Raw genomic sequence first — 60948 nt, forward strand, 5'->3', positions numbered from 1 at the left:
GGATTAAAGATGAAAGGGCGAAAAAATGAGCCTCCTGCTGTTGTAGAAAAAACAAGAAGAGAAGAAGAAAATGAAGAATCTGTGCAAGTTTATCTCTGTTTTCCCAAACGCACATTTGATCCACTTTAAAGCCATAACTTGAATGTAACATATTATAAGCGAGTATCATTCTACCTGATGTCCAGTACTTTTTGTCTTTTTCCTCTCGTCCCACAGTTTCTAATAATTAATCACTCTGTATTTTCTGTTATTGCTCTAATGCATCATTTTTTCATCTTCCTTGTCTCTTTTCAGCTCGTGAGGAGGACAAGGATAAGAGGAAGAGGAGGAGGAGGAGACGGAGGGAAAAGGAAAGCAAAGCAGAATGAGGGCCACGAGTGGGTGAGAATGAAAAGAAGCTGTCATTTCCCTACAGAGCTTAAGAAATGATCTTACTGAGCCTAATGCAAGATACAATTAGTGTGATTTGTACTACGCGGAATTAAAGGCAAATATCCATTATGGCTCTATTTTTGCATCCCAAAAGCAAAAATGCTACATTGAAGGAAAAGCATCATGAAAAACCTGCTGGACCAGTTCAACGGAGTTAATAAAACTGCAGCAAAAGCTTTTTAAAAATGGCTTCTGTCTTTAGTAATATGTGTTAAAAATGAAGTGACTAGGTTAGCACAACTACAAGTAGAGAAGACACTGGATTTATGATAGGTTCAGTAAGAACCCGGGAATCACATGACTTTAGTTATAAAGCAAGCCATTCCTTACAACGTACATGATTTCAATGGCTTTTGGCTACTCTTAATAGTCTTGCTATTTCAGATTTGTTTGCTATTTGTTTAGTCCTACAAGTTGCTATTCTGTTTGACTTATTTTCTTTTTTTATTTTAGTTTTTTTTTTATTGTTATGAAGTCTCATTTTACACCAATCAGTCCCAACATTAAAACCCTCTAATGACATGGGCATCAGCAAATATCTAAAGATGTTGGTTCTGGGTATTTTTAAGGTCAGATGAAAACCCTTGTCCTGTTCCTCAAGCTATTCCTTTCAGACGTACGTTTTCAATGGCTCTTGGCTGCTCTTAAAATTTCATTTTTATTTTTAGGAAATTGATCTTGCAAGTTAAGCAAAAAGCTTAACTTGCAAGAGAAAGAACTGCACACAGAGAGCAAATAAATACTTGTCATTATGAATGTTTTAATATGTGTGCGTGTGTGTGTGTGTGTGTGTGTGTGTGTGTGTGTGTGTGTGTGTGTGTGTGTGTGTGTGTGTGTGTGTTCTTGTACTTGCTACATGGTGAGGACCATTGTCTGCATTTAACTATCAAAGTGAGGACATTTTTACAAAGTGAGGACATTTTGGCCGGTCCTCACTTTGAAACAGCCATGTTTCAGGGTGAAGACTTGTTTTTAGAGAACAGGTATGAATGAGGTTTGGTTAGGGTTAGGGTAAGGATTAGGGTTAGGCAATCAGTTGTGATAGTTAAGGTTAGGGTAAGGCTCTAGGAAATGCATTACGCCTATGGATGTCCTCACTAAGATAGAAGTACAAACATGTGTGTGTGTGTGTGTGTGTGTGTGTGTGTGTGTGTGTGTGTGTGTGTGTGTGTGTGTGTGTGTGTGTGTGTGTGTGTGTGTGTGTGTGTGTGTGTGTGTGTGTGTGTGTGTGTGTGACTAAGAAATATTTCACTGTTCCTTCATTGGAGTTTATTTTTTTTCATAAATGCATTATATACTGTGGGCTGCACAGTGATGTAGTGGTTAGCACTTTCGCCTTGCAGCAAGAAGATCCCCAGTTCAAATCCCGGCCTGGCCCTGGGATCTTTCTGCATGGAGTTTGCATGTTCTCCCTGTGCAGGCGTGGGTTTTCTCCGGGCACTCCGACTTCCTCCCACAGTCCAAAATTATGCTGAGGTTAATTGATCACTCTAAATTGTCCGTAGGTGTGAATGTGAGTGTGATTGTGTGTCTGTATATGTAGCCCTGTGACAGACTGGTGACCTGTCCAGGGTGTCCCCTGCCTTCGCCCGAGTCAGCTGGGATAGGCTCCAGCACCCCCCGCGACCCCAGTGAGGATAAAGCGGTGTATAGAGAATGTATGGATTATATACCGTATATATATATTTTTTTATTTCTTCATTTGGTAGGGACAGTGCACACTAATGAACACCCATTTGTTCAGAAATGGGCGTAAATATACCAGATTATAGCGCAATGCTAATTTACATCCGCAAGTAAATTAGTTAAGTTATAGTATGTTATGAAGCATTTATTAATGTACATAAACAACATATGTGATATTATATATGTTTTTATCATATCTATCTGAAAATAGCACACGTTGTTGTAGCTCCATCTTTTCCATTGTTATCCAGGCAGAGTTTTTCATTAAAGGACCCTCCCAACAGACTGGATGGTTATCCTTAAATAAAACTTAGCTGTCGCAGTCACAACACACTCTAATATTCACAAACACGAGCTTCAAACAGTCGGGAAGTCATCATCACTTCCTGTTATATCAATTGACGTATCTTTAAGTGTCTCTCTGAGTACTTTGCATTTAACCCACTGACAATCAATATTTCACTGTTTACTCTCCATCAGGTCTCATAAACAGAGGCTTTGTAATCTTTGTGGTTGTTTGTCATGCATCTTATTATATTTATTGTGTTTTTACCTTTTGGAGGGTTGTTTGTTTTATAGCATATGCTATCTCCGAAGCAGAATTCTTTCAGATGGAAGATAAGGTGCTGAATGTAATTAATGTTCTCAATAGATGCTGGAGCCACGTGGCCGGCGCAGGTTTATATATTCATTACAGAGTCACGCTGCATGTGTTTTTGTCTCGCTACAATAGTAAAAGTAATATCAGACTGTAGTGAGATTTAAGAAGAAGGTTTAAGTTGAGCAAGTTGTTTGTGCCTGATGATGGATTTCTTTCTCTGCGCACAAGTAAACACACAAGGCAGAGTAATGTCATATAAATGGCATTAAAGAGGACATTAAGTGTCATATTATCACAGCATTTCTACACATTTTATGCTATCCATGAACAATTAGTGGCGGTCTGATGGTGCAGAAGAGCCAGTAACACCTGCAGTGGAAACATATGCAGGCCTCCAGAATTAAACTTAACGAGCTAAATTAAACCACAATTAAGATACCTGCTTGTAAATAACACTGAAAACAAGCAATAAAAAGGAAAACTCGTGAATACCCTGGAGCTAAATATTGCATTAAGGTCTGAGACACAAACAAGAACACCTCAAACTTGTTATCTAATTGAACTAAACCCTAATGAAATGCTATTTAGATTATGAATCAGTGTTTAATTTATACAAGATAGCTTAATGTAATACTAGTAGTGGAACTCAGGTGTTTTACTGAAGTAAAAAGGGCTACTACTATGTAAATATACTGCAATATATGAAGCAATATGTACTGAACGTATCGAAAACTAGCTAAGTGGGGTATGACTTTATAGTGTTTAGAGCGTTAATGCATGAGCATGTAGGCATCATTAATTTATTGTTTTAGCTCATAAAGCAGCTAATTTTAACCACAACAATAATAATAATAAGTTAGGAAGAACAATGAACAGCAGAAGACTGGTCAGTCCAACATCATAAAGGATTTTCAAAATAAACCGGTGCAATAACACCAGATAGAATAATGAAATGCCAAATACAAGCAAGGGACAGAAAAAAACAAAGAAAAACAGATAATGATAATAATGGTAGCAATAATAAATAAGTAAAGTAAATACAAAAATAATTAAATAAAGGGTCAAAAAGTATAAAATGAAAAATGTAATAAACAAAGTTAAAAAAAAAAATTAGATGATAAAACATAGGTAATAAAATAATAATATTAAAAAGAAAAATCGAAATAAAATAGCTGAGTATTAAGAAATTATTTAAATATGTATTTATGTGTATTTTATGACGAAAAAATGCTTCATGTTTTATGAGCTGCACAAATGTTCTTCTGCAAAGGAACCAGTAGCTGCAGCAGCAAATGTCAACACTAAGTAATATGCAAATACCTCAAAATTGTACTTTTACTCAGTTTATTGTCCTTAAGTACTGTGAATTAAGTACAACTGAGTAAAAGTGCACCAAATCAGTGACTCATTTAAAGAAAAAATTACCTCAATCAAACTTTCACCTTCGCGACATATTTTCGGTAAAAATGTTTGGATTTTTTTCAATTTCCTTTTCTCACTACATTTCTTTACACTGGTAATACAGTATCTGTTTCCAGATCTGACTCAGTATTGCTACACACAATATTGACACAGTGCTGTTGGGACTTTTTCTGCTTCACATGAAATTACACAAGCATGAATTTGCCAGGGGTGAAATAATAAAGTCATTATCGAACATAAGAATGAGCTAACACAGAAAATACAATTATGTTATTGAATGACGTTGATAGGAAATTAATTACAAGTCACCCAGGTTTGAACTTCTTCCACACATCGAGTTGAAAAAAAAAAACACTTTCCTGTCTTCTGAACACGCTGAGGTCCTGTTCTTGATTTATTCTGCTTTATTTCCTTGTATTATTTCATTTTAGTTACTTTTAGTCAAATAAATTGCTCAGAAAAGAGAGGTTTCATTGTTATGCCACTGTATTTTTTTTCTTTTTGCTGATAGTGTGGAGGCACTGAGATGGTTGGGTAAGGAAATCTGCACAAAAGAAGCAAATAAATAATAGCATACAGCATTTTTTTTTAAAGATTTTCTTATCAGAGTGGTGAAAATAGAGCTGAAGAAGGGCAGTCTTTAATTAAATCCTTGTAAAAAACCTTGCTCTAAACTGAACCAACCATTTATTCTTTTACTTTAAATTTAATGCTAATTTCCCATTAAAGTGACATCAGTTTATACTTTTATATTTTAATGGATCAAATGAGTATTTCTAATGTCAAAGATGTCACTCAGACTGCATTTGCATTTACTTCCCAGCTATGAATGGGTTTTGAAGCACCACATTTTTGTTTTTGTATATGTAAGCATCGTGTCTTGATACAGACACACGGATAAGCTGTTTTCCCAGTTTTAAAAACCTGAATACACTAGCTGGAGTGCTCATACATCTTTTCGTGGTTCCGACTATGTGGGCAGGTGCTGTTTGAGCAACAACACAACCAAGCAATATTCCCCACAACTTCCCAGTTTTTTTTAATACAACGTCCGTTCATCTATATCTCAAAAGGTGCTCATCCTGGTATTTCCTTTGGTGTCACACAGTTGGAAAAAGTGTGCCTTACTCATATGGAAACTGTGGAATCCTTTGTCCTTCATCATTGCGCTCATAGTGACAAGCTGACAATGCTCAAAGCACTGAACACGGTTCATATAAAATGTCGCTGTCATATCCTGTTGCTGACAAAGTGAGGGAACTTCAGAACGTTCTTGGCTTTACTTGGAAATTACTCTCCCATTTTGGGGTGTGATTGTATACCGTCAAACAGGGGTGTCAAACTCATTTTAGTCCAGGAGCCCCATTTGATCTCCAGTGGGCCGCATCAGAAAAATCAGAGGATAATGACCAATAACTGACAACTTCAACTTTATCCCTTTGTTTTAGTTCAAAAAGGTATGCTCTGAAAATGATCACATTTAATGAATTACCTTTTTAAAAAACATTACCCAGAGATTTCTTAAGAAAAATAAGTTCAATTTCAACAATATTATGCCTCAGTTGATCATTTACACGTGCATTGCAACTGACAGATCACAGAGTGTCTGCAAAGGCGCAAAACATTCAGTCACGGCTGTGTGGAACTGAACAATCTAGTATTTAAGTTTATGATCAAAACAAGTTGTCTAGATCTAGAAAATTTGAAGTTTTACAAATTTACAGTTAATGTCTTCTCTGTAATTTCTGCACTTTGCAACGCCGTCCCGCGGGCCGAAATGGACCATCTGGTGGGCCGGTTTTGGCCTGCGGGCCGGATGTTTGATACACCTGTCGTAAAGCCTTATATCACTGAAATGTGTGAGGCAATCAAAGAAAACACAAAAGAAATATTTGAAATGGCTGCTGTTGCTCCAGGACAATGAGTCCGTCCACACATCACAGTTGTAGAAGCAGCTAAATGCGGTTTTAAACTGCTGCTCCATCAACCACCTGACCTGGACTGTCTCATTTCTGTTTCCCAAACTGAAATCACCATTGTCAGATTGATGAAAAGGTCGTGCATGCTGTTGAGGAGTATCTGCAGGCCTAAGATGTGGCCTTCTTCTGCAAACACATAGCGAAGCTTAAACATTTGTGGACCAAGGGGACTATGCTGAAAAATAATGCAAGAATTTTCTTCTGTGACGTTTTCTGTTACCCTCATAAAGTGGATAAACCGACTTCTCAGTTCGATGTCAGTGTCAGTGTCAGTGTTAAGCATGCTGTAAGTCTGATTTCTAAAAGATGAGGCTAACAGTTACAGAAATGTCTGCTTAATTTGCCTGATTAAGTTGTAAACATCACATATACAGGGTTGTAAAAAAACGAATTTCTCACAAATCTGATCAAAATCAGGATAAGCCTCATATACAGTTACTGGTGTGCATGTGAACACACTCAGTAACAAACCCACTGAGAATAACAAGTCTACCTGACTCTGCACTTCCCCTCAGCCCTGCAAAGCATTTTAGTGCGTCACAGCTCTTTGTTTTGATTTTACAGCCCCAATTTTAATGCCTTTAATGGCTCGCTCTCAGCATTCTCATCAGCTGCTGTTTTCAGGGGAAAAAATGAACAAAAGATAAAACTCACTGTACTCTACCTGCACTAAAGCCACACGGAGTTTACAAGTAGCATAGCGTTTAAAAGGTAAAGAAACTGTTTCTTTTGGAGGCCAAAACACAACCGTAATGAAATCTTCTTTAAGTTTCAGCGGGTCTTGGTAAACAAGCACTTTTCCAAACAACAAGCAAATTTGGCATATAAACCCGAAAGTCAGAGGTCTGCAGGTCATCAGGCATACAGGGACAAATCGTGGATCTTTTAAAAATCCATGAAGGTTTTACCGTCTCCGTCTGTCTCTTTACCGCCCTCTCTGTGTTGCTGTCATTTTGGGGAACACATGAGAACATGCTGAACGTGTAATCAATCCTCACCAACCCGTCTAGAGCACCTTCATATACGTCACTGCATCCAGCACTGACTCCCAGGCTGTGGATTAATCTGTTCCAATTGCTTTAGTCTTGGTTTCAAATAAACTCTTTTTTAAATTCCTTTAAATCTTCCCTCTTTGTCTAGCTTGTCTGAGCCTGGCTGTGACAAAATATTTCACCGCTGTGGTTTCAGCTTGTTTGTACAAAAGAAAAAGTTTATAAGTGTAGGTTTTGAAGAGTTTCAGCCTGTTCTAGTGACTCATTTCTTAATTTTTTTCCCCACATACAACTACAGATGGTATATAAAGCCATTGCCAAAGTGACATAAATATGCATTATTTGAAATGACCAGCAGGGGGCGACTCCTGTGATTCTAAAGAGAAGTCTGATTGTACAGAAGACTATGAGAAAATGAACCAACTTCTTACTTGATTTGTTACTTCAGTAAACATTTTTCTTGTATGTTTGTTGTCTTCATTGCTACTTTCAAGTATCCTTCAACACATGATGGTTGTCCAAATGTTGAGTTACAATTGTAGCACTCTGCATATTGCACTCAGTGTCCCACAATGCACCATGAATAGTAGTGTACAGTTGATTGTCACTAACCAAACAATATGTACAATCATGCATTCCAATGAAGGAGAACGGCAGGTGGACGAGAGAGCCAATTGAAGATTGGTGGCATTTCCACAGATCTGATGGCTTTGAATAGTGTAAAAACATTGTGTACAGAATATATCTTTTCTATATGTGTCAAAATGACAACAGGCAAAAGACAAATCCATGAGTTATGGCATGAAAAAGTAAAAATTAGGAATAATCATTTGTATTGATGGGTTTAATGGAACTAGAGTGATGTACCACAACACAAATATATATAAAAAAAGTTATTTTAATCTATTAATTTTGGAAATTAAAGTTAGCATAATATGAATTTAGCACAAAAATGCAGGTCTGCCATAGCCGACATCGACCCGATACATTTTGATTGAGCAGCAGCAGCGGCATAATTAACATCTCCCTACGTAGTTCATTATATAGTAGTCTTTAGATAACAAGTCGGATATGAGTGTTTGGAGTGGAGGACACTCGCCACGATGTTAGTTTAGTAAATCATGGTCCTATTTAGAGAAGAACAGATGATATTGCAGCATATGCTTTGACTCAGTCAGATCAACCCTTCACTTGGATCCAAAAGCCAAGATGACAATGGCCAAATTTCAAAGTCAAGGCTTCAGAAGTGTAGTCCAGAAACCAGTGGGTGATGTCATGGTGGATAGATCCTTTTACCTTTAGTTTGAAGCCTCGGTGCTGTAAGGCATGTTTTAGCACTGAGTCACAGTTTTACCAAAGCCCCAGTGCAACTCATTTTGTCTCACTACTTCTAACACATCTCCTTGTCAATTGGTTTGTATTGAGTAAGTGAGGTATTGAAGCTTTTCATCTTGATTTACCTAAACAAAGGCGAAAGGTAGCGATCACAGGATGCTTTGTTTTGTCTCGATAATGCCAGAGAAGAATGTTGCAGTTTGCACATTGTCACGCTTCACATCACTTCACAGCTCATGTTGTTAAAAATGAAGCAGGACTTGTAAACATGCGATCACATGGCGGTTAAAACCTGTCAGCCTGACGCCATCAGCGGCAAAAACACAATTTTGCAATGGTAATAGTTACTTGTAATCTTTTGTGGCCTCCGTCAGTTAAGACTGGTTTCGATTCCCAACAGAAAAAGGCCCGTAAAATCTTTCTTTTCTCGCCCATCGCTGTATCTGTGACTTTTTTCACGTCTCCATATTTTCGGTTTGCATCTCTTGTGTTCTTCTTTAGCACGTGTGGGTGGGTGTCTCTTGTATTTGTGTGAATCTGGGCTGTTTGGGTGTGTGTCCAATGCCAGTCCCACGTTTCTGCATCGCCATTCATCTCAGTTTAACAGTGTTCAATGTGCGACTCCCTGCCGGTGTTAATGCGTGTTACTGTGTGTTACTGTGTGTTACTGTGTGTGTGTGGGGCCATCAGAGCCTGTAGATGTATAAATCATTGGTTGAGATTAGGGCTGTTTTATTATTCATGTTGCAGGCCTTTTATTGCTAGAGATATTTATCTCTCCGCTATCTCCCATGACCTGCAAGGGAAGGAGGGATGACAGAGGGAGGGAAAGACGAACAGAAAGAGGGGAAGGGAGGGAAAAGTTGGTGCGTTTGGAGGGGGTGGGAGGCTTTAGCTGAGCTGTACATAAATAAATTTGTTAAGTGGGCGGGTGTGGTTTGGTATTTGTGTGTGTGTGTGTGTTCTGTGAGTGTTACCTTCGATTCTCTCACCATGAGGCCCAGAAACCACACGCAGCACCTCTACATCTTTCCACACCTTCTTTTTTTCTTCCCTTCTCTTCACATACGCATCTTTTTCCTCGTCTTTTTCTCCTGCAGTACTGTTTATAACCCCGGCATCATTTGTGATTCTCTCTGTCTTTCTTGCCATTGTAAAACTTCCTGGATTCTTTATTTAAGAGTGTGTCTGTATTTTCCATGAGGTGAAACTGCACTATATAGCCTGCTTCTGTTGTGCTACAGTCATTGATTGCTTCTTTTTTTCCATAAAATATATTGATTTCTCTGATATAGTCATCTTCTCTTTGGTTTAAAGCGATATTTTGTTATGTTCCAACTAGTGTCCAATTTGCATAAAGTATCTCAAATTCAACGTGTCTCTATGGATGATTGTACAAAATCCTGGATTATATGCAGTGACAGATTATTGGTTATTCGTCCGATTTATGCAATATCAGAAAAATGTTGGGGAAAGATTGAAAGATCTGGTATGAAGCTGCCAGTATAACGGTTCTCTACTCCAAGTCTTAGTTCTTGCATATATGCAACATGCATTATATAATCACTGCTGTAGTCACCATATCACTGCCATAGTCACTTTGTTCAAACTAAGGTTTACAATAATGCATAGTGCACTTTACGGCCACTGCTGTTCTCAGTTTAGATGTGCTAATTCATTTAAATTGATATAGTTTATGTTCCATTGTGTCCATTTGGTTGAGGAGGATCAGCAAAGTAAGAATTTCATTGTAACTGTCTAGGTTTCTGTGTATATGGCAATAAATATCTTGAATCTTGAATCTTGACATGGTTCTTTGCTGGAAATCGGTGGATTACTCGCTCTTGGTTGGGGCATAGTTGTGGCACAAAGTGTTAAATTTTTTTGAATCTCTGGGCAGTTTTAAGCGTTATGGGAAGATGGAGCCTGAGATGGACAGATGGACTGGTGCAGCATCAACATTAATGTGGATGTTGTACCACACTGTTTTGGTGAAGAACCTGGAAAGTAAAGTTCCCAATTTACCAGTCGGTAACCAGTTTTGTTATACTTTCTTCACTGGTCATGAGCTCTGAGTAGCAACTGAAAGAATGAGATTGTAGATAAATGTAGAGATTAACTAAAGAATTCAGACATCCAGAAGAAACTCATCACTAAACTTTCAGGTCTAAAGGAGTCATTCTCAGGCAACTTTCTTTGGAGGTATTTTGAGGACACCAAACTGGGTGGACTCCCTGTAGTAGATCCAGAACCCTCTGGAGGGATTTCATATCTCATCTGGCATGTGGCAAGCTACACACCTGTCCACCACCCTAATCTCAACACATTTACTGCTACTCTCTACAAATTGGACCTCCATGTTTGTATGTCCATCGCCCAATATGGATAGAATTCCTTGGGATACTGGGCTCAACTGAACCATATTCTTATTCCAATACTTCTGCAGTGCCAATCCACTGGAGAATCTCCTGGGCAACTTCTTCTGGAAATTTTCTGGGCGTATCCAACTGGGAGGAGACCCTGGAGTAGACCCAGAACCTGCTGGAGGGATTACATATCTCATCTACCCTGGGAACCTCTTTGGATCTCCCAAGAGGAGCTGGAAAACTTGGTTGGTAAGACGGATATCTTGAATACCCTGCTTAGCCTGCTGCCACTATGACCCATCTATGGATAAGCAGAAAACAATGGATGAAGAGTTCTGGTTAATGAGTGTTAAGTGCAGCTGTGTGACAAGCTACATGCCCATCTAACACCCTGACCTCTACACATTTACACCTTCAGCTACAAATTGGACTTATAAGTTTTGAGGTTCATCGTCCAATACGGATAAAATTCCTTGGAATATTGGGATACTGAGCCATATTCTTGCTGCAGTGCTTCTGCAGAGCAAAATCCACTGTAGAATCTCCTGGACAACCTCCTCTAGAGGTTTTTTTTTTTTTTTTTCGCACACCCAGTTGGAAGGAGACCCAGAACCTGCTGGAGGGTTTACATATCTCATCTGGCCAGGGAACCTAAATCTTCTCGCTAAAAATTAGACTCATTATTGTCACTGGTCATAAGTTGTGGGGTCTGTTCTCCAGTATTGACATGATTCCTTGGAACACTGGGATACTGGGCTGGTTTCAGGCATATTCTCCCTCCAGTGCTTCTGCAGAGCCAATCCACTGGATGCGTGAGCTCAGCTTTTCTCTCATAGCTCCTTTCTCTGTTCTGCTATCTTTACTTACCATTTCTATTTTGTCAGGACCAGATTGCATCTCTACACCACGAATTTCACTTGTGAAATGTTTGCTAATGGCTGCAGTTCTTGCCAGTTTTTCTCCTCACAGACATACAGCTAAACTCTTTCAGTCGGTGCCGCTTAAATAATCCTACAGAACTTACTCCCTTCCTAAATAGCGGCTTAACACCCCATTAAAAACCAGTTTGGGTTTGGTATGAGTGGATGTTACTGATGATTATTTTACACAGCTGTGTAAAATAATCATCAGTTTTGTGAAGCATGAATGAAACAATCCAGTGCTCTGCCTGGAGTAATGCTGTGCTTCATTTCTTGTTTTTTTTTTTTGCCATTTTTCCACTAATATCAGTGAAGCAAAAGAAGGTGTGGGATAATTTCCCACTCGCTGACATAGTGTGCACTTTTCAGGAAATACACATGCAAAATGAGCACAAGACAGCATGCTGCATACTGTAATTAAAACAAGTGCAGCCCAGAGGTACTTGTGACCACACTGATTGTGAATGAGCAACACATGAGTGCACTAGAAATGCCAACAAAACTGGAAATGCGGCAAACTTGCACATGTGCCGCAAAGGAGAAACTTGACCTCAAATCTGCCACATGTCGCGGGCACGAGGCTGCTGTGTTTTTCCTTATAGCTTGATTCACACACAAACCTCCTGGCTCTCTTTAATCCTGCTCTCTCGGGTTATATTTGCTTTTCGATTCATTTTCAAGTGCAACCAGAATTTAAGTAATTATTGATAAAGACCTTGCAGGCGTTGGCTCGCTTGCCTGCGTGGTCCTTTTGGATATTCAAACTGCAAAATTCCGCTTGCGTGGCTACTGCGGAGGTTTTTCATTTCATGTGGCACTTGAACTAAGTGGTCCCCGAGATACCGTGGACCGACGGTCTGTTTCCCCTCTGTGGCTATCAGACACACAGAAAAAGTCATGTGGAACTAAAGAGGAGCATGTGTCGCAGGTCAGCCTCCCTTTCACCTCACAGGTGGCAGCCACAGCTGTTCATGCACACACCTGCAAACACACATCTATATCTGTAGTGTGGAGCCCCCTGGTGAAGCATGTTGCAGGTTTTTACCGGCAAAACGGATTGTTTCATTAAGAGGTTTCAAGATTTGACTCTTATTTGCAACTTATTCTGAATTTGAATGCATTCTCAGTGTTTTTTATGCTCTAATTTTTGCAGAATTAATACAAACTGTAGCTCCTTTCGTGCTTTTGTTGAAAATTACAGTACAATATATTCTCTTAACTGATAATACAACATTGCCATCATTTTCAAAGCACTACAGTAGAGAAACAGCAGTGTAAGTGTGGATATTGTTGTCACCTCTGCCTCTTTCTCCCAGTCTCTCCACATAATACAACACAATGAACTTTAATAAAGACAATATTCCTTCGCTGTGTGCGTGTGGACTTCAAATAATGAAAAATATTGATTTGGAGCATCTTTAAGTCGATATTACTCTCTGTCATCAGGGAGCACAGACAGATGAGGGGGCTTTTTGTTAAACCTGCATTATGAAGCTTACAGCACCATCTAGTGGATGTCGATGGAAATAAAGGCAACTGACGAGCTCTGCAGATCGATAAAACAGACTTTATTTGTAGCTGTGCATTTTTGGGATGTATTTGAGCATTAATCACCATGTATTTTCATTTGTGTTTGTCTGTTGTCTATCAGCTGAAATAAAAATCAAGTGTCCTCCACTATAAATGTCCACACAGTCGCTCTGGCAGTCCTGAGATGCTGAGATCTAAAAGCATCTCTCATAACCATCTTTTATTTATTGAAAGGAAATGTATTATTTATTATCCCGGTTCCCAAGGAGAAGGACTAAAAAGTAATTTAGGTAATGAGCCGAAAACGTCTTAAACCTTCACTTCCCATCAAGCAATGATCCTTTAGGGCTTAAGTGCTGCGTAAGGTCTGTATTAGCAGAGATATTTCAAGGGAAGTGACTTAATCAGCTCAATCATGTGCTGACAAACCCTTTTGGTTTATTATCCGGTTAAAAGAAAGATCACCAGATCACAAGCGTTAGCTACAAATTTTGCTTATTATTGTTATTAGTCAGCATTATTACATTATTTCGGTCATGCAGATGATAGATTCCAGTTGAAAATGTAGTGCAAAAAAACAAAAACAAATCTATCAGTGCAGTATTATTCTGAAATACGCCAGCAATCAATATCTTTGTGACAATGATTTTATTCTTTCTACCATCATTTCATCACATGAAGCACGAGCAGAATGTTAAAAAGTGGAATTCAAAATAGACTTTATTGTACTGAAATTCAGCATATTATTCATAAGTTGAAAGGAACTAATGTTTACGGACTGTTACCTCCCCGTTCTATTAAATATTCTCTTTTGGACTCTCCCTTAAAAGTCCCTCAAACTTCGCAATGCACACTACCTTTCGAAAGTTTAGGGTCACCCAGGCAATTTCATGTTGTCCATGAAAACTCACACTTTTTTTCATGTGCTAAAATAACTGCACAAGGGTTTTCTAATCATCAATTAGCCATTCAACACCATTTGCTAACACAATGTAGCAGGGGTGGACTGGGGCAAAAAAATCAGCTCTGGCATTTTTGGCCCAGACCGACCCAGAACATTATCGCTTGACTGAATCAAGCACTGATTTTTGAATGACAAAAAACTGACAAAGAGGTCGGATTTTCAGAACAAAAATTCAAAAACATCCCAAGAGACCTATACAAACTTGTTGACAAGTTGGAAAAAAAACAACTGCAATCCAGTAGAGAAGGGATATTCAACTAAAATTCAAACGGGTCCAGTCTGAGAAAATGTATTAAAGCAAATGTCCACAACATCATAATGTCAAACCTGAATTAGTGCGATAGCCATATGTCTGTATAGCTATATGTGTCTTTACATTCTTTATATGGGATGGAAATAAAGTAATGTTGGTTTAGCATGTCCATCAAAGGCCTGTAGGTGTGAAGCAGGAAGTCCTCCACAATGAGGACGCGAGTCTCCTCCTCCTTGTGGCTGGACTTTGGGACCATCTCGGGTGTTATTAACGCCTTGAGACTTCTCAAACTTCACCGGGTTCTCCAGCCACGCGTAGATCGTACTCATCATGGCGTCCATGTCCAGAGCAGTGATGACATCGTACTGCTTAAAGCCATCTTCATCAACTTCAATCTGATCTTGGGGCTTGAAGAAGTCATCCTGATGGACCACACAGCAGTTGGGCAGGTTCTTGATCAGGCGGTTGGTGAGGGTGGTTTTCCCTCCATTGGTTACGCCGCTGATGCCGATGATGTACTTCATGTTCTCGGATTGGTCAAAGCTAGGAAAAAGGGTCAAAAAAGTCAACAAAAACCAGGTCGGGAGCGATTGGACGTGGAAGAAAGCTGAAAAAGAGAAGGTTGCAGCAGGAAACGTCAACTACTCGAGTCCTCCTTGATGCTGGAGTTTAGTGAGTACGGTAAGAGCAGAAAGGGAACTGCCACTCGGACAAGGTTCTTCCACCGAGAGAGGACCTCTTTCTGCTGTCGCTGCTACACATACTGCCCTCAGGTCTCTTTGAGGACTTTGGATGAAATATTCGGTTAAACCAACATTTTTGGTGCATGTCCAGGGATTTTTGGTGGAATGTTCCTTTAAGGTGGATGTGTGAGGACCGAATACTTCCTGAAACCAACCTTTTAGGTCAACATTCAAAGATTTAAGGTGGAATATTCCTTTAAACCAACCTAAATTTCATGTTTTGATCATTATCAAGTGAGAAACCTCAATCCAGAATCCTCATAAAGACGTCTGAGATTTATTCTGCTGTTATTTGTTTAGTCCAGACTACGTAAACGACAGAAATTGTACTGTAATTTTATTTCAGGACTCGGTTATTAAACAATCCATGTGACTCTAAAAACTCAACAGCTTTTCAAACTCTAAGATTAAACTCTCCACAAGGATCCAGAATAAGTTGGACTTCTACATGAGAGCTTTAGTTATTCTTCATCTACTTCCTGAAAAGTTTGGTCAGTAAAAAAAGACAAAAACTAATATTTTCAGCTGAACTAAAGACAGACTTTGTGATTTTTCTGCTCACATGTTGTGTTGTTGAAAACTTGAAAATTCAGTTTCAAAACATTAATTTCAGTTTAAATTTGATTGAAATCCAACTTCAAATTTTAATTCAATTTGAATTCTTATTTTTATTTCAATTATTCACATTCAGCCATATAAAGTCAGACATAAATGAATGAAATTCAGTTTCTGGTGGCACAATTTTCTGCCCTAGACAAAGGAAAAGTGAGGAAAATTTATCATTTACACAGTTTGACGTTCTACTTAAAGTTCTGCTTGATGCTTCAGGACAATATTCTGCTTTTAAGTCATTATTTTATACATTCATACAATCAATGATATTGTAATAAGTCGTGCATCTATCCATCATTTCATAGCAATAGCCGATACAATATGAAAAGTTTTCACATTATAAGAGGATAAATAGTATGCTGTTATCGCAAGAGAAGTTTATTGTTAACATACATAATTAATGTATTATTTATGTATGTGTTAAATAATACATTTGTATGCCATAATGATGTAAAGATATCTAGTTACAACATTAATATATCTTATTAAATGAAAACCATCTTTTCATGTTGTACTAACTGATAGAAGTAATACTATTTTTTTCTTTTTCTAGTGTGGTAACATGCCTCTGTAATTAGGTTACTATCTCTCATCGTACTGTTTTTTTCACTATAAATAAAGAATGGATGGAAATGATTAACTTAAATATCGACTACGACCATTTTAGAAAACTAAGCAAGTTTTTTTTATACAGGACCTTATTATACATGAAGGTTATTCAAAGTGCTGTACAGGCAAACATCAAAAACTTAAAAGAAATAACTAAATTGCTCTGACCCCAGCCCAACTCTAATACCTTTTATAGAGTCTCTTAGAGGCATTTACTGAAAAAATGTTGAGAACTTGTGGCAGCAGTTAATGGCATGACAGTAGTTTCAGAACTGGTAGATCACAGCTCAGCAGCCGGTTGAGGGTTTTTACAAACTGTATTTTTTTTTTTTTTTTTTTCTTCTTTTTTGTCTGCATTTATTCTCATTGTTTAACTCCATGAAAGGGGTGTCAACACTTTATGAGATTAATGCATATTTTAGTCTTGCAGCCAAATATCTTATTATTTGGTGCATGCGTGTGACCATCACCAGCCCTCCCTGAAAGCTAAGCTGACACTTTTTATTACATTACCCTGTTTAAGAGCCAGGGAGGGCAGTGCTACACCTCAGTGGTGATGTGAGGGGAAACAAAGGGGTGGACAGGACGAGAGGGGATGGACAGGGACAGGGTCTAGCAAGCAATGCTATTACATCTGAAGAATATCAGGTGTTGTGCTATTCCCAACTAATAATTACCCATCAATAAGACAAAAAAGCAAACACATACACAAGAGAACAGAAAACCAAACAAACAATAAATAAATAAATAAATGAAAGAATAATTAGCCAGACAGTACTAAACACCATAGTTGTGGGTGTCATGTTAGTATAGAGTGGAATAGGCCAGATGATACTAGAGGAAGATACTAGAGAAAAGGAGAGAGGGTTTAGTTTGAGATTAGACTCTGGAGAGAGTCTCAGCACATTCCGGCGGGTCCCATCACTGCTCAACAGCGGAACTCGACAGGAGCTGGTGGGACCTGAGCAAACATGCACATGCAAGTGTGAAAGACCCCGAAGCCCAGAACAGCCATCACAGCAGTGCAGTGCCAAGCCGACAGGGCACCCCCCCACAGGCCGAGGAGCCACGGGGCAGCGCCCCCAGAGAGCAACCGGGGCCACCATGTACCACACGGACCCCGAAGACAAGAGGGCGAAGCTACCAACACCCCCAGCACGCCGGAACCGGCCCAGGCAGCCCGGGGCAAGCGGACCCACCCGCCACCCAAACCCCAACCCCGCCCGCCCCAGCCCCCACCAAACCCCCACACCCCACCACCCCACCCACCCACACCCCACCCACCCCCCACCCCCAAGGGGGGCCGACGGCCCCAAGCAGCCGGGAAGCCAGACACAGGGGCAGAGCGCCCCGCCGAAGGGACGGCAACCAGCCCAACACCGGGGCAGGCCGCCACCGGAGGCCGGCCGGAGGGAACCGGAGCCGGGACCCAATGCGAGTCCAGAGGGCAAAAATGGACAGAGCAGTGGGGCCCGGCAACGCCAATGGGGGGGGCACCCCGCATACCCACCCGCACCAGCCCCCGGGCGAGCACAGCACACCCAAGGCCCCCACATCCCGCGACACGAACCAACCCCCCCACCAGGATAGAGGCACCACACACAACCAGCCCGCGCCAAAGCCACAGCACCCACCAGGACAGCCAGTCCAGATCCCGCAGCCCAACAAGGGTCACCGCACCAGCCGGGACCAGCAGGACACGCAGGAGAACCCCCACAGGCCCCGGACCCCCGGCCCCGGGACCCCCAGCCACAGCGACACGGATGATGGTGCACCCCGCCGCCCCATAGCCGTAAAGCCATATGGGGGCCAGATCCCACCAGAGAGGCCATAACGGTGAAACCCACCCGTTATTCTCCTATTAATATGTCTCCCGATCCCTAACGGGAAACATTATCCCAGCACCGTGGTAGTGTAACCCTGGGTGTCATGTGGTGCATTAAAAGTGGGAAGGCTGGGGGGGCGTTAGCCAACCCAGACCTAGCCCCAAGGTGAGTGTGTGTGGTGCATTAAAAAAAAAGATTGGAGAGCAGGGGAGGCAGGCAAGAGGGTGATGAGGGGGAGACAGGGCCGTATAGCCCTGCCACCCGCCCCACCACAGTGCCCATCGTTCCCACCCCCACCTGCCCTCGGGGCCCTAAATGTTGTGTCCCTATATGTGCCTAAAGGTTGCTATTTACAGTGAGGTGTGAAAAATGTGAGGTGCACAATCAGAGGCATTCTGGTGTGGATCTGGCCCAAGAGGACAAAGCAGTGGGGGAGGCAGGTAGCAAGACCACCGGTACTGACGCAGAGGGCCCCCAGAGCCAAGAGGCAAGGGACCGGGGAGGGCCCACACGAACCAACTGGCCCAGCCGGCACAAGAACCCCCCGGGAGCTGCAGATCAGAGCAGCGCCCCGGCAGGCACCGTAGCCCCAACACAGGTCAGCCACATGCGGCGCCCCACCCCGAAGGGGGGACCAGGCCGCGCCACAAGGAAGCGAGGGCCACAAGCCGCCACACCCACCCAGGAGCCGGCACGACAAGGACGCAGGGCGCCCACCCCGCAGCGCCCCCGAGACCCCACCCACCCCACCACACCCCAGGACAGCACCAGGCCCGGACGGAGGCCCCCAGCCAGCAGAAACTGGACTCCAGTGGGGGCACACAGGCCAGGATGAAGGCCTGTGCCCAGGTGGGCCAGAGCCACCCCCCCAGAGAGAACACCCAGCCCCCGCGCCAGACCACCCGCCCGCAGAGGGCCACCGGCCCCCCACGGGAGAGGGAGAGGGGCGAGGAGGGGCGGGCAGGCAGGAGAGGAGGGAGGAGGAGGGTAGCGGAGCAGGAAGGGACAGGGGAGCAACGGAGGGGCCGACTCACCCGAAGCCCCCCGGACCAGCCAGGCGCCCAGGAGAGATCAGCCGCCGACACCCCAAGGTCCAGGGAGAGCGTGCAGACCCAGCAGACCTAGAGCTCAATGGGGGAGACAAACTGTATTTTTGGACATTCAACCTGATAAAGCTTGTCTTTAAAAGTGCAATATGTTCGTCTCTCTTGTACTTTGGAGTTGTTGTGTGGGTGTTGTGATCTTCTCAGAAAGCCGTAAGTGATACAGTTATCACTTAGAACTGACATCACTTTTCACCGGCCAAAATTGGAGGATGGAAAACGGTGAGCTACACTTTTTTTCCTGAGTGTGGGCGCTGTGGCAGTCAGTAGGTACGATTCTTACCAGAAACTTTGAATTTTTCTTAACTGAATCACATTTTTTGTGAGATTATGCACCTGATTGAATAAACCATGTGGGATGGCACACACCAACCTGGCAACTGCATAGTTTCACTCTCCCTCCTACATCTTCCTTTCAAGTGAGTCTAACTTCTGAAAGAAGAAATGAAACAAGTTTCCACTCAGAAATGAGTGAATGTTGGCCAAGGCTAACTAAATATTACTGTGTAACTAGAACTAGAGAGTCAGTTTCTTGACTTTGTGGCCTCCTTCATCTTCTCTACCATGAACACTGACCATTGTCCCACCTTCTGTCACAGAGATTTGTATTTGATTAAAATTATACTCTTTTCTGTACAAATGCTGCTTGATGTTGTGGGTTTTTTGGTAAATGAATATAAGTGTAAATGAATATATTGCTGTTCACCCTGGTAGCTCACCAGATTGAGTGCATGCACTGTGGTTGCGGCCCAGGTTTTATTTCAACCTGTCAGTGCCTGAAAATGGTCTTAAATCATAATAATGACTTTCTGTATAATAAAAGCAACTGTTAGGCAGTTATCCAGCTTGACTGCTTTGCCGTGTTTGCAGAATTACAACTGGTGGTGATATTAGGTGCTATATAAAGGTGCTAAAAAACAAATTTTCTCTTAAGTTGCATTTCTCTTGCAAACTGCATCAAGTTGTCTTCAAGAATTACTGATACTCTGCTACATTCCTTTTACCCTCCTCTACCTTTACATACCTTCCAGAGCCTTCTGCCAAGAGGCATCCCCACTTTATTATGCTGCCACCACCATGTTTCACATCATGATGCTTCCACCACCATGTGTCACATCTGCCACTGCCATGTTTCACATCATGATGCTTCCACCACCATGTGTCACATCTGCCACTGCCATGAGTCACATCATGATGCTGCCACCACCATTCTTCACATCATGATGCTGCCACCACTGTGTGTCACATCATGATGCCGCCACCACGCTTTACATCATGATGCCGCCTCCACCATGCTTCACATCATGATGCCACCACCACGCTTTACATCATGATGCCGCCACCACCATGCTTTACATCATGATGCCGCCACCACCATGCTTTACATCATGATGCCGCCTCCACCATGCTTCACATCATAATGCTGCCACCACCATGCTTTACATCATAATGCTGCCACCACCATTCTTGACATTATGATGCTGCCACCACCGTGAGATCATGAAGTGACCAAAAAGCCTAATTTTGGTCACATCATCCAGTGCTGAATGAGGTGGGTCACTTTAAAGAGAGACAGAGAGTGAACATTTATGCTGTCATTTATTTTACATTGTAGATTTTTCATTAATTGACATCATTATGTAAAAGCCTCTTTTTTTGTAAATTATTGTCCCAAAAAAGGGTTCTAATTACACTGGCCACGATTTAGTGTTGAAAAGCAGTATAAGGGGAAAACATCAAAGGGGGCTGAATAGTTTTATAGACATTGTACTTAAGCACAGCACTAGAAGTAAAAGCATTCCTTTCACTACAAAGCATATACACACTAAAGCATATCTGTGTATTGTAAAAGGTATAAGTGTGCTAAGTAAATGTTCCTTCGCTGCAGCCTTGCAGATGACATCGGTGCCCTTGAGGTTTGTGTGTGGTTTATCTGGTTTGTGTTTTTATCCATCTCAAGGCTGTGCGTAGCTGGGGGATAACAGCTGCTTCTTTGTGCTTTCTTTTTCTACTTCTTCTGTTAGTCCCCTTCCTTCTATGTCATTCTTGCGACCAGTATGTAGCTTCTACACTGTATTATTTGTCTTCCTTATTGGATTTTGTGCCTCTGTTACACTATATGTACTAAAAGAGGTCTGTTTTTATCTTCATTACTCCACAGAAGTTGTACATTGAGGCCACATCTGAGGATAAAGGGGGAACATTTGTTACCAAAAGCTTGTTAAGGCCAGTTGGGTAGAAGAGTGACTCTCTGAAAGGACTCTTTGGATAAAATTTACTTCACATTAAACAGTAAACTTTGCTAAACTTTAATAAAGACAGTGTTCCTTTGGTTGTACAGTATGTCCTTGCAGATCTTCACAAAGCTCACTTGTATGCGTTCAAATTATGTAATCACTGAAACACAAATTTTCAGCTCTTGTTCAGCCATTTTACAGTCAACTGCTTCACAAAGAGAAACGGGTACTCATAGTCATCCCATTTCTGCATCAGAATATTGACCAGAATAAACAGATAATTAAGTTACGCGGCTGCTAAACTGTGGTCTGCATGTGGCTGACCTTTTACTGCCAGCAGTGGACTGACCATCGGCCATTAATCCATGCTGTGTCTGCCAGAAGTAGATATGGACCAGAGCTAGGCAGAACTTTATTTCTATGAGGAGAATAAGCACAGTGTGCACTAAACACTGGTCCACTTTAATCATGCGAATATCTACTATAGCTGTATTTAACATTTGTTTTTCTTTAACCTGTTGCCCATGTTTAAATGCATATGTGTTTTTGTCTACGTAGTTTGGTTGCAAAGAACAAAACAGAGTCACATTCCTTAAACGTGTACATGTCCTTGTCCAATACAGCTGATTCTGTTTCTGCATTGATCGGGTAATTTGTTAGACTAATACTACTGGTTCTTCACCTTAACATTTAGGTTAGTATGTTTAATATTCTAGGATATTAACTTTAATATTTGCAATAGTCAGGTAGATTTGGGTGCACCTTTAAAATTATAAGTACTTGTACAGAAAATAGTATTTTTGGTGGAATAAACATTTAAAACCAAAACTTTTTCATTTGAAAGTAGTATTTAGGTAGAGAAAAAAAGCCTTTGAAACTATATAAGCTTGTACAAACAGTAGTATTCTGGGTGGAATTACCTTTTAAAATTCTAAATACTTGGACAGAAGGTAGTATTTTGGGTGAGAGAAATCAATAACCATACCTTATTCAGTAGGAAGTATTATTTGTATTCAATAAACCTTTAAACTATAAATGATGTACAAACAGTAGGATTTTTTGATGGAATACATTTTTAAAACAACAACTTATTCATAATAAAATATTATTTTAGGTGGAATATACTTCTAACACTATAAATACTTTACTACAAAAAGTGCTATTTTGTATGGAATGAACTTTTAACAATGTGTGCATTACAAAGTATTATTTGGGTGAAATAAGCCTTCAAAATTATACATTTTTTTTTACAAAAAGGAATATTTTGAGTGGAACAAACCTTTAAAACAAAAAAACTTGCACAGGCAGTAAGATTTTGTGTGGAACAAACATTTAAAACTATAACTTGTCCATCAGAAAGTAGGATTTAGGGGGATAAATCTTTAAAACTACAAATACTTGCACAGGAAGTATTGCTTGGGGTGGAATAACATTTTAAAATACTTACATAACCTGTCTGTTAGAAAGTACAGTTTAGAGGTAATACAGCTTTACAACTACAAGTACTTCTAGAGAAAGTACTATTTTGGTTGGAATAAACCTTGAAACTATAGATACTACAAACAGGTATTTTGTGTGGAATAAACTTTTAAAACCTTAACTTGTCTGTAAGAAAATACTCTTGAAGGGGAACAGAAGTTAAATATTTCTATAGAAAGCCCTTTAAACTATAAAAAAATTGCACAGAAAGTAGTATTTTGGGTGTAATAAACTTTTAAACCCATAGTTTGTTTGATAGAAAGGACTATTTGGGTGGAATGAACCTTTAAAACTTTGATTTGTTGGGGTCTCTGTTCAAAATTTGCAAGGTCTTTGCTTTACTATGTGAAGTGCTGACATGACTTGTGGTGAAATGGCACTTTATAAAAAAATAGAATTAAAACTAGAAATACTTGCACAGAAAGTACTATTTAGGGAGGGTCAAACGTTTAAAACTATAAATTATTTTACAAAAATTACTATTTTGGGTGGAATAAGCCTTTACAATTACAACTTGTCTGTTGGAAAGTACAATGTGGGGGTAATACATCTTTAAAACTAAAAATACTTCTAACGAAAGCAATATTTTGGCTAGAACAAACCTTCAAAACTGTAAAAACTTACACAAAAAGTCGTATTTTTGGGTGGAATAAACTTTATAAAACATACCTTGTCCAATAGAAAGTGAGAATTAAGGGCAATAAACCTTAAAATTGTACTTAGAAAGAAAGTAGTATTTTGGTTGGAGCAAACCTTTAAAACATATTCATATACATATACTTTTAAAATAAATTAATAAAGTAGCAATGACGTCTGACAACCACAAGAGGGCAAAGCTGCTCGAAAAAATGCATATCACTGCTCCTGTAATGCTTCTGGATCGCTGTGCCTGTTCGGGCCTGCACAGCTGCCCCGCTGCACACTCCCTCACAATATTTAACCAAACACACATCAGTCGCTCCGCACAGAAGCACCACGTAAACACGAGTTAGTGAAACTTTACAACTGGCGGCTTCATCTCACACCATCTGCATCTACGTCGTAAGGATGTAGGTCGTCCTGCGTCTTGTTTTCGGCGCTTGTTTTCATAGATAACCATCTGTGGACTCGCCGCGAGGAGCACACTTCACTGTCGTGTTTTGATGACGCCATCACTGGGACTTTCCGGATACGTCACTCGGGGCTTCCGAGTTATTAAGCTAGCTCCGCTACTGTGTTCATGTCGTTAGACGCCGTAAACGTCGCCGCGTCGCTCCGGAATACGAACCAAAAGACACCATGAACACGCCAAAAGCTCCCAGCGGCGACGAAACGGTTGGAAATTAAGACGTGGTCGTCAGGAGTGACGGTCGGACCGAGAGGCGGAATGTCAACAACGCGGCCCCTCCTCGGAATGAGACGAGTCACCGAGCTAACGTGCCCGGAGCAACCGACCAGCAGGCTCCCTGCGTCAGCCGGCAGGCAGCAGCAAGAGGCCGCCACCGTAGACGAGTTCACGGTGCTGGAGGATAAAGAAGAGGAGCTAAAATGTGCCAAGCCTCGAGTGGAGCAGGTTTTTAAAGTGACGTTCACCATTATCGGTCTGTTGGACCATACAGGACAGCAGCACGGCAGCAAAACATTACGGCAGATATGGCTGCAGCTCAGAGGCAACAGAGACGACGTGTCGAAGGCAAAGGTGAGCTTCTTTATTACAGTTTGACTTGCATTTCTGGCGGTAAACCAAGTGTTTCCTCTTACTCGACTCGATTTTAGCCAGTTTAAGCCCAAATAACGTCTCAACTGTGACTGTTGGGCTTGTTGAACAGGTGCATCAGAGTCCTGTGATTAGCACCAGTTTTTACTGCTCTATCACAACACATCTGACATCGTAAAGCTAGAAAATGAAACGGCACTGACCTTAGATAAAATCAGAAATATGCCTGTTATGTTTGTGTTTTCCTGGTGTGTTAACTTGTAGTAGGAGACACTGTGGAACCACATCAGCAACAGAAACAGTCCTTCTTCAGACATAATATCACCCACGTCCAGTGCTGGACAGGCATATTTTGTGAAAGTCACAGTAGTCATAACGTTGTCAAAATATCACCACAGTATTTCTATTGTGGTATCTTATCATAAATGTCATGACATTTGACTTACGTGGTTTACAGCTGGCCTGAGATTTGTCAGTACAACAAAGTTATCAAAGAAGTCACCGCTGTCTGAGATGCACGTCAAACAGGTCATTTCAGTTTAAAAATTACTTCTAGCTAGATACAGTGGATGTTGTCTGTTTTAGATACCAGTGTTAACTTTATGCTTATATTGTTATTTTTTTCAAAGCATGTGACTCATTTTAGTTTCTGACACCGTCTGTTTTATGTCCGTACATTCGTGTAGGTTAAACACACTTAAGTATGGCTAAACACTTAAATATACAGTAAAATAATATGCGTTTCAGGGAGGAAACCCGAAGCTAAATCAGAATATGGTATAATCACAGTAATATCAGTGCACAGGCAAGTTTGTGGAAGGCTGAAATACACTGAAGTCGACAACAAAATATAGAAAATGTATGCTGAAGTTGATATAATGCTTAAAATGTTAATACCGATAGTTGTGCGCTGTCATTTAAACTTCATGAACGCATAAAAAGACAAAAGTTGTGATAGAAAATAAAAATGTTATATTGTCTGCAGTATGACAAGCAAAAACTTAACTGGATCTGTGTATCGATAAATTGTAACACGCCACTTTGTGTTTGAGTCTCTGTTATTTCTAGGACTAATTTTCGCATTTAGACATGGATTTTGTGGTTGATAATATTCAAAAATGTTATAAAAACAACCAAAAATATTTTAAAATTGATTACATTTTTTTCTTTCTCTCGTTTTGAATTATCGTATAATTTACCGACATAGTTCTGTGTTTGTGTCAGGGACATTTTTCCCTATAACCTGTAATTTTATGGGACTTTTGAACCAGGGGATCTCCATGTAGGAATTTATGGTGTTACATTTTTGTTGTTTGAATGTGCTTGGCTTGTTCAAATTAAAATAGTACTGTGAAATATGTTTATTCCTGTATGTTTGTGACAGGGACTTGATTTAAAGAAATCTGGATATTAAGATAATTACATTTATTTGTCTCTAAACACCTCTAAGATTCCAATGGAGTCCTGGGTCTACTTTGAAAACTATCAGCTAAAGGTGTCCGTACTCCTCCAAACTTGTGAATAATGATATTGGACACAGAATTCAACTTGAAACACAGCCGTCAATTTAAAAGTCACATGAATCCGATATGCATTTAGAGATAAAATATTACGCTTACTCATGCAAAACAGCCGTCAACATCTGACTCGCAATCTCAGTCAAATTTATTTTTTTCTGTGTGATTTCCCGTGCAACATCATCGTTCACACTTCTGCATCTCGTGTCATGAGTCTCTCTGTTATTCATAGTGTAACCAGCTGTTCCAAGCTCTGCCAGTCAATCGATAATGCGATGTGGAAGTGGTAATTTCACCGTCGGTCTGTTCTTCTCGTGATAAGGATTACCAAGGAGTCCACACTGACTTCCTGCATAACCACACCAAGTGATTTTGGCATTTCCTCTAGTTTGGGAAACCACTGCCAGTATTCCTATGAGAACTTTTCTTGTCATCCTTTTATAATCGAATCATGTGATTCTGACGGGAGTTTATTTGCGAGAGCTTCTCACATCCTAAATGATTGATGTTTTGTATATTTTATTTGTACAGTGTTTAAATTTGAACCCTGAATACAGATCTTTGTGTTGAGCAAATGGGGCTGTTTGTTTGTAAGCACTGCTGTTTAGTATAATCAGTACTGAATGGTGAAATTGTTGTGTCATGGATGAACTCAAGCATGATATTACATTAAAGACTGAGCGAATTTTGAATTTCATCAAATAGAAATAGATCAGTTATAATTTTAATGATTGATTATTATAGGGCTGTTTTTTTAGAAGAGGAAAAAACCTGCGGGTGAAGTGAAATAAAATATTAAATCGAAAACCGAACAACTTTTAAATTTTATCAGACAGAAGTGTATCAAGAAAAGCTACAATGATTAATTATTATAGGGTTGGTTTTCTGTAGATTAAAAAAACATGCAGATGAACTGAAATATAATATTGAAATAAAGACCGAGCAACTTTTAAATTTTGTCAGACAAAAGTGGATCGAGTAAAGCTGATTTTATTATTTCAGGGGGATTTTTCTGAAATTAACAATACAAAACAACATGTACGCAGTTTGGGAATTTGATATCTGGTGCTTACAGTGTGAGTAAAAACCAGAAAATGACTGCTTACTCTGATAATCCTCAGACTTCTCTGTCATAGGTTTTATCCAGAGGTCATATTAGTGGTTGTTTCATTTTCTTATCCATAGATAACATTAAGATTGTAATTTCAATATGTTTAGTTTGTATCTTCCAGGACCTGCCTAATATTATGGCAAATTAGGAATTTCTGCATTTGGTTATGTTGACACAGGCTGAACTTTTAGGTGTACTATTAGTGTTGCATTCGAGGGGTGTGGGAATGTCTGCTTTATGTTGATGATACTACTCAAGAATGTGTAGTATTTAGTTAAAAAATCAAACGCATAAATACTTACTAATAATACCTTGCTCGATCTCAGGAACTCCAACTTTTTACTTTAAAACCAACAAAAGCTAAGTAAATCTACTGCAACTTCAGTAGAATTTGCTTCCAATTTTTTAAAACTAAGCCAGGAAGCAGATGTCTAATTTTCCATTGTATTTCCAGTAAGGGTCTTGCAAGGTTACCTCACCCCTAATGGTTATGACAAAGCACCAGCGCTACAGGAAACTCGTTTTATCGGTGATTTCGTTGTAGTAGCCCAAATATTTGCGATCAGGTTCTCTTTCAAGTCCGATGTCCTCCATTTCTCTCCCACCTTGTCATTGTTGAGTCATCTCACATCGTGTGCGTGGATTCTTTTATTTCTCGTGGCACAGTAATGCTATTGAAATGTGACATAGTATCTGTAAGGAAGCTACCGCACCCACCTGCAGCTGATTCATCCAAATCTTTGCCACAGCCAGGAGATTCCCTGAATCAATGACAAGCGTTTAGTTTCAGCACGTGTCAGCTTTTACTGCTCTAAAGTGAGTTGTGAGACTGTAATATGTGTGTGTGCACTTCTGAATTATTGCTTAATGTGATTTGTTTGGAATTTTACTGAAATCACAGATGTATTTGTAGAAGCATTTGTCATGGAGTCTGTTTGACTTCTTCTGTAGTGACTCGTATAGTAGCTATTTTTTTTTTTACATTTTTTAGTGCCTACTCACTTGGTCCAAACTTTGTAGAGTTTGTCAAGCTATAAACATACTCCCCTCATATATGATAATTACAGTTGTTTAATTATTGTTACTGTTGTTCCCTGAAATGTTGTGAAAATTCTATTTCTTCCCCGTTGTGCAGGAATATGTTCGTGGACTGTGTGACCCAGAACTGCAGAAAGAAGAGCGTTACCCGGTGGACATGCACTGTATCTTCGCCGGTGCCCGGGGGCTCTTTTTGGACAGACTCATCCGGGACACGAGCGCTGAAGTTCTGGTGCCAGAACCAGGCCGTCTGCGGCTGTTGGGTCGGGCCGAACCTGTCGTGATGGCCCAGAGCAGAGTTCAGCAGTTTGTAGCACTATTCCAAGTACGGGTCTACACTTCTCTGCTGTTTTACAATTTCATTTAGCAGACGCTTTTATCCAAAGCCACGCAAGCAAGGATGTAGTCAGGAGAAAACAATCTGGATAAGTGTGATAATAGGGCCGTGGTTTCTGCAGACAGTGCAGATAGGATTTTTAGGGTTCTAAATATGTCATCAGACAGATACTGTGAACTCTATTAATAAACAAGAAATTAATTGATTCATTTTTTCTGTTTTAAAATGTAAGAATTTGCTGCTTTTCTTAATCTCACAATAAATAAATGTCCATATTAGCACAGCTCGATTGACAAACAACAAATTAAGTAGTTTTTTTTTTTAGATAGAAAATGTCAAAATTGTGATAACTCCTTGATCTGAAATGTGAGAATTTGCTGCTTGTGTTAAATTAAATATCGTCTGGTTTTGAACGGTTAGTCAGAAAAAAATCAAACATTCGATGGAGACGCATTGGACTCAAGGGTTTTGTGATATTTTGCTAAAATATAGCGATAGGGAAAATGAAAACAACAATTTGATGACCTCATCCAAGTAATTTTTCATGCATATATGTTCAATTGTCCTGGTTTCAGCTCCTTAAATGTGGAGATTTTCTGCTTTTATTCACAATATGTGACCGTAAATGGAACATCTTTCAGTTTTGGTCAGTTGTTCTGATAAAATGAAACTTTTGAAATCATCATCATGGGTTCAGGGAAATAGTCACTAGGAGTTTTTATGGCATTTTCTAGACCATCAAGTAAGAAATCAGGAAGTTGAGAATTGATAATGGAGATTGTTATTTGAAGTCCTATTTAATAGAAAAGAGAGAAATATTCTCTAAGTGACAGCATAGGGTACGAAACACTCCAATCTGTATGTTTGTTTTCTGTCCAGGAGAAGCGAAGTCTGCCAAGTGACAGAGAACCAATAGTGAAACGAACGTTCAAGTCCTTCGTGGAGGAAAGGGATGATAAGTACACTATGGAGCTTCTGCTGCTGCCCAGTGCCCTGAAGGAGGAGTTACTGGGGCTGGTTCACAGCCCCACAAGCACTAACACATCTTCTCTGGTTCGTGTGCACCTTTTTTAACCTGATTTATAGCAGTTAAACATAACCACAGCGTCCAGCAGAAACTCGAATCGCCCTGGGGGCCTTTGGATAATGGCAGCAAATTTAGAAAAGAGTAAACTGTCTCTGCTGTGGGATTGTAACCGTACTGCTTTATGAGCTGTAAGTGGCCTGTGTGAGATTTTAAATGGTTGTCTTGATGCTTCGTGGACCGTTGCTACACTTACAAATGTGACAAACTGGCCTTTATATGTTTCCTGCCACAGCTCAGCTGTAAAACTGCACATTCTGGGGTTGGATAAGTTGGTGTAACTTGCAGCTAAGGCGTGAAATTGCTCAACATTATTGCAGTGAATTTACTTCCTGCTTTTCCTTTTAAGATCTGTTTGTAAAAAGATGTATTAAATCTTGCTTTGAAAGGTTTCTGTAAGTATTTAGAAGCTGAGTTTTAGCAAACAAGTGACACAGTTTTGGCAGGTGTCCTGATTTGATTCTTCTTACCAAAACAGTCTCTGGTTTTGGTAAGAAGAACCACGTAGGGCGCACAGGGAAGTACAGTGTGAGCCATGGAGCGCTCATGTTTGAAGGGAACTTTTACAGTACTTTCCTAACTGAGGTTGATGGCAGTGTGTTTCCTTTCTCAGGCTCTGCTCAACCAGGCGCTACATCCCAGCGTGACAGAGGTCGACCAGGACCGATCACAGAGTAGCACCCCTGTGACGGAGCTCTCCAACCGCATCCTGGACACCAGCTTCGAGGAGAGAGGGACGGCGGCGGCATCATCTGTCGCTGGGAAAGCAGGAGGTGGAATCGGTTTAGGCCCCGAGGCCGTCCTGCTTAATGGCACCCGGCCTTCACACAAGCGGCGCTCATCCGAGAGCGAGACTCGGGACACAAAGAGACAATATTCCCTGGAACGAAGGGAGGAGTCACCGGAGAGAGCAAGGGAGAGGGAGCGACAGCGGGACAGAGAGGGTCGAGGAGGCAGCAGTAGCTGTCGATCCAAAACCCCATCGGCTTCGTCGTCCCTCTCCTCCTCCTCCTCCTCCTCCTCCTCCTCCTCCTCCTCGTCCTCGGCTAAAGCGAACACGGTGGTCGGTCAGATCATCCTGGACTCCAGTGAGGGCGTCTCAGACGACGGAGAGGCAGTCAGCCCAGAAACCAACCTCCGCTGCCTGGTCAATTTTTTCAGGTAAAGGTCATAACAGTTAGAACTGTTGGCAAATTAATCTGTCATTATATTAGAGCTATCAGGAATTAGTTGTGACAATGTGACAATTCCAGGTCCTGAAATGTGAGACTTTGCTGTTTTCCTTGGTCTTATCTGGTTACATGGTTCTAGACCATTAGTAGGACAAAATAAAACGTCTGATGGAGTCACCTTGGACTCGATGTTAATAATAATAATGTTGCATTTTATTTGAAGATGCCTTTCTTTCTCATTTCCATATGCGTACATTACAAATTTATAAACGCTAAAAATAATAGAGACGGGGCAACTGGCATCAGATGGAATATGCAGTTTTGAGCAGATATGTTCTGAGTTGTGATTTGAAATGGAGGAATAAGTCCATGCTTCTCAGTTGAAGTAGCAATGAATTCCAGAAATGGGAAACGGAGCGGCTGAATGCTCTGCTCCTCATGGACGGGCAGAGGGGACAGACAGGTGTACAGATGAAGAGGATCTGAGGAAGCGGGAGGGAGTGGGGACATGGAGGAGGTCGGACAGATATGGAGGGGCGAGGTTATGAATGGCCTTTAATGTTAGGAGGATTTTATATTGGATGCAGAACCGAACCAAGAGCCAGTGGAGCTGTTGAAGGACAGGAGTGATGTGGTGGATAGAGGGGGTCCGAGTGATGATACAGACAGCTGAATTCTGGACCAGTTGAAGTTTATGAAGGGATTTGTCGGGGAGGCCGATAAGGAGTGAGTTACAGTAATCCAGACGGCAAGTGAGGAGGCTGTGAACAAGGATGGCGACGGTGTAGATGGTGAGGAAGGGGCAGAGACGATTGATGTTTTGTAGGTGGAAGTAGGCAGGCTGGGTGATGTTACTGATGTGAGATTGAAAAGATTGAGTACTGTTGGGGATGATACCCAGACTCTTAACCTGGGGGGAGGGTGAAACGAAGGAGTTGTCAATGTTAGTAGACAAGTTGTTGGTTTTGGATAAAGTGGATTTGGTGCCAATGAAGAGAACCACTCTATGCACCCCTAATGTCAATTTAAGTCTAGTTTTGTTCTGTTTTAAAACAATGCTCACATGTCCATAGGAAACTTAGAAATTGTTGTGATATTCCTCATTTTCATATTGGCCATAAAGAAGGAGGACATTCTGAACCGAAATAGCATACAAGTGTTTACGTGGTACTCATGCAAGTTTAAGTTGGTTAAATGAAGTAGCTGTCTTCATATTTGAAGGTCTATGTAGTCTAAAACTTTGTGTGTCTGAAGTTTCCTTGCTGAGTGGCTGCTGTGAAATACTAACAAGAAGAACAAATCTTTGTTTCTATCTCAGAATTGACTCACTACACTTGTCTAACTTATACTCATGGAGCTTTAGATCAAACTTTTTCACAAAGCAAGCACCATGGATTTTGTCCATCGTCTCTGAAATTGAAATTGCTTTCGGAAAAACTCACTGGGCGTGAGTGTTGCTTGAAGACAAAATGTAAACTTATCCATTAACCCTCTGAACCGCAAACAGTTTGTGGGTGTTTTTTTTTTTGTTCCTGTCGCATTTTTACTCACTGTAGGCTCGTTTTCATTGCAGCATGAAACACTGCACCTCTATGAAAACTGCGTAACCATGAATAGAAGTCGGGAGAACTTACAAATGTTTTTTTTAGCACAGCCGAGTTATAATGCCACGAATCAAACTAAACAGATATGAGTTTCTTTGATTATTTATGTGTAGAACTTGAATCAATATGTTGAGCATTTTTCCATGTGTCCACAGACATTACCAATATTGGAAAAATATTGGCTCTATTTACTGTAATTTACTAGTTAAGATGTTTGAATTTGTTGACACATTCGTCTAGTAATTTCCTATTTGCTCTGTGTAAACACAGACTGTAGTTCAGCCAAAAAGTCCCTGAGTTTTTGTCACATGACTGTTGGTCACAGCTGAGTCACTAATTGCTGTGCGGTTGCAGTGAGAAGAATTTTTTGTTTCTGACAGTGTAGTCCATGCTGACAGTTTATTTTAAGCAGTTTTAATTAAGAGATTTAAGAAACTGGGATTTCCATAAAATATCATGATTTCAGGCTTAAATTTGGTTAATTTTTTTTGAAGTTCAAAGACCATTTGAAGGTTGATAAACCAACAATTCTTTCTATTTTTATAGTTTATTAGCCTGAGAAATAGACAGTTTTCTTGCTTTTTTGTCATTTATTTATTTAATTACTTATACATTAATTAGGTTATTTAGTTATGATAGAATACCTTTCAGATTTTGGGGACTTAGAAAGTTAACACTTGTCTTGCTTAACACTTTCAACGCACATTTTCTCCAGAACCATGGGTTACCAGCAGGAAGTGGTGGAACGCGTCGTCAAGGCAACGGGACAGACGGAAGACACCTTCCTCGTCCTGGAGAAAATTGTGGAGGAAACCAAGCGTTGTGAAGAGGGGTCAAAAGGAGGGGAGAAAGAGAGACGATTGAACTCTGTGCGTAATTCAGACGCTCCCTCCTCGTCGTCATCCTCCTCGACAGTCTCTCGCTTCAGAGAGAAGGAGCTGAGCAGGGCGTTGGTGGATCCCGGCAGGTCCAAAGAGAACATTAAACCCAACCAGCATGGGAGCAGTAGCAACGGGTTGGGCCACCGGAGGCAGTGCAGCGGCAGTGAAACGAGCACTCAGCAGGTATTCTAAAACTTCAACCGTATTTCTAAACAATCCGAGAGCCAAGCGGTGTAGATGCAATGTGTTGCCTGTCTTTGTATGATACATTTTAGATAACATCTAACTATTTATTTATCATCTTTTCTCATATCACAGTCACCTCATGTCACAAGATGAAGAAGATATAAATCTTCTTTATCTTATCTACCGTGACACATTTGTTCTCCTGATTTTGTCTTCCATCTCAGACTCTGATCTCTTCACATCAGATCATTTCCAATAAGTAGCTCATCCTATGACTCATCTTACTGGATCAGTTTAGGCTCAGAACATGACGTGGCATGGCTTCATAAATGAAGCTCAAATGTTCGTCTAAAGTCATGTGGTTTATTTACCTTAAATTATTAGTAGATTTGTATTTTTTTGTAAGAAAAATATCAAATCTCATTTCAGGCCATCACTATCAAGAGGAGTTCTAGTGCTCAAGGAGGAGCAGGAAACTATGAGGTTATAACTATTGATGATGACGATGATGTCATCCCCACGGACACCAAAACAGCGGATAGCAGAACGTCTCGGGTGATGACGGTCGCACACCTCGACACACAGTCGGGATCCAGAACTGACTACCTGGCCAGAGGAGGCGGAGTGTCTCAGAGGGATTACTTGTCTCGAGGCGGGACTCAGACTTTGGGAGGGTCGGTGAAAGTTGAGAGCGTGACGGCGCTTCGCAGTACGCCTCAATGGCTCACCGCCACCACAACTTCCTTGGCTTCGACCCCCAGTGTAGGTATTACCTTCAAGAACCACCTCCACTCAGCAGTCTGTTTTGCTTATTGTTAACTTGGATGGAAGAGTGATCTATGTGCAGAACTTCTTAGTAGGGATCGACCGATATGGGTTTTACGGGGCCGATGGTGATTATTGGTGCTCAAGAAGGGTCGATATTTGGGACTGATATGCATTAAATGTAATGTTGTAACTCATGTGACAGTAGAGAACCCGTCACCCATAACTAGAGTTCTTCATTAATAAGTGTGACTATAACTGAATATGTAAAATAGAAGTAAGAGTGATTAATTTAGGACGCTCTGTTGTTTATGTGGGGTCCACTGAGATTGATCAGTTTGTCTCCTGCAGTTACATTTGCTGTTCATTTCTACTTTCTTAATATTTTTCTGTTCTATTGCGTACTACGGTTCATATCTTAAAACATTATTAATTATTGTTTACCAGACTCTGTTTCAGGTTAATCTGTGGTTGTCTTCCAACTTAGCCACTAGCCGTTAGCATGGCTTTAGCCAATTTGTGATAATCAGATTTGCTGGTTTGGGTTTCTTGTTCAGTTTTTGCTGCTTGAGAGACATTTCTGAGACCACAGAGTGACAACAGACAGACAGAGGAGGCTGCACCAGACTTGAAGTTGCACATGTAATTTATCAATAATCATTCTATAAAAATATTGATACCGATAATTGAAAAAATGCAAATAATTGGTCTATTCCTTCTGCTTAGCTTCAATCTGAGTTTAACACATGTATGTACTGAGTACACAACTGGTCAGTTCCAGTCAAAGACTCACAGAAGTGTGATGTGGTACCCTGCAAACTTCCACTGCACGAGCACTAAAATGGGGGAAAAAAAATCTGAAATCTTGTGTCAAGTGGTTTAAATTTGTAGATGTACAGTATTTCTATGTTCATAGATCCTTGTCTTTCAGTGAGAAAAGAGTAAATGCTAGATTTTTTTAAAAAGATAAAGGATTTTTAATGAGCTGGTTTTCTTTTTGTATTGATGCAGTGTTGAAAAGGTTAGTCTCCCACGACTGGATTGGGACATTTTTTTTTAAGTGTCTGGGAAAGTTGTGGACTTTGATCAAAAAAATGAAGCAACAGTCAATTTTGTCCTGTGACTGCTACTGATGAATCATTTCTGCTTGTCGAGTAGATAGTTAAAGAATATCAGTTTTACTTCTGGATGAAACTTAGTAATAATGAAACATAATGAGATAATGTTGGCATATGATTATCTTTATTACAAGCTAGCGGACAGCATAAAAGTAGAATAATCTTTGAGCAGGACTTGTTTTTTTTCTCTTTTTGTCAAGGGTTTAAATTTGGTTGACAAAGACCTGATACATGTGCTCTTTTTACACATGTAGGGCATTGAAAAATGTCCTTTTAAAGCCATGACTTGTTCAAGATAAGGAGATGTTTTTAGATATAGTATCACATTTTCCGTCCTCTACAGAGCTGGGAATGAGCCGTTATCTCAGACACACAATGACAGCTTGGACAGGTTTCGTTCTGATTCACAACATCAAACACTTGATTGTCTTTCTGTTTATTTTCCTCCTCAGTCAGCTCAGCCTATCGCCCGACCCTCGGCCTCTCCCTACCAGACCATCGGACACATGGGTTTTCACGGGGGTTTGGCCCGGACGCCTCCCACCAACGACCCTCCCGCCCCTCCGGTGACCGGTTTGGCTCGTTTCCACCAGTCACTGAGGACTCCCTTCACCCTGAATCTGCCCAATGAGCCGGGACGTCAAGACCTGAGACACGTCATCATAGACGGCAGCAACGTGGCGATGGCGTGAGTCTGAACACACAGATGAACTAATATAAGCCAGTATGGTGGTCTTTGCCCAGAATCAAAGTAAAAGCACAAAGTAATTAATGTTTAAGTAGAAAAATCTGGAATATGTACATGTTATTCTTTGGAAATATAAAGGAATCATATGAAAAAGTGTAGTTAACGTTGTGAAAGTTGCTCGTCAGTAGAAAACTTTACTGTGGCAGACAAATAATCATCTTTGTTGAATGTTTCTTTGTGCGGAAATCAATAATAGGTTTGGGTTTAATGGAAACAAGCCTTCAGATTCACATTAGATTGAGTAAGATTATATGAGATATACTCTCCTGTCCCAAGGAAAAATGTGTCTGAGGCAATAAGGTACAGCTGCACCATCACGATGTATACCGTAACAAGTGATTGAAAACAATACAATATAATAAACACAACCCTATGACACACAGTGCACAGTAGAACACAATACAATAATACATAATTCATAATATAATAATGTCAATGACCTGTACAGGCTCAGTGACAAGGAATCTAACAAAGGCTTCATCTACATGTGAACAAGCATGTAAATTATGACTGTTATTTGAGAGCTTTGTCATCTCTCACCGTTTGATTTGTTAAAAAAGAAGATAGTAGAGGACACTACTTCAAAAATTAGTTTTACCCTCAGAAGTAATCGACAAATTGAATCTGGTATTAGTCATTTAGTGTCAGCACATTTAGATTTAAAGTAATATCAAATGCTACCCTTTATCTTCTGTGAGTATTTAACCCTTTAAGCTTCAGTCAATTCCAGCCGTTTTCAGTACAAAAAATCGCTAATATTCTATTTTTAAATAAAAAAAATTACGAAAAATACGGGGAATATTGGACGCGCATCGGGAGGTGCATTTCCTTGAAAACGACCGATTCGGGGATTTTATACCGACTTTAGGACATGTTTTGGACAAAATAGTTTCCTGGCTTGTGTCATCTGATGTAAAAGGTTGGATTATGGCCGTTTTTTGTGGAATCTTTTTTTTTGTGTGTAATAATAAACCCGGAAATGTGAGTCGCGCTGTGTGCGTTGAAGCCGTGTATAGAGAACGGATGGATGAATATTTGTTTTTGTCGGACAAATGTGTTTTTCTCACCCGCTGTGGTAATCGCATCTGAAAGTGGTTTATACCGGCGGATTCATGAGAATCTAAGCTTTCCATCGGTGTATAGTGTTTGTATAATCGCGTTTGCACCCGTCGGACATTCCTGAAATTCCTATGCAAATTAGTTGGTGTACCGCCGGCGGTACACTGAAGCTTAAAGGGTTAAATACACTGCCCCGTCTGGTTTCATTTTGAAAATAGAAAATCAAACAGCTTGACCCTTCGCTTGGAAGTCAGGCTGAAAAGCTGACACTCTGCTTTTGGTTTGAGTTTGGACTTGCCGTCTGCTGCAAGTGAACGGCTTTGATCGTTACGGTCATGAGAATCCTTGTTGCTCATCCGAACGCAGTCGCACAATTCCCTGAATGCTTGAATCATCTGTTTCACTTGCAATTCTGGCTTCTTCTTCCTCACTCGCAAATCTACTCCGCGCTCTCAGAGGTTGGCTTGCAGACTTGAGCAGCTCTCAAATTTGTTTTGTGCTCTCTTGAAGCTTTTGTCGTCAGTATATTTCATGCTGTGACAGAACTGCGGCTTTTGCGAGGGGCTTATTTTCTCCAGTGCACATATTAGCTCAGCTCAGGGAATCTCGTTGTGGCTTCTGGTGCTTTTAGGGTTCTTCGTTGTTGGCACGGTTGTATAGTGTGAGGCAACAAGAGGAGGGTACAATACATGTGTAGAGTGGTTTACTGGCACTTTTTAAGAAGGCGTAGGTATTACGGGTGGATGCATAATGACTGGAATACCTTTAGTTTTTAAGAGATACTTGTGTGAATCACCATCAGTTCCTCTGTACACTATGAAAACAAAACAGCTAAAAGGTTAGCGTGTGTGACTGGAGAATGTCAGTCATAAGTGCAGCTCATTATTATGTCTTCCGACTTTCAGAGGTTGTAACTCGTTTGATGACAAACACAATTCGCGTTTTTGAATCGTGTCACTTCCCACACCTGTATTACGCTCACCACGTTTTTTTTTTCTTTTTATACACGAAACCATCAGCCTTCCCATCAGCAGCGCCTTTATCAGCTATAAGGTCACACACTCACACTCACTCACAAACCATACATTTGTTACAGTGCGTAGGTCGCAGCTACAACCCTTATTGTGTAGGAGCGCCAAAACTTTGCCCACGCGTTCACATATTGTTGTTACTCATCACCTTTGTGTATGACTGCGTGTGCCTGGCAAGAGCGAAAGTAGTTGTAACGACACGATATCGATGCGTGGGGGGGTGCACTCACTATGGAGGTGTTTCCGAGAATAAACGGCTTTTCGTAAAAATCTTTACTTGTTTCTGATTTGTCCAGAAATTGTGCAAGAACCGTGTCCATTTGTGTCACACAAGGAAGGAAGGAGTCCAGTCTATTGTCTTTAATTCCTTCGACACTCTCTGCTGGTCTGCTGTCGTCACAGTCTTTATCCCAGGTGACCTTGTTCTGACTTCTCACTTTTGCAACCACTTCCTTTCACGTTCTCATTTCATGCTCCCTTCCTCCTTCCTTACCAGAAGTTTGCTTCAGAAAAAAAGGCAAGATTTCGTGGGGTTATTGAGGTAATCTTGAGCTTAAAGCCACAGTTTTCAATGAGGAAGATGGTTTTCTTTGAACTTTGCTAGATCATCACTTTACCTCATGCTGCACAGCTAACCTGTTTGTTTCCTGACAGTTATTTCTGAGTGATTCAGAGTCTCAGATGAGGGAACACATTATATCTGTGAACCTGTTGAGCTGTATGTTAGGAAAACAACTTAACAAAGTCACAAAATTACAGTAGCGCAAGCTGTACGCATCACATTACCACAAGAACCTTCATGTATAAAGATGAGGATACAGGAAATACAGAATAATGTTTTTATGTTTGGTCCTGGTCTGATGATACTTCATCTAGTTGATTAGTCTATTGGTGTTTATCATAGAGAATATTCAGTCATCAGAGTTATTTCACTTTGATTTGGCCAAAAACTGAGACGATTTACACATAAGCTTCATTATGGGACAGTGTTGGATGCAAATGCACTTCTTAAATAATAATAATAATAATAATAATAGCTCCTTTCAGAATTGGAATTACAAAATCTTTTACAAAACATTAAAATACATAAAACATTAGATTAAAAAGTGCAACCTTCAAACGAGCGATAACAGAGCATCAGATCAGGAATTAAATGTTGTACAAATGCTTGTTAGTACAGGTGGGTTCTTAAAAACATCCTGTTGAGTGTGTTCCATCAAGTTGGTGCTAGACAGTGGAAAAAAAACTGTGGCCTCTCTTAGTCTTCATCCCGGGCTGTGGGATGTTTAACGGTAGCTGGTTTTCAGATTTTAGTGGTTAAGGTGCAGAATATGGAGTCAAAAGTTCACATATGTGCCTGAATGAGTTTAAAGTATATCAGCTCCAATATGCAGCTTTCATGTTAGAAGTAAACGGCTGCATTAATCAGCAAAAATATGTTAATTCACATGTTTAACAGTTTTCTACCAGCATTCCTCTCTTGCATAATTTGCAGTAGCTGTTTACAGCAATAGATTTCTGTATTTTTCATAGCTCTCCCGCGCGTCATTTGTCCATTTTGCTTAGAAGAAGAGCCACATGATGTGTTAAACTCTAATTTTATGTGACTGTATATAGAGTCTAATGAAGAAACCTGGTTAACAAGGAAAACTGATATTTTTGTTTTATTCTATTGTTATTTCTGACTAGGGTTTTTTCATAAATTGCCTCAGAGCTCAGCGTGTGTCAACCACAATTGTCATTGACTCCCATTCCATCAAAGCTCCAAAGTTTTGTGTGAAAATCAGAATCATAGAGCCTCTTTAACCTGCCACCAAGTCTGTATAAAACACAGTACGTCCATGAAAATTTATCAGTTTGTTCAAAGCAAGATTGTTCTTCACACGGTGGAAGAATTTTTTCCAGTAGGACCTTTAGTTGTTTTGGTTTTTTTTTTAGCTGAGATCGTTTGTTCAAGGATCTAATCCTCAGCATGCCTGCTCTGCTCACTTCCACCAACCAGTGACTCGCAGCTGATTGGCTGATTGATACACTTTCAAAGTAAAAGATCAAAGATGTTAAAAGTACTGATCAGGGTTTGTGAAACAGACCGCCTTTTCAAAATAAAACATACTTGTATAATTCTACCTTTTTGTATAATTATTGCCAGATATACTAACTGGTAAAACTTACACTGGCATGATTAGAATTTCTTCAGAAATGTTCTAGTTATTGTTGTTGTTATGCTGCATTTATACTTTATTTTTGTATTCTACCAGCACTATCCTTTTTTTTTTTTTTCTTGCACCTCAACTTGGTTCTCCTAAAAACACAATTTATACCTTATTTCCATTATTTTTTTCTTAAATGTGAGATGTTTGAACTACTGGATGACTTGAATTTCCCCAAAGACCTGAAAAAGTAGCCGACCTGTCTATCAAGGTTATCATAGATGTTTTTGTCAAGCCAGCTTACATAGAGTGCCAGGCTGTGTCAAACTTCCTTTATTGTACACCTCTCTGGTTGCTACAAGATGAACAACAAAGATTTCATTATTATTTTTATTTAATATGTTATTATGATAATAATAATTCCAGCTTTATTTATACAGCAACTTTTAAGAACACAGTTTACACAGTGCTTTACAGACAGGGCAAACATGGTAAAAGATTCTCAAAATAAATTATTTAAATAAATCACCAGATATAATAAGAAAATGCCACTTCCAAGTGAGGGAAAGAACAAGTGGGAAAAAAAGAGTAAAACTATTAACACGAGGCTTAAAAGGGCATTAATAATAGTAGTAATAGTAAATGAGTAAAAATAAATCGGTAGATATGGAATAAATAGGAATAAAGTTACAAAAATGGAATTAGAAAAATAAATGATAAAAAATGATTATCATAAAAATTAAAAATAGAAAATGACTCTCACTTTCCTCTACAGTGTAAGAAAAGCCTATAAATCCAATTAAATTTTTTTTTTTTTTAAATTGTCAGTGCTTTCTTGGATAAATTGTGATATTCCCATCCTGATCCTGTAGAACACATGTGTCAAAGTCAAGGCCCGCGGGCCAGATCCGGCCCACGAACGAATTATCTCTGGCCCCTGAGATGAAATTGATTATTATTAGAACCGGCCCGCAGGCTGCAGCCGCCCGCTGGTGTTTTGCACGCACCAATACTACATTCCCCACAATGCAACGGTAGCCCGCGAACTCACTGCAGCGCAGCAAGCGGGCTTTGGCTTCATTCTTCATCAACAGTCAGAGCAGTAAAAAATTTCAGCTGCCTCCTCCCCAAAAATGCCTAAACGAAAGGTGGACAACAGAGCTCTGAGATGAAACGCTTCTGTGCGACATCACGAGCCATCTGAATTTGATCAACCAGCAACTGCAGGGACGGGGGCGTGTCATCTCTGATATGTACTGTACAGTGAAGGCGTTTAAAACCAAGTTGAGTCTGTGGGAGACGCAGACGCAGATAGAGAACTTGAGCCACTTTCCCAGCTGCCAGACCATGAAAGAGAATCTCTCTACCGCTGTGTTCCCAAGTGCATAGTTTGTCGATAAATGCAACATACTTGCCGCCGACTTGACGCCGATTTGCTGACTTTGAAGCCCAAAAAAGCAGGTTTGCACTGCTTGGCAATCCTTTTGCAGTTATCGTCGAAAGCGCACCACCAAAACTACAAGTGGAATTGATTGAGCTCCAGTGCAATGACACACTGAAGGAAAAATATCAGAGAGTGGGTGCTGCTGAGTTTGCATGTTTCATCCCCGACACAATGCCCCAGCTGCTCAGACGCTCTCTATGTTTGGCAGCACATACCTGTGTGAACAACTGTTCTCTTTGATGAAGCTAAACAAAACATCACACAGTGATAAGCACCTTCACTCAATCCTGAGGATTTCCTCAGCTCAGAGCCTGACCCCAAACATTTATGAACTTGTACAAAAGATGAGACACCACCAAGTATCAGGCTCAGCTTCAGACAAGTGAGCATCACAGAGCATGAACGTATTTTTAGTTTTTAATTCAGTTAAATTTTTACATTTGTTTCTACAAGACGTGATTTTTCTTTGAAGGAAGTATTGTTTTGTCTGTGTGCCATAGATTTTTGTATTTTATTGTATTTTATTTATTTATATTTATTTTTCAGTTAATGGGCTCAGAAAATTGCAGATAGGAGCCATGAGAAAGAAAACAACTGATTTGATTTATTTATTTTTATTTCCGCATTTTACTCTTTGAAAGCAGTAATTGATATGATCATAGAGCAGCACGATAAATTGCATTTTCAGTTTATAATGCATGCAATTTCATTTATGCCTTTAGGTCTTGGTTCAATAGGCTATGTTCAGTCAGTTCAATAAGTTTTAATAAACACTGAACTAGGCCGGCCCTCGGCTTGTAACAAATTAGTTTTTTTGGCCCCCTGTGTATTTGACTTTGACATCCTTGCTGTAGGAGATTGTTAGCTTGTGTAAAGTTATTCTAGCGAGCTTCGAGATGTTTTCCCTCATCAGGTTACATTTCCACGGTGATTTCTACTACTTGCATGAGCTCTTCCTGCTTGCGGTGTCATTCATCACTTTCTCTTTCAGCAGTTGGTGGAACTTCCCTTGAATTTGCATTGCAGTTCTGACCGCAAGCTGAATATTATCTTCTTTGTGTGTGTGTGTGTGCGTGTGTCTCTGGCTTCTGTTCGTGTGTCTGCGTATGCCATACCGTGTCACAGAAAAGTTTGTGTTCAGTTACGTTCAGGGACAGATCTGTACTAGTGCGGTATTGTCACCATCTAAAGATTAACTCAGACACTCGAGTCTCGTCCAACTTCCTAATGGAAAATTTCAGTCTGCTTTCACAATTCTCTTCTTGTTCTGAGGAATAAAAACTCTCTGTGTGTTGAGGTCATGATTATGAAAGACTCAAACACGCATTGTTGTCGTGATGTGGGTTAATGCTGAGCCCAACACTGCTCCTTTTTGTTGCTTTTACTACCCCATTGTCCACATTCAGCTGCACCTCAACACGCTAACTTTAGCTCATTGTGTCATCGTCTATGCCAGCGGTCACATTCAACCTTTTTTTGTTTGTTTGTTTGCTTTGGTCAAACCTACGTCACTTTGCCCAAGAGCTGCAGAATATTTTTTTGGTCATACCACCGTGTGGAGTATCAAACCACCCAGGATGTTTGCTGTGCGTCTCTGCTTTGCCACAGCTCATGTGAGGCCAGATTTGTGAATAAGATAGTAACCTAGTGCACAGGGAAGTCACTATTACTGATGTTCACATGATTAGGAAAGAGAGAGTGAACAGAAGCTGCATTCATAAGGCAACATTTCATTATTTCTTGAAGAACTCTAGTTTTCAAAAGTCCTCTATCTCTAGGATAGATTTTTTTCTGTGTGTGCTAACAGATGTTTTTAGTGGGTCAGAAAGTTCAAAATGAAAATGTGAAAAGGGGCATTGGCACATGGCGATTATAGAAACCTCATGTACCACAGCTGTAGTTTCAGATGTAACACTTGGAGTCAAGAATTTCCCCTAAAAATGATCACATTCACTAGAATATTTCACCAAAATAAAAGTAAGCTCAATGTTTCCCACTATTGGAACCGCTTGTGCCGGTTGTATTTCTCCTGAAGTGATGATTAATAGCAGGTTTTTGCTGCTTGCCAAAGGGGTGGAGTTCCCTATCGTTAGATCATCAAATAAAAGTACCCAAACACTGATAAAAATATCACCCCACCTAGATGTTCAAAAGTAAATCACTGGCTGATGGTGTTTAGGATGTTGTGGACTGCAGCAGCGGTGGCCAGCTTCCTGCTCAGTGATGCTGGCTGCTCGCAGGGAGTTTCTCATCTCTGCTGCTGCTTGTTGTTTGTGTTGTTCTGCGGTTTTTTGCCCTAGCTACCCATTTGTTATATTACAGCTGTCTGACGTGCGCATGCAGATGGTGCACGTCACCGCCAACAATCTGGGTCGGCTGATGCTGCCGTGCGTGCGTGCGTGCGTGCGTGCGTGCGTGCGTGCGTGCGTGCGTGCGTGCGTGCGTGCGTGCGTGCGTGCGTGCGTGTGTGTAAGCCGTTTTGTGTTGAGGGCTTCTAAGCCACTTGACAGAATTTTAATTAATTCAGTTGCCAGTGCGACCATTAAACAGCGAATTTGAAGTTCAGTTTTGTGGCTGATATTTGAAATATTGTAGACTTCTGTCAGCTGCTCTCATCATTTTACCTTGATTAGTTTTGTGAGCAGGGAGGAATCGACTGCTTTCTTAATCCCAAATTGTTTTGTGATTCCATAATGCCCAGAATGTTGTTGATGCATAAATGTTTAAAGTGGAGCCTTTTTAAACAGTGCACCATAAGTATTTGACAGTGTAATGAAAAAAATTGTGTCTATGGAATGTATACTACACTCTACATTGTATCTTGAATGGAAAGTAAATAGATTGAAGGACTGACTTTTGGCTTGAAGACTACATAAATGAGTATGAAAAAGGTGTCATTTTTGGTTCACGGTGTCAGATGAAAAGCAGAAGTCATCACTTACACCAGACTGCGTGTCTGTAGAAAGTGATGACCAATGTAAAAAAATGTTCTTTTCTTCTTTCTGTTGAAGCATACATTTTTACCTTCAGCAATTTATGTTCTATAAATTACCTTTAAAAATTCCCAAATGCAATAAAAAATAGTGTCTGTCATTTTTTACACATTGAGTTAATATTGCAGTTTAATGTGTTTTTTAGACACAAATTATCGCGTTATTTTGGTGCTGAATTGTTGCTTTTTAGTCACATCTTCATAGCTACATGAATGCCTGTAGTTTCTCAGTACACGGTGCGTGACTGCTTGTGGAAATTGTACTTTTAATATGCAGCCAAAGCCTCAAAGAAGAACTTTTCTTGAGCACTAGAAATCCTGTGTGCACTTCCGTCGCGCTTTAATTCGTTATTGTTTACTCCGTCCATTTTTATCCTTTCATGGTTTGCGGTCTGCATGTTCTTCCATCTCACTGTGTCCTTTTTCTCTCCAGTCACGGCCTGCATCGGTTCTTCTCCTGTCGTGGCATAGCGCTGGCAGTGGAGACGTTTTGGAGAAGAGGCCACAGAGAAATCACAGTGTTCGTCCCTCAGTGGCGTCAGAAGAGAGACCGACTCACAACAGGTGCTTGAAATATATACATGAACACACATAAATGAAAGAAAATGTGGTTAAATGCTCACTTTTGGCATGAAGACAGTGTGAGTATGTAGGAAAAGGGTGTAGAGGGTTTTTCTCATGGTGTCAAATCAAAAAGTCAACACTTACAGTAACATTGTGTCCTGTTGCGTACACACTGTGGTGACTAAAAATAAAAAGCATCACCAGGTTGTTGTTCAGCCTACCTTTCCTTAATATCTTAGTTAGTCTGGTGTTAATTGAAAATATTGTATTTAACCTTCTGATCCTACCCTGAAAGGCATGTTGCATTTTAATAAATGCCAAAATTACAGCATGTGTCAGTAAAAACAGAAAGAATAGTCAGATTTCTAGCTCTGTGACATTATTACTACAAAGGAAAAACTTGGCCATTTAATCATTTAAAAACTTGCCCCTATGTTTTGACAGAACATAAGATAAGATGTACTTTATTCATCCTGGAGGAATTTATTTTGCCAGAGTACACCAAGGTTAGTGGAATATACACGATTACACAGAGGTTAGCAGTAAAATAGAATGAACAAATACTATAAAGTACAAAATGCAAAATCAGTGTGGAGGAAATGGTTAAGTGTACAAAAACATTGTGAAATCTCTTAAAGTTAGAAAGCTGAACTCTTTGGTTTTACAGTTGACTATTATGACAGCTATATTTGATTATTTTGGTATTTTACTGTGAAGACCAAAAACACTTTATTTTAAATAATAATTCTTCCTGAAGTCATTGTAACTCAAAAACCACACAAACTCACAGACCCACATCCAATGTTGTGTATATAAGAAAACAACAGATCACAAAGGCGGAGGATTTGGTCACTAAGAGTAGTATTACGTCATCTACTTCTTTCTCGTCTTCCAGGTCGCAGCGTTCCCTTGAGAGATTTACAGCAAACCTGTTTTGTCTCCTCGTGTATTCTCTTCCTTTTCCGTGGTATTATCATGAAACACTGACGTGCCCGTTGTTATTTGGTTACAGAACAACATTTCCTAAACCAGCTAGAAGACCTGAGGCTGTTGTCCTTCACTCCCTCCAGAGAAGTCTGTGGCCAGAGGATATCCTCACATGATGATAGGTACAAAAAACTCACATATTTCACCCATTTTGAATACTCTTTAAGATTCAGGTGTTGTGCCAAAAACTGATTGCAGTCGACAGTCTTCATGATTCGACCTGTCCTGTGTCTCTTTTCCAAATTCAAACTGCTTCTAGCAGCTCCTACATTGTAACTAAAACGTTATTAATGCATCAGATTTACTTGATTTCATCCATGAAGGTCATGTTTTAAAGATTTAATCTCGTAGCATAATTGCAAAAGAAATGTGTGTCTTTATTTTGTATGCAAAACTATGCATTAATCATGCGAATTGCAGTCTGAGCAAGCATATTAATCATGCCAAACACATACAGGTTAAACATCAGAAACAATACTGTAATGTTTTCTAATCTAGGACTGCAAATAATTATTTGATTGATTAATTAATTACTTATGTTTTTTTCATTGCTGATTAACTTGTTGATTAGTAGTTTAGTTCTTTGGGTTATAAAATGTCAGAAAATGGTGAAAAATGCCAATTAAAGCTCAGAATAACGGCCTCAAATTCCTTCTTTAGTCCGCAGCCCAAAGATATTCTCTTTGCTGTCAAAAAAGAGTAAAGAAACCAGAAAATATTCACGTTTAATATGCTGGTATCAGAAAATTGAGACCTTTTCCCCCTAAAAATTACTCAAACCAGTTAATCGATTGTCAGAATAGTTCATTAATAGCTGACAGCTGATCATTTAATCCTTGCAGCTCTGGTGTGGTCTTAAAGGTCATGTCTGTTTTTGTTTGTTTTTTTTAACCTGCAAACATTCCTTCAATTATTCAATGACAAAAGAAGTTTCCCAACCGCAGACTTAAAGTTCTGTGTATTTGCATGTTAAGACTGTTTGATCACAGACGTGTAGAAACTAGACGAGAATCGATTTTTGGCACGTAACCAGAGCTGAGGATTGAACTGCACACTTATTCTGGAACATTTTGTTTCTATTATGAGCTCATCTCCTGCACAAACACAGACATGTCCAACAGATGGCTGTAAAATAGATGAAATGTTAACTTTAAATGCTGTGTTGTGATTTTTGGGGAAATGTGGGTGTTTTTTGGAGCCCAGATCTCTGAGAAGCTACAGGATATCAGGCCTCACTTTAAGACTCACACCGACTCAGCACTTAAGGTGTTTCCCTTCCGATGGATTCCCCTCTGCGGGCTCCAGCGTCCGCACCGGGAACAAGCTCTTGACCTTTCAACGCCGGGAAAATCCTGAATGTCTTTATCCACACCCTGCCTCTGTCTTTGTTTCTGCCAGGTTCCTGCTCCACCTCGCCGAGAAAACAGACGGCGTAATCGTCACCAACGACAATCTGAGGGACTTTGTCAACACCTCGGACACCTGGCGCAAGATCATTCTCGAGAGGTGCCTTTGTGTTTAGTGTTCTACAGCTACAGAGTTAGTCATTGGGCTTCTACGTTCCGTTACCCAGCAGGACTCTGGAAAGTCCACTGAAGCAGCTGACAAGCTCGATGACAAATGCTAAAGATTTACCGTCTATTTACAGCCAGTTTATTTACATTTCCCAGCCACCTCAAGTTGCTTAAAGGGAAGAAGAAACTGAAGAGGAAGAAATGCTTACAGCTGACAAACATGTTTACACAATACTAATACATATTTGTTTGACCTATATAAAACTGATAAACTATATGCCCAATATTTTTAAGCCCATAAGCAAATAAAATGCATGTTAATTTAGCTTTTTTTTAGTACTTAATTTACAAACTTTTAATGCTTTATGAAATGTAATATTGTTAAGACAGTTACGGCAATTCATCTTTACTTGATTTGACTAAAAAAGCTTTTATTTATGCTAATTAATTATATTGTAAACATTTAAATACCATATCGTCATGCTGCTCACTAAGACCTGACTTTATAGATATGTGGTTTACAGTAGAAAGAATGACAAAAAAATATGAAAATAAATTCACATTTTTAAAATATCCAAAATATTTAGATTAAATAGCAATATGTTCTTGAAAAAATGCTTAAATTGTCTAGAGAAAACTAGAATGCAGTATTATTGTACACAACTATGTCCTGCATCACTGGAGTCCGTATAAACACAGAGTAAAGGGAGGCTTTGGGCAGTTATTTGTGAGATTTTGTCGCCCTCTGTTGGTCGTTGTGTTTCTCAAATGTCTCATCACGACCCGTAAACCCCATTTACACAGGGAACCGGCGTTCCACTCTACTGGTTCCCCCTCCATGTGTGACTGGTTTGACGCCACACACTGCTGCTGTCACAGGTTAATTCCTGGTTGTGACTGATTTACTGCAGCTGTACTCAAGTTCAAGTTTCTTTATCTCATTGTTCCATCACACCTGACTAGTTTGGCTTTCCAGAAAGAACAAAAAAATGTTTTCATGACGTCGATTTGACACTCTGTTTAACACGGAACTTTTTCTTTGTTGGAAAAGAGTCATTTAGTTTATTTCTAGGCTTCTTATTTGGTAAATTTGAGCTTTCAGCTGCACTGGCAAGTCATTAGTTTTGTGTTTCAAATGATATGATCAACAAATGAAACTCACCTCATGCTATAAAACGTTACTGATTGTACCTTAAAAAAACATAATTCTACCTCATTTCCTCAGACCAGACCGAGAATCAAGATTTTTCATTCGGCTTTCAAGGAAACAGCGATGGATATTGCTGCCAATTTAATATTAAATATTTTAATAACTGTAATATATGACTCTGTTAAATTAAATTAAATTAAATTACTCTATCTGCTACCACTTTGTTTACCTTATAATTACCAGCAGATAGAGAAAGCCTTTCTTGGAAAATCCTTGTAATATACAGCTAAATACCCGCTAAGTTTCAGGAAATTAAAAGGAAATTACCCAGGAAATTAACTAGAAAATACAGAGCATGTAAAGTAAACCGTTACCAGAAATTTGACTTCCTGTGAAGTGATAAATTTGTCCACTTGGACCTCCTGGTTTTTTATTTTTTCTCTGTGCCAGTTTTGTGTTTCTGGGTTGTCCCTGCAATAGTCCATTCTCTTGAATGTCTGAAGGGAATTCCCTCAAATTTGGCATTTATGTTATTGATGTTAAAGATAATAAACTGAGAAATGGTTTTCTGAAACTGAAATGAATGGGGTTTATTTTGTAATATATGCAGAGCAGGAGTAAGCTCTCATTTTCCGGTACAATCAATATTGTAGCTATTAGCATGCTACTACTTCCTAACAAATGTTCTTTAAAGTACTGAAATTTGCAGTCTGTTCTCTTATTATTAGATAAGTTTATGTCTCAGTGCTGTGAGAAGCAGAAAGCTTGCAACAAATACTGAAGAAATTGGTCAAACTTGTGTTAATTCTTTAAGCACGGCTCAGAGTGGAGTTGAGGAACTAGGATTAGTCGTAATGTTTTTCAAAGCTACCTCCAGTTTGTGAATTTGTCCCACTCCTTTGCTTGTGACTGGCAGGTTGCTTCAGTTTACTTTTGTGGAGGACCACTTCATGATCCCTGATGACCCTCTGGGGAAAGCTGGACCTCACCTTGACATCTTCCTGCGAAAAGACAACAGGTGTGAATATAAACTTAGAGTTCACTGGATGCTCATGAGCTCTTTTCCTTTTTATGACTGACATGACAACACTTATCTTGAAACCTATAAAGCCAATGAATGTTGAAGCATTGTCGAGTAGGAATCGACCAATGTGGGTTTTATTCCCAGGGCAAATATTGATAACTGTTAAGTGGAACTAAAGTACATTAAAGGTTTTATGTTAACAGCATGTGATAACAAAGAGACCTGTCATTCATCACTAGGTTACTTAATTAATAATGATTACTACTAAAATAGAAATTTGAGACATCAGATCATCATGTGACGCTAAGACGCTCTCTTCTGTTTACTGTCGGATCAATATCCGTTTGTCTCCTGCAGTTACTCAGTCTGCTGTTATACTCTGTTAATCTTTCACTGTTTGATCACTTTAATTGTCCACTTAGGCCCAGATCTGAAAACATTCTTAGATGTTGTTTTCCAGACATTGTTTCACTTTAATCTGTGGCTGCTTCCTAACTTAGCTGCTAGCCATTAGCATGGCCTCTTCCACTGTGAAAGCAGCTAATGTCCTGATTTGACTGTGTTTGTTGTTAGTTTTCTGAGGTTGTGTCTCTGCTAGAAAGACATGTCAATCAATAAATCAATCAATTTTATTTATATAGCCCTTTACGTCTCCTAAAGGGTGACCACCAAAGTGCTTCACAGTTTCTCAGCCATGTAATAAACTGTGAATTTGATGTGTTTGCACTTCGCTGCTACAGCAGAAATTACAATTAGCGAACGATGCAAATGGTAGCTCGAGTAGTGTCCAAAAGGTGACTTTGCTGAGGTGGATAGTTCACTATATAGTGGTCCCAGGACAGAGAGTGAGTGGATGATTCTTAGTGATAGCTGTAGACGAGCAATGTGACTTCCAGGTGCTCTGAATTATTCAGGCATTTTTACTGTAGAAACTTGGATGCTTGTGTAAGATTGTGGTGTTTAGAACAACTTCATTAACATCTTCTACCTCACAGTTGAAGCACAACTCTGCTTCTTCACAGGAAGCACACCACTCTGCAAATGTGCTCATCTCTCTCTCTGTGTAAACAGTCGCTTTCAGTGTTTGGCTGTTGCTTGTGACATGAAAACAATGGGGCAGAGCTGTGGGCAGGACATTGCTTGAGACCACAGAGAGGGAGGTGGCAGTGTAAAAGCCATAGTAGAGCTTTTAAATTATTTTATTGGTAATTACTTAATGAAGGTATCAGTAGCGATAACTGGAAAAGACATCGACTATGGCAACTCCTTACTGGCAAGCCTTCCCACATGCATGGTCAAACCTCTGCAAAATGATCAGAATGCTGCAGCACATCTGGTTTTCAACCGGACAAAAACAGCACGTCATCCCACTGTTCAGATCACCTCTTTGGCAAACTACGATGAGAACAGCTCCCTCTTAGCTGAACTCTCTCATTTAGGTCTACATTTCCTCCTGCTCACTACGCTCGACCAACAAATGGTACAACCACCACAACAGGGTCGGTCCAGAGCTAGACTCTTCTCCTCTGTGGTTCCCATGTGGTGGAATGAACTACCAAACACTGTTCAATCTGCAGAGTCTCTCTAAAAACCCAGCTCTTCACGGAACGCCTTTGCACTTGATGAACTCGGGGAAAAAAATCCTATTACATCTGCGCTGCCTGTAGGCACCACGGTCCTGTTATCTCACCTGAACTTGTTTTATGGCACTTATCCAGGTTGTTTTCTCCTGACTAGATTCTTGCTTGTGTTGAATCTGTAGAGGCTAAACCAATGCTTGAAGCCGCTGAGGTGCTTCAACAGGACTTCAAAAGTTGATGCACCTGGGCGGCCAGATGGCTCAGTGGGTTAAGTGGGCGACCCATGTACAGGGTCTCTAACGCAGCGGTCTGGGTTCGATTCCCGCTCACGGCCCTCTACTACATGTCTTCCCCTCACTGTTCTCCCTCCTTTCCTCTCTGTCTCCACTGCACCTATCAAATAAAGACAAAAAAGGCCAAAAAAATTACTTAAAAAAAAAAAAAAAAGTTGACGCGCTGACAAACTTTACCGCATCTGATGAAGAAAGGCCGAGAGAAATGCTTGTGCTCCAAACAACTGTAGTCCAACATTCTTCATCTAAAACAAACAATTCATTACCGGCTTCTTCAATGGTCAAAAGTGTCTTAACTTCCGGGTGGAACACCTGCCCGGACAAAGATTGGTTCCTATGTAGCACTCACTTGGCTCCTACAGTATCTACTCTCAGATGTACGTTTTCTCGAACAAAAGCGTCTGCTAAATAAATTTGTAGAACTGTAAAATGCAGAATATCGGCCCTGATTAGTGGTTGATCGCTATCGTTGAGACTTGCATTGCAGTAAATAAGCAGCTTGTTGCTTTATTCCATCTTTTCACCTCCTCTTTCTGTTTTTCCTCCTACCAGGAGGGCTCCAGCCACTCCTCCTCCTCTGAGACCTCCAGACTTCCGGCCGTCCTCCCAGCAGCAGCACCCGGTTTACGTCCAGGCCCTCCACTCTGCTCCTCGGACCCCCACGTCCCTGATGCCCCACCCCACCACCCACTGGCCCCACTCCGGTCCTCCCGAGTGGCACCCGCCTCGCCGCTCCCCTTCGCCGTCGCCCTCCCCACCGCCTCAACGGTCGCCAGGGGAGACGTCGGAGCTGAAGAGGAAGCTGTACGACATCTTCCCCGACCAGAAGCAGCGGATCGACCGCATCCTCAGCGACAACCCGTATATGAGAGACCTGAACGCCCTGTCTGGGCTGCTGCTGGGATGAATGAGAAACTGGCTCAGTCATGAGAATCACACACACAAGAATATACATAAAAGTGTCTGCATACAAGTAATTTATTTTACCATCTTTTCCAACTCGGAGGACGTGGACGTTATTGTTTTTTCATTGTTATTGTTTTCCATAAAGACTGATCATCAAACTAGCTGCTATTGGCAAAAAGTATTTTTTGGGATGTTTTAAGTTTTTCCCTCAAGGTTTGCTTTAAAAATGAACAACACTGGTGTCTACAGAGCCAAAGTGTTAGCAAATTGCCATATTTGTCAAGCAGCAAAGTCTGTATTGTTCACATGGTAATAAATCATTACAGTTCCTTGACAAGAGTCCAGAGTTTCCATGAATGTGGGACCAGCGCTGGGATGAAAAAAAGAGTTTCGGACCAAGAACAGTGAGCTGGTTTTATGGGACAGCGGCTCCGTCTTTAGCACACAATGGGTTTCTTCTCCTAAACTTTGTTCACCGTCAGACTTTTCAACACCTCTCACAGACTCTGAGCTTTTCTCTCGATTAAAATTTGAGCGTTTTTGTTGTTAGATTACTGACACTGGCAGGTTTTGCATGTTTTTTCAATTTTCAACATACTACTTATACACTTATGTTCTGGAACAGGATGCGTTCAGTGTCAGGGAGTTTTCTGAACTAAAGTCTGGAGTTTTGAGCAGTTTAGAGTCATTCAGCTTTTACAGGGGGAAAGCTGAGTTTCAACATACAATATTTAAACTTCATTTCATTACAGCGTACTTGTTGGGGATCACTTTAAATCGAGATCACAGCAGCGTTTTGTGGTTTTTGAGGAGCATTTCAGGAAGTAGGAGATCTTTAGCTGTCATTCAGCATAAACTCCTAAAAAAGAAAGCAGAAACTTAAATTTTATACGCAAAACTTACATAGAAGCTTTAATTTTTTTGCCACAGAAACGCATTTTAAGCATGTTTGAGGCTGTAGAAATGGGCAGAAGTTTCAACCTTTATTTTTTTAAAATATTTAAGATTCAGCTTCCTGTATGTATATATATCCACGGTGAACTCATGCCATTTATAAATTAATTTTCCTTCTTAAAGCAACACTGCCCATCTCTATCCCCTCAAAAATGCCACCTGTACTCCCTGTCGATTCACATGATGCTTTAATTTGTGTCGAATTTGCCCTACTGAGGGAGCACAATATAGAAATTGGTTCTAATGTGCTTAAGAATGTATTTTCCACTGTAAGAAATGTGTATTTGCAGAAACTGTTTTAACAGTGAATTTGAGCATCATAACAACAACAAACCACTAAAGCCCATTGTGTTCATTGCTTATATTCTCTTTTAGATCTGTTTTGCTGCTTTTTCTACACAATTTTTGGGAAAAAAAAGCTGCAGAAAAGCCTGAATTTGCTGCTCTGATCATCTCAAAGTGAGCGTCACATCGACGAGGATTTGATATTCGGTTACGTTTGACCCCAGAATGATTTGTTCCAGGAAGATTCAGTCACTAGTTCTACATTTTTGTTGTGGGATTTGAGTTGATCGGTCCATCTGGTCCGGGATGGAAACAAACACTACAAGAGTTTGGATTTATCCATCGTAGATTAACACCAGAAGTTGCTCGCCTGTGCAAAAGTTTTCTTAAGTTCCATTTGTAATTAATGTTTAATAGCTCGATTTAATGCACTGGATGTAAGAGACAATGTAGCGAGGAAAACAAGGTGTGACTGATGAACCTTCAGAAGGCCTGTAGTTTGTTTTTTTTACTCTCACACCCGGAGAACGTGGGCTGCAGCTTGCATATTTACTGTGCATCGGAGTTTTTGTAAAATGCAATCTCACTTCATGTCCTTGTAAGAAAAGAATATCTGCACAAAAACTTTACAAGGTGTCAAAAAATGCGTTTTCTTCGTACTTGCTATGTTGTCGTCGTGAGGATTACTGAAGGATTTTTCCCCCCTCTTTCCTTGTATGATAATTCTTTTGTGTATATTGATTTCTTTTTTGTAAATATACGCATTTTTGGGCTACAGTGCACATATGGTTTTATGTATGTGAAAGAACAATAAATGCAGCATTCCCCATATTTTTATTATTATTATTTGTATTATTAATATTTGCATTGTTTTGTGTAGTGCTCACTGTTTATGGGTTTTTTTTATTTGCAGCATCTTTTTTCTGTGTTTTCAGGGGCAGCATTACAGTTACGTTTAAAACTTTTCAATCAGGCATTAAAATGAGCAGTTAAGAAAAACGTTAGTGATTTTCAACGAAAGTTAAAGCCTCATTCTGGTAAAAATGCTGTTTTTTTTAACTTCATAACACGTCTATGTCTATTTTTTTGGGGGGGGGTTGTTTTTTTTGATTGGTTTGTTTTTTTTTGCTGGAAGCTTTCCACCTTAAAACTGATGATGCTCTCAAAAACATGGTTTCAGACTTCTGCAATTTCATACGTAGCAAACTCAGAAACCAATTCCATTAGCTTGCAGAATGAAGCTTTCTGTGTCTGTATTCTTTTTAGGACTGGTTCCAACATATGAGTGAATTACTTTCATTTCACCACTTGTCATTGTGTAGTACTGAGTAGTTTTACTGTGTTTGAGCAGAGTGTAGGTGAGCTGGTGTGCTGGACCTGCAGCGAGTCTGCAGAGAAAGAGGCATGGACTTCATAGGTTTGCACATTTTTGGAGGGAGCAACAGTGTAGAGTTAGCTGTTTTGAGGCAGAAAATTAGCCTAGCCGCACTAGATCCATGCTCTGAAGACGCAAGGGTCTAGGCACGCTCGACAGGGAGGGAGGCGGGCTAAAAGGTTGTCTATCAAATCACTCTGCAGCAATTGGGTAGGTATACAACCAATCAACGCAACGAATAGGCTCCTAGAGCGCCGGAAATCAGAGGATGCGGTAGTTCGGTGAAGCCTTATTTATACAGTCAATGGGTGAAGTTCAAGTATATTACAGACATGTTAACAGAAAGATCATTCAGAGTTGGTGCTAATGGAGCTCAACGACTGTTGTCGTTTTTGTTGTCGACCCTGGCAGAGCATTAAATTCATTGCCGTGGGTTGTCTAGCGCGGCTAGGCTAGATGTTTCCGGTTGTTTCTGTCAGAATCGTCGCGCCTCTGGTGTCACTTAGTTACGCCCGCCTTCTGACTCTACACTTCATGGTGATTGGTCCGGCCAGTTTTAGGAGAATCCAGCCTCGAGCCTTATGGAGGGTAACTAGATCCACCCTGGCAGAGAATTAAATTTGTTGCCGTGGGTTGGCTAGACTAGCAGAAAATGGTTCTTTTCATGGAAATAAATTGTAAATTTTTATTTTGGATACACAGATGTGCAGTGAGAGGGATGATAAATGCAAGGTTTACTGTCAGGGGCGCTCTTTTGTTATGCAAACAGTTCAGTGAAATGTGTTTCTAAGCCAGCTACTCTAAAGGTTTTACGAAGGTTTTGCAAGGTGTCGGGCCTCTGCTCTATGTGCCTCATTTGCATAAAGTAGATGTGGGCCATTTCACATAGACGAAGAAAGGAAAGCATTAATATATAAGTGGTGCTTGAAAGTCTGAGAACTCTTTAGAACTTGTTTAAATATGAAACAAACATCATTAGATTTTCACACAAGTCCCTGAAATAGTCCAATTAAACAAATACAACTAAGATAGTATTGTTTAAAAATCTTTTGTTAGGGAAATTATTTCATATTGCAGATGTTAGAGTGGGAAAAGCATGTTAACCTGTAGAATAAGCACTTAATTTGAAGGAGAAGTTGGAATCAAGTGATTTCAATCCTTGTAATGACAATCAGGAGTGAGTGGGTGCCAGTGTTTTACTAAAACTACCTCAATCTATCACAGTCTGATCTTTACAGCATGTTTGTGGAGGTGTTTCGTGGCACAAATGAAGGGGATTTTAGAAGAGCTCAGAAAAAGAGCTGTTGATGCTCACGAGACTGGAAAATGCTACAAAATAAAAGTCTTTAAAGAATTTGGATTCCACTAATCCACAGTCAGACAAACTGTGCATCAAACGAGGAAACTCGAGATCCTTGTTAACCTCCTTGGAAGTGGTCGAGCAACAAAAATTACCCCGGACGCAAGAGTGTAAGAGTCCACAAGGTCACAAAGGAAGGCTGGATGACTTCTAAGCATAGACTGTATATATAGTGGACGTAGCATCTGGCTCCAGAATTGAAGCCAACCCGGAAGTGTCAAAAACTTGCAATATCACGCCGTCCGCTAGGGTTGGCTCCAAAAAGCTATTTCTCCATAGACCCCAATTCATTTCTGGAAAAAATTAAATTTGATAGACTGATTTTCTACAGCTCAGGATTTTTTTCCTGTCAGTTTTCATGGTCAAAATGAGAGATCAGGTGGCCGATCTTAAAATAAATCAATACTGAATTTTAAATAAATCGTTAAAGTTGGCGGAGCCAGGGGGCGTGGCTATACTTGATAGACAGCAACAGAAGCCTCTGCAGTAAAACGTGGGCGGGATAAGAGAGTCCTCAGCCAATCCTGCCCCTAGTTGCTCTCCGGTCCAGTCTGTTTGATGACGCTTTTTACGTCACTGGCTCCAAAAAATCCAAAACGGCGACCAGGAAGTAGCAAAATCCGGGCTTCATTTTCTCGGCATTGAAACCAACGGGTGACGTCACGGTTAGTTTACGCCTGCTTCTAAGTAGCTGAAGGCCTCTTTCACATTGGCTGATGTTGATGTTCATGAGTCCACCAGCAGGAGAACACTGAGTAACACAGGTGTTTCTGGTAGGATTGAAGGAGGAAGCCACTCCTCTTCAAAAACAACATGGCTGCCTCTCTGTTCACTGAAGGCCACATGGACAAGCCAGAAGGAATATATTTCGTGGATGGATGAGATGAATAAAGATCCAAACCAAAGTTCAGATCTCAAGTTTAGCGTGAGGAAACCCACCAACACGTCAGAATTTAAGCTGTTCCATGCGAAGAAACCAACTAAATATCCTCCAAACAGACCGACCAGCAGTTACAGGAAATGTTTAGCTGCTGTTATTGCTGGATCAGGTGATGCCAGCTAACAAAAGCAAAGATTCACACACTTTTTTCCATCAACAGGTAGGTAATATTTGTCATTTTTCTTACACACATATATGCCAAGCAGAATGTTTCTTTCATTCGTTTAACTGGATTGTGTTTCTGTTACTGTTTGGGAAATCTGTTTGTGGTTTAGATAGAAAACTATGAACTTCTGAAGGGTTCAGTAACTTTCAAGCACCACTTTGAGCATGTGAACTTTCTCAGCAATAAGGATCTTTCTCTACAACTGCAGACTCCGTCATTATACAACATTTAATATTGTTTTGTGTGTGCAATAAATGGTACTGCCTGCTTAGATAAAGTAAGTTACTTCTCATGCCAAGAAGGACTGAAGGAGACATCACTCCACTAAAACATCGATGTGGTACTGAGCATATATTAGTGCGCTTTAGAGGTACTAATGGGTAGATTTTACCACCATTTCAACAGAACCAGGTTACATCTTTCCCTGTTTCAAGCCTCCATGCTGGCTGTCACTTCATATTTAGTACACAAATGAGGCTTTTAGCATCTAACTTTTGCCAATAAAGGGAATAAAATGTAGAACTATTCATAACAAACTGTCCAATGAACTTATCTTCTACAGCAGTTGGACCTTTTGGTCGTCTCCTGAGGTGAACCTCACAAGTCATTTTCACCACAGTGTTTGAAGGTTTCTGCACTTGAAGAAACTTGTAAACTTCTTGAAATTCTCTGAACCAACTGAGTTCTGATGCTGAACTGTTGTCTCTCTCGTCTTAATTGAGGCCTAATTGTTATAATGTGGGATTCTACTAATGGGGTTACTTATTGTTTCTGCCAATAGAACCTCAACACAACATCAGTGATGGTCTCAAACACAATAAGAAGTCAAGAAAGTCCAATGTTGACAAGGCTCACCTGTATAACTTCATTTAGCAGGTTACAATTTTACTAATATTGTGCAAAGAATATCGTCAATGCAAACTGTTTCTCCTTTTCCGAATTTAAAGTCTTCAATATATATATTGCTTTATTTACACAAAAATTAGTATTTTTTAAAATAATTCTTCCACAATGTGTGACAATAAAATTATTTTTTTACTGTTTGTAAATCTATTAATATCATTATGTTTTTTTAAAAAAAAAAAAAAAAACTTCACAGCATTGAGCAATCTTTTTAATACGTTTTTTTCACAGATTTTCACCTTTTTGAAAGGAATCTTTTTGAAATCTGTTCACAAATTCATATTCTTATTCAAATCTTTTGAGCCCCTATCATGTAAAAACCCAGATATCTGCAGCACTAAACGCCAAACTACATCCCTATCACGGTGCATGAACCCAGCTGTTATGAAGTTCTACTGTGTGGAACAACGAGCCTGTTGGCAGCTTTAACATTGTCTCCATCCTCTGAATGTTTTTCTGTTTAAACTTTACTTCTGCATCTTCTTCACTAGAGGTCAGTGTGCATTAAGCTTCAGCTGCTGCAGGAACATTTCCTTTTTCAGTCTGCAGGAGGTTCAACATTCTGTAAAAACTGTGAGCAGACAGGGGACAAGGCAGACCAGAGCATGACACGGCAAAATGTAAAGAGACAGCGGAGCAATCTGCTGCCGTCAGGTCTCAGCTGGGTTTAAAGAATAACAAGACTCTTTTCTTTATCATTCACTCCAAAAGAAGTATCCAAAGATTCATTATTTGTTCATGTATTTGGCGTTATTTGAGGGAGGGAAGTGTGTCCAAGAAAAGCCAAAATGGTAAATACATTTTTTAAAATGTTTGTTAAATTACAGATACTATCTAGTAAAATCACAGAAAAATAATTTAAATATGGACAGGGGAAAAAATAACAACAAAACAGCCCAAAGCTGTACATAATGTCTGCATCAAAAATCTGTGCTTTTATAAATAATAATCTTTTTTTGCAGTGTGACCATTAAACCGCATTGTATTTAATTCAGCTAAAACTACTATTTTACATATATTTGCTGTTATTTGAAAGAAGAAAAATCTATATATTAAGAGTTAAAAAAATCATGTTAGGTGTAAATTATTTTCCAGAATTTTCCTGTTTTTTAGATTAAAGACATTATGCGGAGAATGTTTTTTTTAAATTCCTTAAGAAAAGGCCAAAACTGTAATTTCAAAAATGGTAATTTGTGGTTTTACATTTTCTCATGAAAATATTGATTTCTTTTTACTGTATTATCAGCAAAATATAATTATTTTACAGATATCTGCCACTATTTGAAAAATATATAAATAAATTAATTCATTAATACATTTATTTCTAAATTGTTATTTTACTGATTTTTTTTCTGTTTTGTTAAGTTACAGGAATCAATTTAAAAGTTGAATGTAAAAAAAAAATACCATATTTAATTTTGCTAAAACTCTTTATTTCAAATATATTTGCTGCTAAAGAAACAAATGTGCACATTAAGGGTTAAAAATGGTAAATAATTTAAGTTAAATTTCACAGATTTTGACAGGTTTTACCTGTTTTGTTAGATTTCAGAAAATATCTAAAGAAACTGCAGAAATAAATTCTTTATTAAAATTTTAACCCTAAAAAAACCAGGCCAAAGCTGTAAATAACCACATCGAAATCTGTAATTTTCAAAATGGTAATCTGTTGTTTGACAACATTTGCCTAAAAAAAATTATTATTCTTTTTTTTACTGTATTAAATTCAGCAATAATTTTTTTAAAAAAAGTATATTAATTTGGAAAATTTATTTTCTAAACTGTTATTTTATAGATTTTCCTGTTCTGTTCAGTTGCAGGTAATAACTAGTAAAATCACAGAAAACTTACCAATTTAAATGTTTCATGTAAGAAAAAAAACAACATTTTTAACATGTGACTGTAAAATGACACTGTATTGAATT

General features: G+C 39.9%; 1 protein-coding gene across 1 annotated transcript; it reads left to right on the plus strand.

Annotated features, from left to right (window-relative positions):
• The first annotated feature begins 24141 nt into the window (after positions 1-24141).
• Positions 24142-55110, plus strand: n4bp1 (nedd4 binding protein 1). The gene is made up of 12 exons (XM_022205701.2): positions 24142-24767; positions 28549-28776; positions 29668-29841; positions 30486-31033; positions 33364-33712; positions 34145-34477; positions 36051-36286; positions 45456-45586; positions 46599-46695; positions 47972-48079; positions 50154-50255; positions 52687-55110. Exons 1-12 carry the CDS (start codon positions 24456-24458, stop codon positions 53039-53041), a joined length of 2973 nt encoding a protein of 990 aa, XP_022061393.2. The 5' UTR covers positions 24142-24455; the 3' UTR covers positions 53042-55110.
• The last annotated feature ends 5838 nt before the right edge of the window (positions 55111-60948 follow it).

Source organism: Acanthochromis polyacanthus, chromosome 8, assembly GCF_021347895.1.
Source record: "Acanthochromis polyacanthus isolate Apoly-LR-REF ecotype Palm Island chromosome 8, KAUST_Apoly_ChrSc, whole genome shotgun sequence".
Lineage (NCBI taxonomy): Eukaryota > Metazoa > Chordata > Actinopteri > Pomacentridae > Acanthochromis > Acanthochromis polyacanthus.

Excerpts from the sequence above, each read along its gene's own strand:
- n4bp1 (XM_022205701.2), top strand. The coding sequence starts at position 24,456 with ATGTCAACAACGCGGCCCCTCCTCGGAATGAGACGAGTCACCGAGCTA. Across the intron at positions 45,587-46,598 it reads GAGAGACCGACTCACAACAG|AACAACATTTCCTAAACCAG; the intron begins GTGCTTGAAATA and ends ATTTGGTTACAG. Across the intron at positions 50,256-52,686 it reads TTCCTGCGAAAAGACAACAG|GAGGGCTCCAGCCACTCCTC; the intron begins GTGTGAATATAA and ends TCCTCCTACCAG.